A 72,089-nucleotide genomic window follows, 5' to 3' on the forward strand; every position below is an offset into this window, starting at 1 on the left:
AAAAAAGAAAAAGTAAGGCAACAAATATTCAAGGTGCAATAGCAGTTTGATAAAATATTAGAATCATATACAATATATGATTTCTGGGAACTGTCCAAACCATCATCTTTTCTTTTTTAATTTTTTTTTATCTTCACCCAAGGACATGCTTATGGATTTTAGAGAGAGGGGAAGGGAAGGAGAGAAAGGAAGAGAGTAACGTTGATCTCTTTCCTCCTGTACATGCCCCGATCGAGGACCAAACTCGCAACCTGATCATGTGCCCTGACCAGGAATCGAACCTACAGCCTTTCCGTTTATGGGACAATGCTTCAATCAACTGAACCACCTGGCTAGGGCCAAACCATCATATTTCTGTAGTTACACAGAGGTCTGTAGGACTGCATACAATTAAATGAAAATAATCATTCAAAACTTATTTTCAGATTTTACCATAGACAACAGGTTTTAGAGAACTGGTTTTCACATTCTTTTGTTTTGTTGTTACTTCCCACCCTGCCAACAGCAATTATATGGTAGCAGTAAATTGAACACAGAGATATTAAAGCTCTGACAAGTTCATTTCAGTGTTTTTTCCCCTTCAGTTGTAGCTTCTTAAATCGAATCTCCTACAGAATATAATAAAATTGTGAGTCTCATGTCCCCTTCTGAAATTGGGAGTAACTTTGTTACTGGCCCTGAGAAATTTGTTCTCCGTCTAGTAACGGATGAGGTTTACCGCTCCAGTGTGGATGCGAGCAAAGTTCCAGTCTTCAGTCTAATTTTCCTAGAGACGATTTTTGCATTTGCCAGAATAGAAGTGGTCCCAGAGCAGTGAATTTATGTCTCCATAATGACTATGGTTAGCCCACCGTTGCATGCCAAGTACATGTTCATATCGTCTTTATGACCCACATAATATATCATGGAGCTACAGGCTGAAAGGAAACTAATTAACCTTTAATGAGATGAGGACACCGTGGGACAGTTGGCATTATGGAAGGTCTGCAATTCCCAGACCGAGACATTCACCTGGGCTCCATGCCACTGTCGATCTGCAACCTATGTCTGGCACCAGCCTTTGCGAACAGTGTTGACCAAATCTGTCCACAAAACCAAAGCAAAGCAAGTCAAAATGTGACCCAAGGGAAGCCTACCCAGCTGGGTCGATATAGAGAATATGGGGAAAAGTGAAATTTTTCATATAGCCATCTTCAAATTATACACTTTGTAAGCTCATCACAGAACATTCCGCTTTAAAGGACTGTAACCACACAGGTATGAAATTAAAGGAACACACTCAAACCAAACAGTGGCATCAATATGCTCACTCATTACAATGGAACATGACGTGCTTTTCAGTACTGTTGGATTCACCCTACATTTCAATTGAAGATAAAGGTTCAGTGAGTTGATCTACGCCCAGTTTCCAGGATTCACCAAATTTCTGAATTTACAGATACAGGATTTGTTGTCTCACTAATGTGCAAAAGAACAATGCTCACAGAGTGTCGATTGTTCTAAAAGTTGAGAGAGAAATCCCTTCGGAATTGTTTGACTTCCATTCTTATCATAATTGTTGACACTTATTCTGGAAAGAAAATACAGAGCCTGTCAAACATCTTTCTCTTCATATTGATCTTTCCATTGAATGCGGACAAACATTTTTATCCGGTGGCACATTAATGAGGCAAACACTTAGGCATTTATCTGGGAAAGAGTAATGATGTCATACAGGCTTCTCTACAGCAACCTGTTCAATTTACATGTAAAAAGGGAGAACTTCATTTCCTTTTTTTAGCTCAAAACAGATTGAAATAAATTATAATGGATTAACTACTGTCCTTTTATTTATCCCACTTAAATAATCACAATTCTCAATTGTCTTTGTTTATAAACTGTATAGATGCCACATGATAACATTAAGATAATTAAGGCCTTAATTTTTATGGACTGTTTAATTTATTAGGTAATGATGTTACCTCACTACTAGTGACTCCTGTTATAGCGAAATTTCTTCTGTTATTAATGCTACTCTCTTTTCAGGTCTAGCCACCAATAATTTGCTCTTCCTGGGACAGTTGGCTTTGCTGATAACCAGAAGTATTGGACTCTCTGAATTTGTTTGGAAGGATGGAGAAGTGTAACAGGAGACTTTAGTTGATAGCGGAGCTCAACATGCACACCATTTTAAACCACGTTGATTATGTCTTTAATGGAAAGTGAGTTTGACAGGTTCCTGGGATCAAACACTCCGTAGGTTCAAAGTATGAGCAGAAGAATCGAGGGGTGACCCCTTCCACCTGCCATCGCTACACACACACCCGCAATAATGCTTTTTGTTTAGTGGAAAATTGTCTACCAAAGGGTTGGGGAAATTTACTGACTATATATTGTATCTATTTCTTAGGCACATGGACCATGAGAATTGCATGTACTAACACCTGGTTCTCAAACCTCAGACGTGAGAGTCCCCAAAGGGTCTAGTTCAAGTGCTGTAAAGGGCTCACCCCCAAGAAACTGTGAGGTAGTGAACCTGAGGTGAGACTCGAGAATCTGGTTTTGTGATTAGCATCCCACATACTCTTTATGCAGGTATTCCGTGGGTTACAGAGAATGTTAGTTTACCTTTCCTTGAAGAATAAGAGTTCTGAATCCTAAAATGAATATGACAGGAGGAAGTGGTCTGGGAACCAGGCTGTCACAGAATGCTTTGTCTTGAGGCTGCTACTGTGGAGGAGTACTGAGGGACCGTGTTAATTTCCTGGGAGGAGCCACACAATTTGCATAAACCAAGCAGGCGCATTAGGTGAGAAAGGATGGCTTTCAAACTTAAAGAGACTTCTGTGAATGGGAATCCTCTGACCCCTACCAAGGCTGTGTAGCGGGAGAGGACACTCCCCAGCTGGGATCGAACCCACAATGTTTTGGTTCGTGGAATGACACTCTAACCAATGAACCACACCAGCCACAGCAGAATACCCATTTGTTGTTTAATATGGCGTTCGCTTCTCTGTTGAAATTCTCCATCTCTTCATTCATTTTGCTCATCTTTTCTTCAGACATTTTAAAATGTTATAATTTTCATTTTAAAGCCTTTGATTATTATCCCCCACAAATATATAATTTGTTGGTCTGTTTCTATTGTCTGGTTATTCTCTTGATTTACAGATGTATTTTCTTGACTCTTCTTAGGTCTCAGCACTGAAAACTTCTATTTCAGTCATTGTTTATAAAAGAACAATATAGTCTGAGGTCAGTGTTACTTGTATCCAGAGAGAATTGACCTTGTCCTTTACTAAGCAGAGAGTTTGAAGGGCCAGTCACGATTCAGACAAACTGAATTGTCCTGGGTCTGAGGTTCTCTTTCAGGTGGATACAATGCAGAAATGTCTCAAAAAGCCAGCTCTGCAGTGTGTTGGTTAAAATATCTCCCTCTAGTGGTACTTTTCTTTGTTAAGCCCCAGGAGGCTGTTCTCTTCCCCCTCTCACTGGGGCCTTCCCTGGCTTTGACTTTGGCTGCCTCTCTTCCTTGAAGTATTGCCTTTTTGAAGGGTTTTGAGCTCAATTCTTCAGCCCACCTCACACAGAATCAAAATCTGGCAAAGAGAGCGTTAGTATGTTTCTCTTCCTGTAGAATACAACTCGACGCTAAAACACTACAAGACTGGGAATTATTTCACTGTGGCTTCTGGCCGGCCTCCAGCTTTCTGCCCCACCATAGCACTCAGCAAATTTCCTGTTGGGAAAAACAGCTGTGCATCTGGGGCTCTTCGAGATTTCAATCCGTCATGCCAGACACCGTGGCCCGAAAGCTCTTCCGAGTTTGCTTTTTCTTATTAGAGAGTCCTTCTAGCTGCAGTTAGGCATCTTCAGTCTCAGAATGTTCCGCTAGGGGTATAAATCCTGATCTCAACTCACTCGGCAGGCTCTTCTATGTCTCTAGGATTTAACTGATGTAGTCTTGCTTAGTTCCACAGCCCTGTGATGTTTTCAGAGGTGTGATTTTTATAATTCACTCCTTTCTTCGTGTCAAAACAGTTTCAAACGTATTATATCTTATGGGAAGTGAAAGTCCCAAATTAAATACAATCCTGATTGCTGTATATAAGAACTTAAACAATATAAGCTTCAACTTATCTTTCTACTGTTCTCCATTACCATTCCCACGTTGCATGCTACGCTCTACCAAAATTGGATTTTTTTAGTGTTTTTTTTACTAATACACCCAAATTTTCTGCCTCTGCATCCCTGCTCACCCTGGCCCGTGCCTGCTGGAATTCTGTTCTCGAAGTTCTACTTTCTTTAACTATCACTTGTTAATGCAGACTTTTCTTAAATTATCAATTGGAAATGATCTCTCCCCTGCTTTAAAAACACTTTCCAGGGGTATTTTACCTTTCTTAAAATGTGTAATATTGCCTTATCTTTTCTCTTTTTATAAAAAGGTAATAATTTTATTCCCCTCCATAGGCAGATTAGAAATGCCTTACAAGTAAAATGTAGGCATGTTCTTACCAGTAAGCACTGTGCTTAATGCACTTTATAGGCTCTTAAATATCTCGCCCGTAAAAGGTTGCGAGGGGCCAACTGATCCCTTGACAAATCTGCATTCTCTCATGGCTGTCTCTGTCGCTGTGCTACGCATAGAATAGCCACTTAAAAATGGGGCTTTATTGAAGTGTAATTGACCTACCATAAACCATGTGTATTTGACGTACACCATTTGACACATTTTAACATAAATTTACCTGCATGAAACCGTAGCCACAGTGGAGGTAATGAGTATACCTAGTACTACAAAGTCTCCTCATTCTGCTTCGTACGTACGCTTTCCCTTCCACTGCAAACCCACGCAGCACTGATCTGTTATTCTCCTTTACTATAGATGAACCTGTGTTCTCCTGCATTTTAGGTAGACAGCATCGTATGGTGCTGGCTTTTGTTTGGCTTATTTTGCTCAGCACAATTATTTGGAGACTGACACGTGTTGCATGTTGATGAATATTTGGATTGTTTCCTGTCGTGATTATTACACTGAAAGTTATCGTGAATATTCATGTACAAATTTTTATGTGGATGTATGTTTTTATCTTTCTTAGGTGGATACTTAGAATGGCTGAATTGCGTGGTAGATGTATGTTCAAGTATTTAAGGAGCTGTAAGACGGTTTTCTAAAATGATTTTACCCTTTTCCATGCCTTCCAACAGTTTATGAGAGTTCTAGTTTCTCCTTACACTACTTGCTATCGGTCAGTATGGTAAATATATTTTTTAAAATTTTAAGTGTTTTTGTAGTATGTAGTGATATCTCATTGTGGTTTTAATTCATGTTTTCTAGTGACCAATGACACAGAATTGTTTTTGTGGAACTATTTGCCATCTATACATCTTTTTGCAAAGTGTACACACACCACATGAACACAGAGTCACTGCTGGGTTAAATTCTAATTAGTTACCTGACCCAATATTAGCCAGATTTTCTAATTTAGGAGCTGTATTTAGAATTTAGAAAGAAAATTGATCTCTTTGAGAGAATGTGTAAAATGTTATCAAAGTCACTGTAGACAGTCTTATTTGTTCGTAAGTCTTTAAAGCAAAGGAAGCTAATTTGCAGAGAGAGAACAAAATACTTATTTAAACGGAAAGAGAGATGGGAGTGATACACAATACTGTTTGAATTTGCACCTCTTTCCAAAGTCCAGTTTCCATCATTTCGGAATTTCAGCTACTTTCCGACCTCAAGTCTGAGGAGGCACAGTTTCCTTTGTGTTGGTCTTGCCCAGCTCCAGGTGTCTTCTGTAATCTGCAACAAAATTACTGAAGACATGCTATTTAATTTATTAAATATTTTTGCAGTGTTGGTGGTAGATTTTAAAGGTTTCATGATTGCTTCAGGGCAATTGAAACACTTATTCTTTAGCAAGCTGCCATATTTAGCAAGTACATTTAGCAAGCAGGTACATATACCATACTTCATTGTTTCCATTGCCAGCATAGAATAACTTCTGTATACAGTGTTTTTGCAGGATTAATGGCTGTTTGGGGTTAATGACTCTCAGCTATGCCATGGGCCATCAACTCTTCTCAGTTGGCCATTAATCCCCAGGAAATGCCTTGTACCTCAATCATGATGGTTTAATCAGTCATTAAGAATTTGCTGGTGAATTGCCACAGTACAAGAATCAAGACATGGGGCAGGGGGCTCGCAAAGGCCAGAAGCATCACAGCACTCCCCAGCACAGAATAAGGGGAATCGCAGATACGTGTGTGTGTGCGCGCATATGCTACGTGTGTGTGTGTGAGCATGTGCCCAGAAGATAACAATCAGGAAATGTTTTTACCTGACCATTTTCAACTCAGAAGGTGTTTGTATAATTAAAGTACTTTAATGAGAAAGATAACTGTATAAATAATTCTTGAAGAAGATACCAATTTCAAATTTAACAAAGATTAATTGGTTCAAACTTTTCCAAGGATGAGTTAATATTAGGATGTACAATTGAAATAGTTTCAAATGTAGATGTTCCATCAACCAGCTGCTCTGTCTTAGTTAAACTCTTTGCTCTGCGTCTCAGTCCTTTCATCTGTAAGTTGGAAAAGCTATGCTAAGATTGGGAGTGTTCCTACATTTTATTAAAATTTTAATTACTGACAAATAGGTTTAAGCTAAGAAAAATGTTACTCTTGTACAAGAAATATGAATTATGTTAGACTTTTATTGAATCCTATTTATCTTAGAACCTCCAATTGAGAATATAAAGTTATAATTTTCACAAATCACCAATATTAATAATATTAGATTTTCATTATAATTCTACATATATTAAATAGATAAGAAGAAAATATTATAAACAATTTTATATAAATAACTTTGGCAATTTGTATAAAATAAACAAATTCCTTGAAAGATACAAACTACCAAAGCTTGGTAGTTTATTTATTCTTAGGAATAAATAAATAATCAACATAAGTTCCATATCTATTTAAAAAGTTGAGTTTGTGGTAAAAATATTTCCACAAGGAAAACTACACAACCATGTGTCTTCACCAAAAATTTAACAAAGAAATTATATTTATTTGATGCAAGCTTTTCCAAAAATGTATCTAGACACATGATCTTATAATCCTGTTCTTCTATAAGAGAATGTGTGTGAGTTAGTCATTAGTTGGAATTTGTTAAATAAAACACTTCAATTTTGACGCTAAGGCTATGCACTTGATAGAATAGATTATGATTCCTCTCAGAATAAAAGTATTATTAAATGAAGAAAAAATCCATTATCAATGTTAATTAAAAAAACTTCATGAACTTCAGTATACCAACTACTGATACATACTATAAAAAGTACACAAGAGGGAATATTTAATATTAAATTATACTTTTAAATGATATGACACTATAGGAAATTATACATGGACTCTTGCCCTAAAAGACAATAAATTGTGAGGACTAAATAAGTAAGCAACTGTTTCAGAATACAGTTAATTTTTAATGTAGAAACAAGCATATCTTAAAGCTAACTCAATTGAAAAACATTTAGTACATGCTCATTATCTGATAGGCACTATGAAAATTGATGCTGGAAAAACAAAATGAAATGCAATGAATTTTTAAAAACTAGATTGCATTCTCTGTCCACATTTTCTGAATGGCACAGGTCATCCCATTTTTATCTATTAAACATCACGACTTTTGGGTTGTGCTTATTGTACTTGAGAACATTTTGTGCCCATGAAACCACTCCTCTCTCTGCATCTACAATGGAGATGATAATAACTGACTGTCTCAGGACCAGAGGGAGGGCAAGTACATTGGCCTGTTTCTGTTTATTAGGGAACATGGCCACTAGGGCAAAAGTGCATCTGAACTGTACGTTGTTTAAATCTCAAAGGAGCAAGAGTTCTACCTCTGTTATCCTAGAGGGCTGATCAGCCAATTTGGAAATCTGTTCTATGATACCAGAAATCTTGCCATAATACACTCTTCTCAATATTGAGATTGTGAAGGTCAAAAAATATTGGTATTCAGAGACAAGAAGAGGGACGCAGGAGATGCCATACCCACTCTTACTAACTTTGAGTATATCATGATGCTGAGATTGTGTCTGATTCTCCTGCACCGCAGTGTGCTCATTCATTCAGCCAGTATATGAGGACCCACTCTGTGACAGGATGTGCTTGAAGTTCTGGGAACACAGTGGAGAATGAGCCAGAATAGGTCCTAGCCCTAACAGTGCATGTATTATAGTGCAGAAGGAAAACAAATAAACAAAAACAGATAGATAAATAAATAAAACAACCCCAAAGCGTTGGAAGATCAGGGAGGGCTCTGTAAGCAGCTGAGGGCCTGGGGCGTTAGGCTGAGTGTGCTACAGACCATGGGAGAATGTTCAAGCCATTGGAAATGAGAGTATAAAATCTCAGGAAGAGGTCACACCAGGCAATACATTTGGGGAGATNTGGAGAATGAGCCAGAATAGGTCCTAGCCCTAACAGTGCATGTATTATAGTGCAGAAGGAAAACAAATAAACAAAAACAGATAGATAAATAAATAAAACAACCCCAAAGCGTTGGAAGATCAGGGAGGGCTCTGTAAGCAGCTGAGGGCCTGGGGCGTTAGGCTGAGTGTGCTTACAGACCATGGGAGAATGTTCAAGCCATTGGAAATGAGAGTATAAAATCTCAGGAAGAGGTCACACCAGGCAATACATTTGGGGAGATGATTGGCACGTAGATCGTATTTAGGATCCCGAGATCCTACTATGATATTAGTTGGAATGCCTTGAGCATTTGAGATAAATACTTCAACAATGGTAAAGGAGGTAGAACACTGTATCCCATTTCTTAAGGGTGAAGGCAATAAGACTAAGCAGTGAGTTCAAGCCGTTCCTGTTTAATCAGACAGATCCCATTCTGACAAACCACAATTTTAGGGTAAAGGGCCTCTTTTGGCGTCTCTCTTAGATAAATCATTTATACTTTCCAATTTTCTAAAAATAAAACTTACTAGTAATTTGATATTACTCAAGTCCCTTCATACCAGAGTACTGAATGTACATCCATGTTAGATTAGAAAGAAAAAAACCCACATTTTCTGTATACAGTAGTTCTCCCACAAGGTTTGCTGAAACTCTTGACATAAAGTTAGATTTGGGTACGTGTCTGTTTTCTTGGAAGAGATATGTCAAATAAAGCCCAATGCTAGTAAGTTTGTTCTTTCGTCTTGTTTTTCACTGGTTCATTACAAACAGAGTAAAACATCTAAACACCTCTGAAAGTCCACTGGTTGGTTTTGACTCCTACAAGAAGTGTTAAATACATTCAGCAGACAAAGAATATAATCTGAAAAACCAAGCGTACACTAACAAAGTTCTTCATGTGTTATGGTGGTCTGAGTATGTTAAATGCTGCTGTTAATTAACTTGTAAAACACAGTTGAAAACACCTGCCCTTGCTGTATCAGAGGATTATTATGAGGGCAAAAGGAAGGTTAGAAAATTCTCTGAGAATGTATAATGAAGTACAAATGGGAAGTATTATCATCCAGCTTAATTTATTGTCAGCTGAGAAGTATTTAATCCTTGATGTTTAGCATAGCATAGTCACTTACAAAATGTAGGACTTAACCAATAATATTGCTATATTTTCCAACTGTTACTCATAAGATATGACACTTTAAAAAGAATGACTAAAGGAATTTCCCAGTAGAAGAAATTGAGGCTGCAAATGTCTCAGTGTGCTGCAAATAGTCATTATGGAAGACCTGTCCATGTGCTAATAAATGACCAACGATGGCCTACCCAAATAGCCAAGGAACAGCTGTGATTGTAAAGAAATAAACTCTTAAAGGAACAGCCAAACAAGGCATGCTTCATCTTAATTGTCTCTTGCCCAAAGGTGGTTTTGCTCCAACACATTATGAGTGAGAGTATTTCCTGGGTTAGATCGATTCCATCACTAAAGTGACAGCTCAGGGTATATAAAAGTTCACCAACATCCTGCATCTTTAACCAAATTCAATCAGCTGCTTCCTTAACTACATTTGTCAAGAGTTTCTAATCCTTTGTGGGGGCAAAGGGCAAAGATGTGTATAGTCAAGGCCAACTAAGACGAAAGCTAATATCAGGAACCAGAATTTTCATTTTACAAGATAGCTGAGTTAGGAGAGCATGTCTCCATCTCTCTCTGAATCTTGTTATAAAGGGAATGATGGTGCCACTGAAGGAGAGTGGAAGTCAAGATGCTGAGTGTCATCTCAAGGCTCTCACTATAGGCTGTACTTAGTAGTAAAGTGGTTGTAATTTGCTAATTATTCCTTAATAAATAATGATATACGGCCAACTATGTGCTAGCCCTGTGCTCCAATGTTGTTCCCCTTCCAGAGACTTTTTTTGTTTCCACGCTCTGCTCATTCCAATTCCGCTGGTTAGAGGTGGCATAGGACACTCACTGACCCCTGCCCACTCTAACAGAGAACAGCCTTTCGGGATAATCTTGGTTTGGCATGACCCTGTTAGGTTTCCTTTGTCCTTTAGGAAAATAGACTTCAGGGTGAACCGGTTTTGAATATAATAACAAATTTATTTCATTTCCTCATAGAAGACAACTTCATGAAATACTTAATTGAAAAAGAACAGTCTTCAATAAGTGTTTACATATTTTATTCTCTATATTTTCTTCTTCCTTCAAATTCAAAAGCACGGTAAAACTGATACATTCATAATTCTATCATAGGCATGTAACCTATAATTCTATCAATAACACCTCTATCCATTTGCCACAAAGCCCCTAATACCCAGAATTAGGAAATGCAACTCGTTGGTCTAAACGAGGGATGCAAACCCCTTGCTAGTGCCAAAGCTCTCACTATGAGGCTGGCTCTACCATTTTCTTGCTAAGGATGTAAAGGTATGTTCTGCATGCCGAACCTAATACAATAGCTGAGTTTACTTGGCGTGGACACAAGCAATAGTTACTAGATGAGTGAGTAGGACACAGAACCACCTGAGCTGCTGATGAATGTGTTGTAGGTAGAGGAGGTTTCAGTTGGTTTTCTCTTTTCCTCTAACTTTTCTCTGACAGCGAACAGCACATGAACATTACCTACTAGACTACTTTGCCCGTGCAACGTTTCACTTGGATTCCAAGAAATGAAAAATGACGTTGCTCTCCACCACACTGATTGAAAAAGATCAATAATATACGGAAAATACATTGAAAACCAAAACGTCTCTAAATTTCGAGTGATCCTTATTATGAGGTTTAAATATACATTAAAAAAACCCTAAATTATTGAAAATATTTTCAAGGGGCTTTTAAATGGATGACACTACATCTATTTAAGCATCCTTATGAAATTACAGATAAATCAACAATGGTGAAGTCTACATATCAAGTATCATTATATCATACATCAAGTTATATATATATGGGAAAAATTGAGCACGATACAAAGTGAGTATGCACTTGTGACAAAAATACTTATGTCTGCCTGGCTGGTGTAGCTCAGTGGATTGAGCACGGGCCTGCGAACCAGAAGATCGCGGTTCGATTCCCAGTCAGGGCACATTGCCTGGGTTGCAGTCTGGTTCCCTGCAGGCCAACTCCCAGCAGGGGACGCACGAAAGGCAACCATACATTGATGTTTCTCTCCCTCTCTCCTTCCCCTCTAAAGATAAATAAATAAATAAATACAATATTTAAAAAAAAAAAAGTTAAAACCTAAAAAAAAATAATTAAAAAAAAATACTTATGTCTGCAGCTATGAGTGCGCCATTATAATATTTTGGGTTTTTTTAAAGATTTTATTTATTTATTTATTTATCTTTAGAGGGGAAGGAGAGGGAGAGAAACATCAATGTATGGTTGCCTTTTGTGCGTCCCCTGCTGGGAGTTGGCCTGCAGGGAACCAGCCTGCAACCCAGGCATGTGCCCTGACTGGGAATCGAACCGTGATCCTCTAGTTCGCAGGCCCATGCTCAATCCACTGAGCTACACCAGCCAGGGCTATCATTACAATATTTTGGATAGACCAAATATCAAAACATAGAAAGGAATTCAAATAAAAGTAAAAAAAATTAAAACTATATGAAATTGGTTATTTTTTATGGTTTCATTAATTATTTGATAGCTCTATAATAGTAAATTATGTTTTTACTTTGTAACAACTTCTGGTAAATGAAACCTTTATTCAGTCATAATCTTTTTATTCTCTTTAAGCAAAATATGACCAATGAAACTCAAATACGGAACAGGCTGACAGGGTCCAGAGGGGAGAGGGGAGAGAATCATAGGGGAAAAGGGGATGGACTCACATGAACAAGCATAAAGGACACATGCACAATAACTAAAGTGGGGGGTGGAAATGGGAGGGAGGTGGGGAGCACTGTGGGGGGCAGGGCTGGGAATATAAGACAGAAAACTGTACTTGAACAAGAATTAAATAAAAATAAAAATTTTAAAAAAAGAAAAAATTTGAATGTATACCACTATACCTTCACTGCTATTTAACTTACATAATGAGCTTCATGAAGACATTACTGTTTAGCAGTAGGTAAGAGATATCATCAAATATCTAAATAATTTTAGTACAAATTGTGAGCTTAGTTGCTTAGTTCTTTATCTATAATTATTTTATTCTTTATCACTTAGGATTATTTCATTTCTTCACTCACTGTCAAGGTGCTTTGATATATATTCACAGGAGCTGCTCTGTGAGGTTAAGCCTTGTCTTGGCTCTGTGTCTGCAAACTTCCTCATTCCCTTAAAACCAATCTGCTCCTAGATACTGTGACCACTTCAAGCATGAAATCTTTGTGATCTTCACCATCTTCTTCCTAGAACAGCACCTGGGACCTGGCAAGTTAGTGTTTGAAAATGATCAAATATGCATGCTAGAAATTTGGAAACAAAATCGGCAACCAAGAGACTGTGGTGGAAAGTTAATTTATAAAATTTAACGTGCTTGTAAGTCCATGGCGTTTCTTCTAGCCAACTGCTGTTCTGAAAATACAGATGCAATAATTATTTTAGATGTATAATTTTAATGATTGTATGAACTGTTAGTGATCATGACAAACATGTATTTGAGCACACTTATTAAACGATTTTGCCAGCAGAGGGCATGCAGATAGGTCTGAGTACAAAGATGTTCATCATTGAGTTGTTTATGACAGAGGACAATTTAAAAAACATAAAATATGGAGAGTTTGATAAAATCATACATAAAGATTAAGAGTTGACATGGCGATAAAGGATACTTAATAGCATGAAAAATGAGTACTATATTAGGTAAGAAAGTTGTGATAAGATTTTTTGCATACCAGAATGCTGTATTTGTGAAAATAAAATGTAGGTACATGTCCAACAGCATAAAAGAACTAAAATTCAATGGTAAATGGACTCCTAGATACAGAGAGCAGACCGGGGGACTGGGTGAAAAAGGTAAAGAGACTGAGAAGTACAGATTGGTGGTACAAAACAGTCATGGGCATGTAAAGTCCAGCATAGGAAGTAGAGTCAATAAGACTGCTCTATCCAGCAAAGCTTTCATTTATAATGGAAGGGCAGATAAAGTGCTTCTCAGATAAGGTCAAGTTCAAGGAGTTCATCATTACCAAGCCCTTATTATATGAAATGTTAAAGGGACTTATCTAAGAAAAAGAAGATAAAAAATATGAACAGTGAAAGGACAGTGAACTCACAGTTATTAACAACCACACCTAAAACAAAAGCAAACTAAGAGGACAGCTAGATTGGGAGCAGAATCACAGAGATGGAGATCACATGGAGGGTTAGCAACAGGGGAGTGGGAGGAGGAGAAGGGGGGAGAAGGTGCAGAGAATAAGTAGCATAGAGGGTAGGTAGAAAATAGACAGGGGGGAGGGCAGGAATACTATGGGAAATACAGAATCTAAAGAACTTGTGACACATGGACATGAACAAAAGGGGGGGATAGTGGGGGAGGGGTGTGTAGGGTGGAGGGGAGTGAAGGGGGGGATGGGACAACTGTAATGGCATAATCAATAAAATATATTAAAAAATAATGTAATAACTATGGAGAGCACCAGCTGGGAACTGGATATATCAGGGGAACACTTGGTAAAGTATATGGCTGTCTAACCCTAACTACTTTGCTGTACAACTGAAACTAATACAAAATAGTATCAAAGGTAAACTGTAATTTAACACATTAACATTTTCTAAACATAGAAGTAGTATACCTGATAGTGTAGGTTATAAAAATATAATAAATAAAATGAGGAAAAATGTTAAATGAAAATTGTGTATGGGTAAAGAAAGTACATATTATTTATATTTTTAACCTTTTGCTCTTTAGTGTATTCTATGACAATCTTATAATAACCATGTGTTAATTTACATGTTACTTTTTATTTGAAAAATCACCACTGGTATCATAAAAAAGGCCAATTTATATGTATTCATATTTCATCAAAATTTGTTCTGTGCACAATTTTCACGTAGTTTTTGACAAAATGACTTTCTAATTTTCTTGTTCATGCTATCCTTTATGACCTCTAAGCCAAATGAAATTTGAAGCTAGATACCAAATTTTCTAAAGTTGAGTTCTTTTCCCAAACAATGTAAAATTCTCTCCGAAAACCAGTAAGTTTAACAAAAATATTTTACTTCGTGCCTCAACTTAACCAGAGGAGTAAGACACTGCCTCTTTCCTGAAAGGCTCACAGTTAAGAAGGAGGAAAACAAATGCACTTGAAGTGTGCCAGAAAAACAAAAGGAGTCATCAGAAAGATAAGGTGTTAGACGTGACACCTCAAAGGGCTTTCCAAGCGTTTGCCAAGACAACCCTAAAATGCAAAATACGACACAGACATGCGCAGAGCGCCAGGAAGCCGAGAGTGTAAGGTTATGTGATGACGGCACCTCCAACTCATTTCTTTCAGGGTAATTATAAATAAATAAAACGCATCACATGCTGTTTGTTAGTCTGATGCTTTCCGCCCCTCTACTTCCTTTAAAACCACATGCGTGGCTATTAATGGATTATACCGATCCCGTGCCGTATCAATTATAGGAGCAAATTAGAAAAAGGCAGGAGGTAAATCAATGTTTTTGGAACACATGGGGCAAGTAGATGAACCAATATACATTCCCTAAAGTCTTAACAGCAAAATAATTTCTGCTTTTAGGAGGATATTTGGGAAAAAAAAAAAACAGCGGCTTCACTAACTTTAACACTGATTTCTCTTTGCTTTAGATTTTCTTTTGGTTTTTGATAAGATACTCTGATGTATTTGATCAGTATAATTTTAATAGCAAATGAACATTTTGAGAATATAATGGCGATTTATATGGGCTTATCCACAAAATTAACGATAATTATTCACATAAATTAAACTTGAGTAATTCATCAAACATTATAATTTTGCTGTTTCACCTTCAGAATATATTATTCTTTGTAACTCCAAAATAATGTTTTCGTGTAAGCAGCTAAAAAGACCAACCAAAATTAGGACGTACTAAATCTTTTCCTTAGAAAATTAACCAGCTTTTTTCAAGCTACAGTGAGAGTTCAGTTGGAATTTGTCATAGGTAAATGAATATTAATAACTACTTGTTTTTCTCCAACGTTGTCCTATTTATCTCTATACTTCTCTAGAGCAAGTTCCATTTCCTACTTGTATAATTGGAAATTATCCAATTGGACAAAGACCAGAGCTAGCTCAATGCTGTATTCATCACCTAGAGCACTTTTGGCCTTCAGTCAATGTTAAATATTAATCACAATAAAAGCTTCCGTAAGCAAAGCCAGATGAAGCCAGGGGACTATGAGCAATCACTCACTCCAACACCAAAAACTTCACCCCGATCAGAAAAGATCAGCCACCAGAGAAGTAGCTACAAATCCTCCAGGAAATACATTGAGACCATTTAACACTGGACCTCTCAAAGCGCTGTATTCTAATGACTTGTTTGTTTGTTTGTTTGCAGAAGCAAGGATGGATTCTAAGCTGGGCTGCAAATGTTACCTCCGCCTCTTAAATTTGCTCCGTTCCCTCCACCACTCTCAGCCAGCAAAGGGGCAGAGATTAATGTTTATTGCATGAAAACTTAACAACAGCAACAACAACAAAACCATGTTCCGCAATAGACTCGCATTTCCAGCCTGGCTCTTTTATTATATGTTCTAGGGTTGCCTTCTGACAGCATATGGGAAAGACATCGTGTTCCCAAACAACCTTGGCCAAACCGTAACTGTCAAATCTCTAGCAGAATATCAAGGGCTGTATTTGGCAACCATTAAACAAATGAGTAGGTTTTGGCAGGATCAACAATTTCATGCTCTTTTTCTTTACAGCAGAACAAAACAAAAAATTCAATAACTTCTTTATATAGTCTCAATCCATAGGACAAAAAGTATCCTTTCCTGTAACTGAATCGTCATTTTTTCTGTTTGTTTTTGTTAATGTTGCCCTTGTTTTCTGTTGCTGTCCTTCAAGATGATAAACACCAAACAGAAGGCTTGCCCTAATTGTCCTACTATAGTTCTCTTCAGTGTTACTGCAACATGTCAATATCTTGCATCTTAAAAGCTAAATCTACCCCCCTCTTTGCTTCTCAGACCTGTGGAAGCATAATGTGGCAACAAAACTCTAGCTTTGCAACCACATAGCATGTTAATTAAAGAAGGCTGCAAGGAGGTGAAAGATTATTGTTAAGGATCAACTGATTGAATTTTTGGTGATCAACAGACCTCACGGGGTTGTAATTCTCCAAAGCAGTCACAAACACGAGAAAACCGGCACGAACGGAATGTACCAAATGTCAACGAGGAACAGAAATCTGACGTAGCAATGGGAAAATATTATCACAGATAGGCAATAAAAAGGAATTGTGCCTACGCAGTGGGTATTTTACACAGTGAATATTCTTACACGTGGACTCTCCCACATAACTGAATATGAAACTGTATCTTGTGTATGAGAGTGATCACTTTGAGGTAGCTGTCCCCAGGGTGGGGCAAACTGGCATCACTATCCTGGTCCCATCTTTTGTGCCTTTTTACACGCTGTGAAGAGGCCCCGGGCAGCTGCTGTGTGGAGACCAAACGGGCAGCATGGAGAGACACGGTGGTCTCTGTGCCATCTGGTGATCAAAGAGCTTTCGGGGCTCCCGTTAGGTCATCAGCTCCTGTGCCACCATATGACAAGAACCTGGCCAAATTCCCCTTTTCCATTTCTTACAGTCCTCTTGAGGCGATAGGTGGGGTGTAGGGGTATGTCCTACCTGTGCCTATTTGGTCATTTTAAATCCACTCTCAGCAGAGCAGGCAGAATAGTCTTCAGAGAACAAAAAATCGGATCAAGTTGTACCATTGCTTTCCCACTGCACTCAGGATAAAATACAAACACTTTTGTTTACAACACCCTGCCTAATGTGGTTTCCGCTCAGTATCAGTTTCTTTTCATGTCGCGTTGCCAACGGTTTGTTAGGCTCCAGTGCCCCCCCCCCCCCACCTCCTTGCTGTTTCTGGAATAGGCCAACACTGTCCCCATTTCTGAGACTTTTCCCTTTCTCTCTCCCATGCCTGGGAATCATTTCCCCGGTGTTTGGTACGGCTCCTTCAGGAGGTCTCGGGGAAAATGTTGGCTCCTCCGGGAGACCTGCTGTGATCAGCCTCCCTGAAGCAACCTCCTGTGGTTCTTTGCCATCGTTCTATACATTTTCTTATGTGCTTATAATAATCTGTGATGATTTCAGCTTTTAACAATTCTGGAGAGGTTTTGTTTTTTATGTTTTTGAAGTGTTCACGCTAGAATGACGCTTCTAGCGTGCCACAACCATTTCTCTGTACTATTTCTGCCTTCCATGCCTGGCCCTTGGTGGTAACTCAATATATATTTGTTGTTGAATAAATACGTGATCAACTAACTGCCTGGTTGAATGACTTAGTGAGAATTACAGACTCTTAGTCGTTGAATGTAAGTCACTGAAATAAAAAAAATTTTCAATGTGATTTATTATAAATTCAACTTTTAACCAATGGATAGTCTATCAAATGAAGTCTGTTTTTTCCTTTTTACATTTATCTTTTCTAGAGTTTACATACCCTAGTTAAGGAAGGAACGTGTATTATTAGGTGGGTACACTGTTTAATTTAAGTATTTAATCACCCCGTATGGAGGTATTCTACAGGCAGGGATGCAAAAGTCAAGAAGTGTTACACACCTGGGCACTTCTACAACAATTTGTCTACTACTAATTTATCTCTGTAAAGCTCAGATTCAAACTTAAGTGTATTCAACTCATTGGGCTGATGTCATAGTATATCTTGGTCACTTTCATTGTCAAGGATAAATAACATCAGGCAGAACCTGGGGAAAGACGTACTGGCTTACAAACATCTTGCTATGTGAATTTAAAAAAAAAGGTATGTCATGACTCTAAATATAATCAAATAGACAGTGAGAAAAAAAAACATTGGGTACTCTATGGTATCCTTCAACATAAGTTTTTGAATTTCTTAAATTAGTTTGTTGTTATAATCAAGGAAACAGAGCGGAAAATAAGTGTTTCCAGAAAAATAAACTACATAAGTTTAACTTACTAAATTATGCTCTAGTAACCAGAAAGGATGAATTCACTTCTAAAGGAATATAGCACAATATCAGGGGATGTTTTATTTATTGCAACCATCTATCAGTTATCAACTCTATATGGTTTTGGAGTTTTATTTGTCATAATAATGAACAATAACTTTTGTTTATAATTTAATGTCTTATGTTATCATAAGAGAGAACGAGAGAATTTCCCCAGATGAGGATCTGAATTTTTCTATCAGCAAGTACTTGTTTTACTATGTTACTGTGGTTTACATTTTGTAATAGTTTTTATTTTTAAGGTGGCTTTTCTAAATAAATTACTGTTCCAGACACATTAAGGTAAAAAGCAAACCTATGGCAAAGGTAGCTTCTCTTCTACTTATTTAAAAAACTAGAACAAGCCGTACACACAAAGAAAAAAATTGCATGATCTCATTTATATGTAGACTCTAAAAAGGTTGAATGTATAGGAAGCGGAGAATAGAATGAAGGTTACTGGGTGGGAGGAGTTGGGGGCATTGGGGAGATATTGGTCAGTGGTACCACCTTGCAGTTATGCAGGATGAAACGTCTAGCCCGATGACTAGAGTAATTGTACCGTGTGGAACACTGGACACTTGCTACGAGAGGAGATGTTAAGTGCTTTCATCACAACAAAAAATTGCACCTAGTTAGCTTGACTGCAATAATAATTTCACTATGTTGGTCAAGTCATCACGATGTATACCTTGAATATATACAGTTTTTATTTAAAAGAAATAAAATGAAAATCTGAGTCAGAGCACAGGGAGAAGCAGCATGAGGCAGATCCCCATACAAATGAAAAGAGACAGATTGAGGCCAGGCGGAGAGCACGAGCTTCTGTTACTTTTCAGATGATAAAATTCCACATCTCATCAGAAGCAGACATGGGAAACAGAGCTCTCCTGTAACGGTAGACCTCCAAAAATCGGCTCCGCCTGAAAAGCAATAAGAGCACTGGTAAAATCCATCAAAATCCACTTTTTCAGAGCTCTAGAAACTAACCACAGACTGGTAAAAAGTTCAAGGAGCACGTATTCATGAAAAATGACTGAAAATGCTAAGAAACAGGATCTCTGTGGTATTTTAATGTGCTCAGCTCCTACCCTGCCTCTCCTTAGCTCTGTGTCAGCCTTAAACACCAAAACCTTACAACTAAGATAGCTGTGGAAAACAATGGCCTAGTAGTTGCTGGAGGAAATAGAATGGCTTTGGAATTTCTGAGAAAGTCTTAGCCCCCAATAATTGTCCATATTTTGATGTTTTTGGAAGTTTGCTAGAAAACCCTGAGATAAAGGTCTCATTCTTATTTGACCCAATTAAGCAGGAAAAGCCCATCCCCAAGGCAACACCACAATAGAATCAAAAGCAGCTGTTGCATAGTGTAGTTGTCTGAGGTTGTGGTACCAGTTTGGGTGAATAAGAGGTCGGCCGAAATACGTAAGAAGAAAATCTGAGGAATGAGGTGCCTGCAAGCAACGGCATCCTCAAGAAGATCTCCAACACCTTCCTGGAGATGTAGAAGACCATACACCTGGGCACCGTTGAGGAAAGACCAACAAAGGCCCTAAGATCATACCTCTGGCTGGCCTTGAGCTCTTGCACATGCAGAGGGTAAAGAGTAAGACAGACCTGTAAAGAGTTGGATCATGCTGATAGTGTGACCATACACCCAGAGCTCCTTGACAAGGGTGAGACCCATATTGATTCAAGGCATTTAAAAATTTTTCTGTGCAATCACTAGCTGACCATTAAGCTATCTGATCAAAGACTTCAGTGGCCACATACACCAAAAAACATAAACTTTACAGAATTTCTTATGGAAGTCACTGAACAAATAGAATCAGCAGCGGCAATTACATCAAATGACAACAACAAGCCACAGTGGGGGAGTTTCCACATTATGAAAGTCTAGTTTCCAATAAAAAGTTAAGAGACAAACAAATAGGAAAATATGCCCTGAACATAGGAAAAAGAAACAGGTCAATAGCACCTTGACCTTGAGGAAGCCTAAACATTGAACTTAATAGACAAAGACTTCAGATAAGCTATTATAAATATGTTCAAGGAATTAAAGGAAACCATGCAAAGAATTAAAAGTAAGTCTGACAGTATTTTTCCAAATGGAGAATACAAGAAAAGTGTACAAATTATTTTTAATGGAACTTCTAGATTTAAAAATACAATCACTAAAATAAAAATAAAAAAACACTCAATGGAATGTTTTGGCAGCGGAAGAAAGAATTAAGTATGGGTCTGTTGAAATGACCTAATCTGAGGATGGAAAAACAATGCCCTGGCTTGTGTGGCTCAGTGGATTGAGTGCCAGACTGTGAAGCAAAGGGTTGCTGGTTCGATTCCCAGTCAGGGCACATGCCTGGGTTGTGGACCATGTCCCCAGGAGGGGGCATGCAAGAGGCAACCATACATTGATGTTTCTCTGCCCCTCCTTCTCCCTCCTTTCTCCTCTCTCTAAAAATAAATAAATAAAATATTTTTGAAAAAAGAGTAAACATAAATGAACAGAGCCTTGGAGACTTATTAGACACCACCAAACATACCGACATATGCACAATAGGAGTTCCAGAATGAGAGATGAGAGAAAGGAATAGAAAGAATATTTGGTCAAATAATATACTGACACTTTCCAAGTTGGATAAAAACATTTTACACATCAGAGAAGCTCAAAATACTTCAAGCAAGATAAATTCAACAAGATAAAGTTACGTACATCAACATCAACTATTGAAGGACGGAATCTTGAAAGCAGCAAGATAGAAGTAACTCATCACACGCGAGAGGTCCCCCATAAAATTAAGAACTGATGTGGGGTGACATTTTTAAAAGTCCTGAAAGAAAAACAATGTTAATGAAAAATACTCTATCCAGCAAAACTATGCCTATAAAAATTGAGAATTTACTATATTAATTTTTTTAATTGAGAGATTTTGTCACTAGCAGGACTGCCACATGAGAAATACCAAAGGAAGTCTTTGGGTTTGAAATGAAAAACAGTAGTCAGTAACTTGAATCTAAACAAGGGAATAAATAATCTGGTAAAAGGCAGAGTAATCTTGATTTTGAGCCAAGTCTGGTCTTGAACTATTGTGTTTGATTAGCAGAATGTTTATTGTAAGAAGAGAGGTTTTGATCGCTTTGAGGTTTGGAAAGACGATTGTGCTTCATCCCCACACGGCCACTCCCTAGGGTCACGTGACCCTCTAAGTCACACATCATTATTTTCGTAGTTTCAGAGACTATTATCTGTATCTCCAGACACAATGAACAGCATTTCCGCCCACGTGGTGTCCTTGGGTTCCCCTCTGATGCAGAGTTTAGCCTCTGATGTACTCCTGGTTTCTTTGGTAGGGTCCATAATCCTTCCATCTTTTTCATTTAAAGAATCCCATCCATGTCAGATTCTGTTAATATGGTCAGAACACATACTCATTTAGTGTGACTCTTTGGAAGTCACATGGTGCTTTTAATTGAAAATTGTTTTGAGAAAAGAAAGGCAGAGAAACCAATCTTACGGAATGGGATTTCAGACTATCCAGTTAACGTGAAATGTTTTGAGGGGTATGGGGCTTATATGGCCACTTGAATCCTAACTTTTGTTGGTATCCATTTCTATATAAAAGAGAGCTCAGAAATGCCCACAGTCCCATTGCTGACCATTTCAGTTAATTTATCCTATAAATTGAATTATTGACATTGCTTCAGCTGAATTGGAAACAGAAATTGTACTGAATGATTTTCCTACTCAAGTTTATAATGTGGGAAGAATTAGTGCTTTGTCTTTGGCTCTTAAGAACTAAGAACTTTGACCAAGTCTCAGAAAAGATACTCAATTTAAGTAATATACAGATAGTAATTCATGTGCCATAATTTACTTGTATATAGTTAAACTTGTTAACAGAGTTCTTAAATTTTCTTGGAAATTTCTATTTTATAGATCTAAATTCCATAAAATAATGTCAGAGAATGTGTAGAAAATATTTACCAAAAGACAAGTTCTTTTTTGTTTGTATTCTGTTATATAAATGGTGGCAGACTGTTTTGTCCTAGCTACCTGAATGGTAATTTTGGGAATATTTTTATAATCTGTAAAAGATGTATCCTTCATGCTAGAAAATAACTAATCATAATGAAAATATTAGACTTCCTGTCAGTTTTCCACTTTTTAATCTTTTAGAATTTAGATCAAATTCTCTGCTTGAATCGACAGTTCCTGCCTAATCCCTCCAATTTTTGGGAGCTTTACATATTATCATTTTAGCATGTAATGGGATATAGCCACACACAGAACAGACATAAATCCAAAAGGCCTACAATTAACAAGAATAAACTCATTTTAAGGGATGTGCATTTGTACCCAAGACTTTACCCAGATATGTTGTGGAATTTCCCAAAATGTAATAAAATTCTGTTTGTGACACATTTTCTCCCGGTTTCTCTCCACTTTCCAAAGTGCATAATTTGAGGGGTATTTGCATATGAAATACAGGCATTCCTCGGAGCTATTTTGGTTCTGGTTCCAGGTCACTACAATAAAGAGAATCACCCCATTTTGGGGGCTTCTCACTGCATATTAAAGGTATGTTTGCACAATGCTGTCGTCTTTTAAGTGTGCAATGGGATTACGTCTTTAAAATATATATACCTTAATTAAAAATACTTTCTTACTAGAAAACGCTAACCATTATCTGAGCCTTCAGTGAGTTATAATCTTTTTTTCTGGTGGAGGGTCTTAAATTTATAAAAAAAACCAGTATCTTCTAGTGCAACAAAGCAAAGCAGAGTAAAACAAGGTATGCCTGTATTTACCTTCCTTACAATCATTTACTTGGCTAAAAAAAGATATTACCTGTAATAAAATGAAGTGCTCGGGTGCTAAATAAATGTTCCTTTCCCTCTTTGGTCAATCTATTTAGTAGAGTGACTTTTAAAAATCCACCTGATTCTATTAGTAGCATTCGACTGGCCTAAAATTGTCTGCCGATCATTAATGCATCCTTTCAAACCGAAGAGGCCTTGCTTCATCAGGAAGGCACGGGCTTATCAGTAGGAAAAGTCGCTGCTAACCAAAGAGATTGGAGTCATTATTATGTCCTAATAATATTGATTAGACTTAGAATATCCTGAATTTTAGTGTTAGGAAAGGGTTCAGAGTGGAGCGAAACATGCCCCATAGAATCAATAGGCTTCCCACATCTTGACTGTATTTGCCTACATCGAAAATTGGGGCATTCTTCCTTAGAGGAGATGGTTTAGATAATTCAATTAGGTGTGAATGAGATTTCAGCTGTGCAGTGGAAACACAAAGATTTTCTCCTGTCTTGTACCTGATTTGGTTTCTTCGTGACTCAGTACAACCTAAAAATCCTCATACTGCTATTTTATAAGTTTCTGTTAGAATTGTCAAAAAGCTTAGAGAACGTTCCTGAGATTTTTAGATTGAGGTAGCTAAAAGTAATATTTTTATTGGTATGTATTATGAAGATGTTTCTCCCTTATTTATACTACTTAAATGTTTCCTGATCCTTACAGCCAAAGTACCAAGACTGTTTGAGTCCACAAAGTGTGAAAATAGAAATAAACACACACACACATATACCTATATATTCAATGTGTATATATATATATGTATATATGTGAACTTGAGCTTTGTAAGAAGCCATGCTTGAGCTATTATTAGAAGGTTTTTCTTTTTTTTAAATAAAATATTTTATTCATTTATCTTTAGAGGGGAAGGGAAGGAGAGAGGAAGAGAAACATCAATGTATGGTTGCTTCTTGTGCATCCCCTGCTGGGAACTGGCCCCTGCCAGGAACTGGCCTGCAACCCAGGAATGTGCCCTGACTGGGAATCGAACTGTGATTGTCTGGTTCACAGGCCCGCACTCAATCCACTGAGCTACACCAGCCAGGGCTTTAGAAGGTTTTTCTTGAATATTTCTTTAACCTTCTCCATCCTTAAAGACAAGAACTGTACATGTAAATATGTATATGTATATAAATAATTTGTTATTATGTCCCTGTGATATATAAGTAAATATGTTATTATTTACTTATATATCACATATACATCTTAGTAAAAATATACATGGCTGAAAGCAGTTAATTACAATCCTCTAAAAGCATAAAGATGGCAATTGACTCAATTATCTTAAAATCTTTTCAGTAACATTTCTACCCTGTCCCCAAAGTATTCATGGATTCCACTTTATTAAAACACTAAAGTCCTGCTAACTCTTTTGGCACCCATATGAAACTCTCGATGGTTCATGTCCAATCTCTGTTGGCAAACGCCCCTCATTCTCTCCTTCTTATACAATACCCATGTCTTGTTTCCCTGTAGTAATTTTTCTCACTCTACTCTCTCTCCTCAAAGTGGCCATCCCTGGCTTTATCCATGTCTGAATTGTACCCGCAGGTTGACAAGGGTCAGCACATACGCCACTTTGACCAGAAGGCTGTCCCTGATTTTATCTGGAGCATTTACTTCTCATACTTGAAATGTTCTGCCTCTCTTACTACACTCATTACTTTTACTTTCTATTAAGCAGTCAGTGTCTCAGCGTGATTGACACTTGTATTCTTCACAACACTGCTTAGTAGATGCTCAGTATACTACTGACTTAAGCAATGCTGTAATAGCAGAAAAGTCACCATGCCAATAAAAGTAATGGTTAATAACATTAATTGCATAATTTCTAAGTGGAGCACATTGAGTTAAGCACTTTATACTCACCAAGGAGAAACTAAAGTATATACATAAATTTCCTTGAATCTAATTATCTTCAGTATATATCTCTCCAAAATTACCACTAAATAATTTTCGGAATGATCAACAAAAATATAAAAAGTGTTTATTTTATTTAAAGTGAGTGCTATAGCCCTGGCTGGTGTAGCTCAGAGGACTGCACACAGGCTGTGAACCAAAGGGTCACTGGTTTGATTCCCAGTCAGGGCACATGCCTGGGTTGTGGGTCAGGGTCCGAATGGGGGCCACGTGAGAGGCAACCACACACTGATGATTCTCTCCCTCTCCTTCTCCCTCCCTTCCCCTCTCTCTAAAAAGAAATAAATAAAATCTTTGAAAAAATAAAAATAAAAATAGCAAAAGTCAGTGTTACAACAGAGTGTGCTATTTCTATGATAGCTCAAAACCCTGAGTGTTCTCCACTATTTTATAGTTTGGGGAGATTTTTAAAGTAATATACCTCTTTAAAGAAGAGATCATCAAATTCTGATGCTGTTCACTACCACAAAGCCTGCGAAGAAGGAAGGAAATGCTGTTGAATGCCACTGAAGCTTAGAAAAAAGTGTTTGTAGACCTCATTCATTTCCTTTGTCAGTAAGGAAGCATTGTGTCAGACAACAGGCGAAAATAATAGTCATAGAAATTGCTGCAAATTCTGTTTTTGTTGATCCTTCAAGTTCAGACCTTTCATTCCGTGGGCTCTCAGAAGAGAGCTGGGGGAGATGGACTGTTCATTTCAATAATTAAAGAGATACCCAAGTCGTTGATATATAATGCCCTTTTCTGTGACTGACAGCTGGTATGATTTGGATGTTAGCAATGGGCCCCATGGAAGATGAATTCAAGTAATCTGTAATTTTTTCCCTTCTCTCAGAAAAGCTTCAAATTGACACTAATTTGATAGTCTCAAACCCCAGAGCCTCTTGGATACTGAGAATGGAATGTAAAGAAATTCTCCTTGGTGTCAGTCGGTAACTTTCTCTTTTCTTCAGGTTATAAAAGGTGATTGGCAGGAAGAGAAGGCCTGCTCACTGCTACAACAGACATGAACTTGAAAACTAGATTGGCAGACATCTGCTCTGGATTCTTTTCTCTAATTGGGATACCAGGGATGATAAAGAATAGATGATAGGAGTTTATGGGAAGAGAGACACCTAACAGCTTTTGTCAAAGTCAGTTGGCACAACTGAGAAGCCCAATGCAAATAAAGCCAAGGTTCACAAAACACTTTTTCCTTTTTCCATTCACTTAACACAAAATTAAGGCCTAATGGCACAAACACAAAGATGCATGCTCTGTATTTTCATTGCCTAGGACTTTCTCATAAGACAGAGTTTCCCCCAACCCATCACTCTATGCACATAGTAAATGAGTGCATGTGAGTTGAGTAAAAGAACGGGAAAAACTCTCCCTCAAAAACAAAAAAAGCGAGTTGTCCATTTGTAGTATTTTCAGTGGACTATACACAGCCTGAAAGAGGCCACATACACATGCACATATACATAGTCACATGTAGGTGGCAGAGGCGAGGACCCTGAGCGGGACAGAGACAGCCCTCGGGGCAGAATGAGATGCCGTACCTCTCAGGACACATGCCTGTGCCCCTGGGTAGGTGAACCTTTGCACAGCTGGTCCTATCTCAGGAGCTGGATTTTGAGTTGCCTCACAGTCCATTAAAACTCCTACCTTTATCTGGAAACACTTGCACAACATGTGTTTCTGGCAATATATGTTCTAATATAAAGGGCTACCTTTGCATTCAGGGGAAGAAAAACAGTAAGTGTGCAGGCATTACACGTCACTATATCCAGCACCGTAGAAAGTGTTACCCCAAGTATAGTGCTTTCCCAAGGCCAGGACATCAAAGCAGAAACACATATTGTACGTATTAGTACCAGTGTCAACCTCAAATTTAGTGTATTACCTGGTATAGGCATAAAAAGGCAACATGAGCCGCACATACTTCGGAATATAAACTCCATGGGTTTTTTTTTCTTGCTGGTCGACTGTCAGCACCCAGAAGACTTCCTAGGATAGCTGGTTGACAATTATTTGTTGAACTAATGAATATGCAAAAATATTCAGAATGCTGGGACAACTCCAGAGATTGTTCAGAGCCCTGATGATCCAGGCTATCCCAGAAACAGAAAACACCCTGGGCACTTGCGATTTCATACTGGCTTCTGTTAGTCACATTCCCTGCTTGATTGCTCTAGACAAATCAAGGAGGGTTTGTTTAATTAGCAGCAAGTATTGCAAATGGCTCAAAAAACAATTTCAGCTCAAACCCTTTCCCTTTTCATCTCTGCTACCTTATTCAAGCTTGTGTTCTCTGTGCTTTTATTACCAGGGCTTCCTTTTACACCCTCTGAGAGCATGTTCAGTGGGAGTATATTTGAGTTGCAGGTACCACTTGTTTGCAGGTCCTGAGGAACTTGTGGGCTATTGTCTTTTGCAGAAACTAGCCTGTCAAGCCTCCTGACAGAGAGAGTTCAAGGTAAAGAATGGGCTCTCCAGCTTTCCAAAGACGCTGTCACCAGTCCCATGGGCAGATTGTTTTAGCACAGAGAAGAAAACTGTCAGAAGTGCTGAGAGGATGTTCTGCCATCCACCGGCAGGTGTTCTTCACAGGGAAAATGTACACCCTTCATTCATTAACTTACACAATCAATATTTATGGATCATTTGGTTCATAGAAGTGTTGTGCTTGTGATCTTGGCGGAAGACATAAATTCACAGTCCTTGGCTTGGGTCAAATTTCCCTGTGTGGGAAGGAAATGCCTGCCGTTGGGCAGACCAAAAAAAAAAAAAAATACGTTGTCTTCCTCCCCACTTCAAAATAAGGATTAAAGTTACAAAGTGATGATTAATTATTAAGTCACAGTAATAGCTGTGTGCCCAAACATTACAAAACAGGTAAACAGGTACTGCAAGAACTATATTAAGTAACACAAGCAACATTCCAAGTGAAATTCCCTTTATGTAAAACCTGTTCCTTTGCTCTCTTATAACGTTGCCACTAAATAACAGCCCTCTATTGGTTACACCTGCCTCAAAAGAGATAGCAGAACCACGAGCAGACTTGATCACTGCTGGTCTTTCTGCCCCGGGGGAAGGTATTGAGACAGATGAGAATTTCTCTACCTTGTTTTTAAAATACATGATCACCTGCCTGCATCACCCAAATCTTAAAAAAAAAAACAAAAAAAGGTGGAAAGCTTATATCTAAAAATTCTCGCTGGTAAAGGCTTACAACTAATGATAGTTGACTCCAATACTGTTTATTATCACTCAGAGTATATCATAAACACGTTAGCAGGAGAGAAGCCCTTTGACAAGGTCCTCTCTCTTCATGGCCCACTATTTCCTCTCATTATTTATTATAAAGAACCACAGAGTGGGTGCGAGATGGGAGTTCTGAAACCCCCCTCCCACGAAGTCCACAGCAGCATAATGCGACCACTTCCTCTCAAAATAACAACAAACAAAACAAAGAGAAAAGCCCCACAACCTGGAAGACAAAGTCCGGGGGAAGGAGAGAGGCCACATGGAAGCAGGCAGGGTGGGCTGGGACATGGTCTCGCCATTGACCCCAGCTGCGCCGGGCTCCGTGCACGAGGCCCGCAGGTGCTGCGAAGAGAGAACTGGGCTCTCCCGGGAGGGAAAGCTGCCCAGGCTCCTCGAGCCGTGGCTCGGGGGCCTGTGTGCGCGACCTCCGTCTCCAGCGTCCACCCGAGGGCCAGGCGTCTCATTTTGCCCACGTTTGAAACTAGGTATGTGTTCTCAGGGCCAGAGCCTGGAGGGCATCTTGTTCGCTTGCTCCTTTGGCCCTCCACCATTCAAGGGGCTCCATCCTATTGGCCCTCTAGGCTCTCTTTGTTCTTTAGAACAATTTTTTAAAAGTTCCTTTTACACCAGATGCCATGTCTACATTCTCCCTCTGCGGTGTTCCAGAGCGGTAAGTACCTCCCAGAGGGGAGCTTTTACACTCTACAGGTGCTACCTTGGGGGTTTATTACTCCTGTTCTGGTTTTTGTTTTGTTGCTGTCGCCCTGAAGACGCCCCTGGCCCCAGGGCGTGTCCCTCTGTTGCCGGAGACTTTCACAAAGAGTTAGTTCTTGCAAAGCCACTACCCCCAGGCCACTTCCCAGACCGACGAGTGAAACACCCCCAGGCCTTCTGTGAAAAAAACAAAACGCGTTCACTGGTCCACAATCTTCCACCAGAATGGGGTGGGGGGAGTAGCTTGTAGATACAGAGAACAGATTGGTGGTTACCAGACATGGGGTAGGGCTTGGGTAAACTGGGTGAAGGGCATCAAAAGGTACACATTTGGAGTTACACTCAAACCAGTTGCGGGGACGTAATATATACAGCATGGGAACAACCCAGGCGGACCTCGGGGACATTGCGGATTCGGTTCCAGGCTGCCGCCAGAAAGCAAGCTGTAATCTTGTTGCTGGTGGAGGGTCTAAAATAAGTTTTTTAATGTTTTCCAACATTCTTGTATTTCCAGTGAAAAGGCCCATATACTATCAGTTTCTTCAACATGGCTGTAAACAATTCCATGAGTGTATTTGCGTTACATAAAATACTGTATTAGGAATAAGAAGGCGCGGGGCTGGCGAATATTTTCTTTTGACCATTGAACTAGCTCCAATGAATTTTCACTTTGTAACTCTTACCCTTAATGTCTCCATTGCTTAAAAACAACAACAACAGCAACAAAAAACGATGACCTAGGAATAACGTATTTTATTTGTCTGAAAGTTTTATTCATAGGAAAATGGTAAATTATAGATGAGGTGAGTTTGAATTTATACAGTGAGTTTTAACAACGTATTTTTTTGGAGGTCCAGTCATCCAGTGGGTGTACTAGTGATTTCTCAGTGTAAAAAGCCTACTTAGGAAATGGGATAGCAAATAGACACTGAGATCTGGCAAACTCCCGAAATGTGGCAGCGAGAGTAACCAGCGGGGGGAATTGTCGCAAAGGACCCATTGAATCTTACTTCAGACTCCCAACTTAAATACTTGGTTGATGAGATAACCCCTTCTTTGTGGATTTTATAACCGGGTTAAATTTTCTTCAAATAGAGTTAAATACTTTTGAACATACAACGGCTCAAGGGATGTAGCTTCATGTCCTTATGAATGAGACGACAGATTCTGAAAGTGGAATTCATTTAATACTAAAACTAGGCTAGTATAAATGCTAGGTTAACAGAAAAGCGTGTGAATGTTATATGCCCTGAAAAATGTAGAAATGGTGAAAGTAATGTGAACAGAGAAGAGCAGAGAGGGATAAGTTCTTTGCTTACCTAATTTTTCTCAGCTGGATGTTGAATTAATTATTTCAAAGCAGATAAATCAAGAAATGTACTAATAAGCCCATTTGAAATAAAAGGGAACATAAGATGAGATAAATTATGGACTATAGCAGGTCATAAAGGAGAGGGAGAAGGGAAAGAAAGAGGAAACCACATATTTAGAGTCATTTAGAATGGAATAGAAATTGTTGACAAAAATAGAGAACTAAGGGTCTTATATAAAGTTATAGTTACAAAAACAGAGTGGGAGAAAATTATAACTTTTTAGATGTTAGAAGGACTATGAACAAAAATATCAAAAGAAAGGCAGACATATCATGAGACCTTAGAAGTATATAAAAATAAAAATTTTGAAAGGTATAACATTGTATGAAAGAAGAGTGAATGGCTTTAATACCATGAATTATAATGGGATTTATCCAATTATTATGGAGGAAAATGATTTTAAGTTTGGATCAGAAAGCAAGCCCAAACCCTTCTTTCTGCAGGTAATAGATACATCCAAAGAGTTCAGTTCAAACTAAGTGGGGAAAAAAAGATGGACAATTTAAACCTTTCAAGTCAAATGCGACTAGAAAGGAAGCAGAAGCAATGATTTAATATCAGACAAATCAAAACTAAAACCCGAAAATGCTAACTTTAGAAATAAATTGTAGCTTTTATTTCCAGTTGAAATAAAAGCACTTTAAAAAGCTAAAAGTTGCAATACATGATGATGTTATAAATATCTATTCTCTAAGTAACATAGACTCTACATTCCATAAAACATATAAAAGATACATATAAAATTAGACCAGAGACCAGTAATGACATCAAAATTTCTGAAAACTAGAATGCCAAATATATCTTGAAAATTTCCAGCAAGATATTAAGTTTAGAAAACATTTTTAATTTTTAAGAAAAAAATTTTCTCCTGAAGAGACTTGATCTACAATGCCCTACATAATTATATCCAGACCTTCTACTTCCAGAATTCATCCTGGTGCTCATTTCTTTCTTGTTAATAATAGTAGGTGCACATTATGACTTTACTGTGTTCCAGTCTCATGTGTTCATTTACTGTGTCGTCTCTGGGAATCACCACAAAGCCCTATGTGATAAGTGATATATACGTACAATGGAATATTATCCATCTTAGAAAAGCTGTAAAGTAAGTCAAATTTAAAATATTAAGTATATATTTTATTACCATGTTTATACGTTTATTTTTCTCTATTCCCCCATCCAGGCAATTTCTCCTTTGGAGAAAGAGAACTCTATGTCTTACATGTTCTTTGCACTTTCTACTCCAGGTGAAGTAATATTTCTCAGAGACTGAAAAAGTAGATCTGGTTCAAGCGATTTGGGGAAACATGAGATTCGTGTAGGAGTTCTTGCTTTTCATGTTTCAGTTCTGAAGAAATTCACAGCATAGGCATAGAATTAAAAGAAAAAAATGTACAGATTAAAAATCAAAGCTTTCTTTCTACTCGCTTTATCTCCAGTGTGGCTGGATTGCTGGCTTCCTTTCTTCCATCCTTTCTGCCTATTTCCCTCCTGGTCCCCATCTGCCAAGCTCATCACCCAGGACTCACACACAAAGTATTGGATAAGCATCCTTTTTACTAGTGTTATCCTGTGAGATGATTGTTTTGCTTTATTTTTCTTAAATGGCACAGCTACACATCTTCTGCTTCTTGTTTATTCAGCACTGTGCTTCGAAGATACTGTGTTTACATGGTGTGTGAACATCTTTTTTTGTGTTTTGTTTTTTTTTTTTCTAGTGTCACACAGTATCTCTGTAGGCCATACAATATCTCTACAGGGTCTCCCATTTTCTTATGCACTCTCCTAAAATCGTCACCCAGCTTTTCTCTGACTCCTTATAACTACAGTCATCGCTGTGAATAACCTCATTCATGTCCCCTTAGAAAGTCATAGGAGAACTTCATTGGGACATAGAAGTGTCATTTATGGGGCATATAGCATGTATATGAATTACTTAGTTAAATAAGTGTGCTGTTGCTCTCCAGAATGGCATCACAGCACTACATTCCCACTACTACAGGGGGTTTTATTGTCCTGGATTTCTCATTCCACTTTTGGATAACAAAAAGAATATGAAGTGACGTCACATTGCTCCTTTTCTCCCTCTGAAAGAGATTCTCTTCCAATAGACATCTTTAGCATCATTTTTTTTTGTAGAAAACATGTCAGACTTTACATAACTTAGAAATCTAGAGGAAAAAGCATTCTGTTGGCAGTGATCACTTTATCAGAAATGGGTGGTTTTATGGCTAATGAGAGAGAGGTTCCAACGTGAGTAAGTGACTCTGCCAACAACTCGTTCCCTGTGCTGCTACCTTTTATGAGAATCAAGAATATTCATCTTACTCCTAATTACATAGGGAAGTGAATCACAGTTCTTTAAATGTAATAAAAGAGAACCATTTGTCAAAGAAGGAGGTCGCTTCCTGACAGACTTATATAAATTAGGACAGAAAATTAGGCTTGGTTTAGGATTTACAAGAAATTATCCACACATTCTATTCATTAAAAGTATATATTAACTATTGTAAGTGGGGGCAGACATCTATCAGTAAGTATGAAGGGGTTTTACATTTAAATCCACTCAAAATTATTCATTAATAGCAATTCTGAAAAATATCTTCTTGAAAAGAAGTAGTGCTGTTCAACTAGGACTCCATTTTTTTCCCCATAACTTCTTTTTTTAAAGTGATCTTTTATTGAATAGGAATTTTAAAAAAGATTTTATTTATTTATCTTTAGAGGGGAAGGGAAGGAGAGAGGGAGAGAAATATCAATGTATGGTTGCCTCTGCCGGGGACACACAATGTATTGTGTATCCCCTTCTGGGAACTGGCCTGCAACCCAGGCATGTGCCCTGACTGGGAATCAAACTGCGATCCTCTGGTTCTCAGGCCTGCACTCAATCCACTGAGCTACACCAGCCAGGGCTTTTTTTCCCATAACTTCTTCCTCCAATATTTAATTGATGTAATTATGTTCTAAATGATTAGTATAATTCATAAGTAAATATATCAAATTATTTCATCATTGATATACTTATAAGCCCAATTAGTAAAAGGATAGAATATATTATTGACCAGAGAAATGACCACCTTTGAATATAAATATTTTATATTAATTTATCTTCTCTAAATGACAGCACAGCTGTACATGATAAACAAAAATCTCAGTCTCATTCACTTCTGAATCTCAACTGCTTATAACACTGCTCAGTCTAGAGTTGATGTTTAAAGAATGTATATTAAAATAATATATTCTAATGAATATTTCTGGTACTAAAGATGTCATGGATTTAGATATAGGATTTCTAGGTGTTAGTGTGGAATTATTTATTTATGATGATACTGAAATAAATTTACACACAAATCTGTGTCATTCACCTTCCTTTGGCTGGGCACTGAACTTATTTCAAAGCTGCTCTGTTTTCTTAAGCAAGATGGTCTGGCTCCATTAGTAAGGCATGTTTTAAAAGAAAGAGCCATGCCACAGAAAGGCAGTTCCATGAAAGAGGTCCAAGCGCGGGGACCATGATTCCTTCTGAATGGAATAACCCTAAGAAATAGGAGAGAGGTAGAGCACATAGGGACGCAGACAGCCGGTAATAAGCTGCTTGAGAACCTATGAGATGAATCATCAGAAGCAGGCTCAGAAATGAGAAGAAACGAGGTGCGTTTACCTAGCTACAGATGTAGCTTAAGAGAATTAAAACGTGGCCCCACAGTAAGAAGAACCTGAGATCTGAAATCATGTGGTTGAAATTACAGCTCCATCTCTGCCCGCCTATGTTTTCTTGGGCAACCTTTCAACAGTGTCCTCATCAGAACCCTGGAAAAAATAATGTCAACACATGTGGGTTATTGTGAAGATTAATGCACACGGATTTTACAGTTTGCTATTAGCATTCAGTAAGCATTCATTGTGATCGCAACATTGTAGCTACCTTTTAAGATGTCAACAGTGACACACCATCCATACCATATATATCTATTGTACTACATTTTGACGTCTGTTTATTTTGACCCTGATTCTCAACCGGTATAATGCAATGGAAGTTGTATTTTAAAGAAGCTGTGTAGGAACTATGTGTTTATAGTTGTGCATAAGCTATGAGATGTGGATAAGCTACCTTTAAAACCATGAAATGTGGATAAGCTGCCTCTAAATGTCCCTTGGTGACTGCTGTTCCAAGGGCATGGAGCACCTCACGATGCTCATGCCTCTTTTATCATAATCCATGTGGGCTCCAGGTCCTTCTTCCTTCTGAACACTGAAGTGCAGGGGTAGCAAGTTCAAAGTAATGCTTTATGGGAAACCACTGAGATCTTGATGAAGAACAAATATATATAAATATAGGTAATAATATGGAGTATTTCCTCCTCTTTGTCTCTCTTCATAAATTATTTTTAAGCTGTCAATACATATCATGTCCAAGAGAGAATTATTTACCTGATTCTGAAGTGTATTTATACATTTTTCAGGAACTAGCAAATACATTCTGTCTCCTCTCTTCTTTCCCAAATGTTGTCTGGCACATCTCCTATTTAAATTCAAAGGCTCACCCAAGAACCTGCATCATTCCCTTGGGCATGAGTATCTGTAACAAATATACCAGTACTTTGGTGGTAAAGAGAATTAAGAATGCATCGACTATTAGTATTCTGTGAATGACACACATACTCATGCCTCAAATGTAGAGCAGGATGGAAACTGTAACATACAGACTTTAGGATCAACTGCTTTGGCAATTCGACATTGACAGTGATAATGAGACCACTGTATTGCAGTATCCTTGAAAACCAGGGCTGTAAGATCAAACAGAGCCCTCAGGACAGTGCTGTACTTACTACAATATCTGTAGAGCGATATTTAGTAGCGCGTATCAAAGGGGCAACATCTGGGTGATCTCTGGTCGGATGGCCATTGTTGGAGTTTTCCCTAAAGAGTAAGAGAGAGGTGAACAAAGCCATCCCTTACAGAAAAACAACAATCCTCACGACAATTAAAAAGTACGAACAATACAATTTTTCAACAAGTGGAAACCAATGAAAATAACCACAGTGATTCATGCTAGAACACTATGTAAGCAATAAAAGTTATTTGTGGAAATACGTGTATGTAAATATATGGATAACGCATGCAGGCACAGGAGGACTTACGCGTTTCTGTGTGTATCTAGGCTGACATGCTTCTGACATATCTGTAATGCCCATCAGCCAGAGTTTTCCACCCTTCTCTAGAGCTGTTTTCCTCTAAAAATCTTTTACAGTGTTTCCAGTGTCTAAGTGGTAAATCATGGAAAGTCCGAAACTCTATCACTATCTTTATAAAGGCCATCTTTCCCTACCCAAGTATTGTTAAAAGCAGAAAGTTGATCGCAGCTTCACTTCTGAATTGGTTTATTCAGTGGCTTTTAAACATTTGTTTATTTTATTTTTGAATAGTTAATATGTATGTATGAGCGTAAAATATCAAAAGCTACATGAACATGTGCAGAAGAACCTCCCTTTCCCCATCCCTTTGTTTTCTACTTATCTTTGTCATTGTATTGTGTGCAAAGTGAATTTCTTATAGACATCATATTGTTAAAGCATGTTTTTCATTGCATTCTATCAATCTCTATTATTGTGATTGACACATTCAGATTTTTTTTTTACATTGAAGGTGGTAATTGATACGTCCTAATGGCTTAAGTCTGCCATTTTATTATTTGTTTCCTCTGTTTCTCTTATGTCACTGGACTGTGGGTTATTTATTCATTGTTTAGGGTTCATCTTGATTTACCCGAAGTGTTTTTGAGTATAAGTTTGCATTTGGTATAAGTTTTTAGGGGATGCTCTAGGCATTACAGTATACATTTATTACTCATCACATTCTAACAGTACTGGCATTTTACAACTTTGAGTGATACATAAAACCTTTCTACATTTAGGTTCTTTTATCTGCCCAGCTTTTTAATTATAATTGTCTTAAACATTTCCTCTACATGCATGCAGTGAGTACCACATCAAATGATGTTATAATTTTTGCTTCAACCATCCAATTTGATTAATTAAACTACAAGAAATGGGAAACTTTTGTAAAGTACACCCTTTTGACCTAAGCCAAAGGTCTTCTTTCCTTGCTGGCATTTTAAGACTTCTCTTGTTATTATGTTCTGTTTAGAAATCTTCCTTTAACCATTTTAAGGGCAGGTTTGCTAGCAACAGTTACCTTAGTTTTCCTTCATCTGAGAATTCGTTCTTTCTCTCTCATTCATTCCTGAGGGATATTTTTCCACAGAATGTAGAATTTGCTATTGACGATTCCTTTCTTCATGTTTAAGAATACTGTGCTCCGACTGGGAACACCTATCCCTTCTCATCGTCCTCAGGCCCCTCTTCTGCTCCCCAGAGTTGTCTCTCAGTGCTTCCAAATCATTGTAGCTTTATGCAAAGAGACACAGCTGATGTTTGAAGCTCTCCCTTTGGCCATGTCCGGGGAGCCTTGCCTTTATCAACAAAAATACTCAATGGGTTCCATTCCTAATCAAGACACCCACCCCAGTACATAAGGTTTAAGAAAGTGGAAGCCTGGCAACCAACTTTGTAGCCTTTATTTTCCTATTATCTATGTAATGGATTTTTATGAAGCTAAAACCGTTACAATAAAAGTGAACTTAATTTTAAAGCATTTATGTATGTACTAGTATATGTATATAAAAAATTTCAAACATGGTTCCCAATGCCTGCAATGTGTCAGAATAAACTGGAGTTCTTTTTAAAAATGCCAAGACTGCGGCACCTAAACCCATAAGTTCTGATTTAATTTGCTTGAGTGGGTCCAAAAGCATGCATTCGCCCATTCACAGAGGTCGGATTCTCAGTCATCTTGGGGTCTTCTTGCATGTTCATTTACTTTGTAACTGATTGTTGCATATACCTTTGTGATACTCTTCTCAATAGCCACTTTCCCTTTCTATGCTGCTTACCACTATGCTAATTAAGACTCTCATTACTGTTTAGACTCTCTGTATCATAACAGCCTCCTAAATAGTCTCTCTGATTTTCCTCATGGCAGTAGGTCTATAACTGAAATGAGTAATAGTTGCTATTTACTGAAGGCTTCTATTACTGTAGGCATATTTTGTTATTTAAATCAACAACAACCTTGATATCGATATATCTATATGATTTTATTTCCCGTATTACAGGGGTGGAATCTGAAGCACTGAGAGATTAAGCAGCATGTCGAAAAGCGGCACAACCGTAAGTAGAATCCCAATGTATTTGATTTTCAAATGTCTCTCACTGAAACATTCCTTCTCTCCCTCTCTCTCATCTCCTTCTGTATGAGATGCTCCCTTGTGTTAAAATTAGATGCTTCTTTAGGCTTCTCTAGTCCAATGCAAGCTCCCTGAGGGCTGGAATTTTACATGGTTTCATGCAAAAATTGTCCCATAAGTTTTACTATCTTCATTAGTGAAATTTAAATAATAGATTACTTTGCAAGATAATTTTTACTTGATATTTGCGGCATTCATCGTCTATGTTCTGTGAAATCATATTTTTGAGTCAAACACGATCTTTCATCCCTTTATGAGTTTTATTTAGTTTTTAACTTTTTAAATAAAAATTGACATACAATATGATATTAGGTGTACAGCATAGCGATCGGATATTTATATAATTTGTGAAGCGATTACCTGGTAAGTCTAGTACCCATCTGATACCACACATAGTTATGACAGTTTTACTGACTGCATCCCCTAAGCAGTATTTCACATCTTGTGACAGCTTTTATGACCGGCAATTTGTATGTCTTAATCCTTCATCTTTTTTACCCATCCCCTCAATGCTCATCCCTTCTGGCAACCGTCAGCTTGCTCTTTGCATCTATGAGTCTATTTCCATTTGCTTGTTCATTTATTTTGTTTTTAAGATTCCACATATGGTACCGTGAAGTCATGTGGTATTTGTCTTTCTCTGTCTGACTTGTTTCACTTAGCAGAATTACACTGTAGGTTCATCCAGGTTGTTATGAATGGCCAGATTTCATTCTTTTTTTGTGGCTGAGTTGTATTTCATTATATATGTGTACCACGTTTCTTCATTTGTTGAGCAGTGGACATTTAGGTTCCTTCCATATCTTGGCTATTGTAAATAGTGCTTCAGTGAACACATGGGTGTATAATGTCTTTTCAAATTAGTGTTTTGCTGGGTTATGTGGTAGTTCTATTTTTAGTTTTTGAGGAAACTTCATACCGTTTTCTGTAGTGGCTCCATCAATTTACAGTCATTCCTAACAGTGTACAGGTGTTCCCTTTTCTCCATATCTTTGCCAACACTTGTTTATTGGCTTATTGATGATAACCATTCTGACAGGTATAAAGTGCTATCTCATTGTAGTTTTAATTTGTACTTCCTTGATGATTAGTGATGTTGAGCATCTTTTCATAGGTCTCTTGACCATTTATATTTCCTCTTTGGAGAAGTTTCTATTTGGCCTTCTGCCCATTTTTTTAAAAAGTGGATTGTTTGTTTGTTTATTTGGTGTTAAGTTGTGTGAGTTCCTTATATATTTTTTCTATTAACCCCTTATAATATGTATTATTAGCGAATATCGTCTTCTATTCAGTAGCTTGCTTTTTACTTCGTTGTCCATCTTCATGTTATTAATTTGCTTGGAATACCCATTATTTCACTATGGTATAAAAATGAAAGTCAACTCCTTCATGATAAAATCTCCATTATTCCCTATTAGTGAATGACAACATTATGAATGAATTCTTTAACTGCCGAAATTGACCCTTCAAAATTAAAATTATCTCATGTGGAAATTAGATGCCACTGATACAGCCTAAGGCATGTATTATTTTCATAAGCATAAAAATTACTTTAAGAATTGGGAATATAAATTTTCATCTATCACGTTATTCTAATTATGTATAATATATGCACAGCAAAAGGACTAGCAAAATATGGCACTGAAGTGTTAAGATTTTGTAGGATGATAGATGAGTTTTATTTTTACCTTCTGCCTTTCTGTGTTTAAAATGTTTCATAATAATCATACTTTATACTTGAATGGAAAATAAAATGTGTATTTTTGAAAAAGCCATATATGAAAAATAATGACACATTTCCCAATGAAATTGAAAGTAAATATCCCAGTAAGATCAAAAGAAGTTTTGAGTTTAGAGAACTTTAAACTTCTTTTGATGCTATTTTTTAAGGATCACTACCAAATAACCAAATAGTGACAGGGTGAGAGACAAATAAATTTGATCATAGACTGAAGAATGCTAGAATTTTAGCCTAGATATGGGAAGTTTCAAAATATCACAAATGTTGAAGCAGGAAAAGGATGAAAAAATTTATACTTAAGACCCAAGAAATATCTCTTACTGTGGTACCTGAAACTGAAAGTTTCACATAGTACCTGAAACAGAAAGTCCATAAAATAATCAGAGCCCAAGGCCTTAATGGGCTAATATATATATATATATATATATATATATATATATATATATATGTATATATTTTTTTTTTTTGAAGAAGCTACAGCTGGATAAAAACCCAGTGGAAGGCCCTGGCTGGTGTTGCTCAGTGGATTGAGCGTGGGCCTGTGAACCAGACGATCGCGGTTCGATTCCCAGTCAGGGCACATGCTTGGATTGCAGGCCAGTTTCTGGCAGGGGCCAGTTCCCTGCAGGGGATGCACGAGAAGCAACTATACATTGATGTTTCCTTCCTCTCTCCTTCTCTTCCCCCCTAAAGATAAATAAATAAAATATTTTAAAAAATTGCTCTTAAAAAAAAAACCCAGTGGAAAATATCTCTGAATATTCTGTGTAAGTCAGAGGATAAACATATAAATCAAAATAAAACTAGTTTGATAAATATCACCTAAGCATCTGCACTATTTATTAAGTTCAACCATTTTGTAGAAATAAGGATGTTTTAGTAGAAGAAAAATGCTATTAGTATAGGATAGAAATTCTGAAACAAGTTTCCAGAATTAGCTCTGTCACTGTTCTGAAAAGTTTTTTGGGGGCTATTCTCTATCACATAAAAAAATATTCTCTCTCTCCTCAAAAAACCCGATCTGTATACCAAGGGCATAGAGGAACGTTTCATAACCCAGTGAGGCAAATAAGCACTGTTGCTCTGCATTTGTATTTCTAAGAGGGATATGTTAACGATGCTTCACAAGATGTTGGAAGCATAATAATTTAAATTTTTAATTTAATTTTTAAATTATTTACTTTTTATTAAAAAATTAAAACCCTACCTTTATTAGACACAACCACATAAACAACATGCTTGACAATTTCAAATGATATTAAAATTATACAAGAATATAAGGCCTGTCCGGAAGAAGTTCAACCATTGTTAATATAACAAGAACAGAGTGCATGGCATCAATGTAACCTGGCAGCCAATGAGAGTGGATTGGAATGTGCATGTATGAACAACGACCGCTTCACTGTGCTAGTCACTGGGGTCAGTAGACTCTGTTGAGTGAGCATGTGTAACTGGGCGGCTGTCGTATGCAAAATGACTGAGTGAGTGAGCGACAAATATGCATCAGATTTGGTGTCAAGCTTGAACCTTCCTCTGCAGAAACTGTTCAGAAGATTCAGAAGGCGGCCACTCTGGGCAATTGGTGATTGGCAGCTTCAACCCAGCCACGTGCCCACTCACGCATCATGTCTTGTTCTGAGTTTGGTGAAACATCAAATCACCCGGGTGACTCAGCCCTCCTACAGACCAGATTTGGTACTCTGTACCTTCTGGCTTTTCCCAAAACTGAAAACATCTTTGAAAGAGGAGACATTTCACCATCCATGAGATTTAGGAAAATATGAAAGGTCAGCTGATGGCATTTGGGACAACTGTGTGAATTCCCAAGGTGCCCACTTTGAAGGGGACTGAGGCATCATTGTCCTGTGTACAATATTTCTTGTATCTTCTTCAGTACATGTCTCTCTTTTTCATACTACATGGCTGAATACTTTATGGACAGACCTCATATGATAGTGCATAGACATTAATACTAATAATGGAAAAAGAATTCTGTGGGTCAAATGGGCCGTTGTGAATTATTCTTAACACTATATTTTAAACACTATGGAAACCCAAGTAAAAGGACTAAACAACAGGGATTAGCTGTGCAATTAGCAAGTATAATTAAGATGAGATAATGAAAATTTTCAGTTGTCACAGGGGAATTATTAAAAGCAAACTAGTTCAGTAAAAGTAAAGTATATGAGGCAGTACAGCTGCTTGTAAAATTTGGGCTCCACATTAGATTTTGAGATGGCTGAACAGTTACTGTGTTGAAGGCAAATGGTAGCAGGCACGAGTCTGGGGTGTATCATAAAGTACTACACAAAGGAAATTAAAGATCAAAAAAGGGTAAAATATTTAGTGACTGATACAAAGGAAAACCACAGAAATATGTTTCATCAGTATTGAAAACCACATGGTTTGGACATTTTAACAGTCAGTTACTAAAAATAATTTTGGGAGGAGGCTATTGGGACATATTATAGACGATCTTGAATAAATTTGAAAATTGAGGCTAAATTCTAAGATTTAACTGTACACATGAAAACCAAAAGAAGCAAACAAGCAAAAATTTGCCTTGAATTTGGTGTTATGAATTCAAACATAGTATGTCTGTACTCACTTGGAATGAAAGGAAACAGACCACTAAGTGGAAAAAGCATGTTTATTTTCCTTTATAATGTGGTTCATCTGTTTTATAAAGATACTCAGAGGTATTTTTCTTGACTACTTCGTTTTCCCTCTTTAAAAAGCCCTTTTAAAAAAAGATTTTATTTATTTATTTTTAGAGAGAAGGAGGGAGAAAGAGAGGGGGAGAAACATCAATGTTCAGTTGCCTCTTGCACACCCCCTACTGGGGATCTGGCCCGTAACCCAGGCATGTGCCCTGACTGGGAATTGAATCAGCGACCTTTTGGTTCACAGGCTGGCATCCAGTCTACTGAGCCACACCAGCCAGGGCATTCTGAGCCATTTTAAACAATTGCCTAATATTACTTTTTATCCAACTTACAAACATAATAAAAGCTGGTACATAGTGAAATTTAGGTGATGTTTCTAGTTAGATTGATTTATGCTAGAGAAATAGTTTAGTATCCCCTGGCTTGTGATAAATGCTATCATGCATTAAAAACCCTGGCCCTGGCTGGTGTGGCTCAGTGGATTGAGCGCGGGCCTGCAAACCAAAGGGATCACGGTTCGATTCCCAGTCAGGGCACATGCCTGGGCTGCAGGCCGGTTCCCATCAGGGGACTCACAAGAGGCAACCATACATTGATATTTCTCTCCTTCTCTCCTTCCCTTCCCCTCTAAAGATAAACACACACACACACACAAAAACCAAAAAAAGCCTTGAGATTTCCACCCGTATTGGTGTGGCTCCTTGAGTCGAGTGTTGTCCTGCAAGCCAAAAGGTCACAAGTTCAATTCCCAACCAGGGCATATGGGCCAGATCCCTGGCTGGGGATGCGCAAGAGTCAGCGGATCGGTCTCTCTCCGTCATCAATGATTCTCTCCCTCTGCTCTCTAAACATAAATAAGTAAATAAATACATCTTCTAACAAATCTTGAAATTTCCATGTTATCCATAGCATTATGGGTTCATTATGCAAAAAATAAATACTCTAATTACAAGCAATAGAATTTAGAACAAGCTAAATTGAACATCTGTGTCTTTCGGGTGTATCTTGGTGATGAGAGAGAGACAAAACCGGTTTTAGAATGGTCTTCCATTATCTTCTCAAAAGCGTAATTCCCAGAGACAATAAAGGAAGCATAGATGTTATCAACATTACAGTCATGTGCCTTAGAATGACTTTAAGTCAACAGTGAGGTGCAAATGCAACTGTGGTCCCATTAGATTATAATGAAGTAGAAAATTTCTTTTTCTTGGTGACTTCATAGCTATTGTAATCTCCTAGTGCAATGCATTACCCGTGTGCTTGTAGTAATGCTGGTGTGAGCAAGCCCACTTCATTGCCAGTAATATCAAAGTATGTAGAGCCTACAATTATGTATAATACATAACACTTGATAATGATTGTAACTGCGGTGTGGCTGGTTTGTGCATTTACTAAACTATTTATCATTATTTTAGAGTGTACTCTTCCTACTTGCAAAAATGAAAAGTTGGCTGTGAAACAGTACGCCGAATTATGCTCACAACAGTCTCATCCTTCTCATGGTTACCCCTCCTCTTAATGACATCATTTTCTTTGGTGCTCAATTTAATCTCATATTGTTTTGTTCATTGTGGCCCCCGAGCATCAAGAATCCACATCCAGTGACTGACCTGGAGACGAAGTGAAGAGTGATTAAGGACAACGGGGGTGGGGAGTTACCCATGGCACGTGCTACCCAGTCGGGCTTGTCCCGTTTCACAAATCTGAAGAAGAAGAATGAAGGGACGGGAGCTGCTGAAGAATCTGCTTCACTGAGGGCAGTCAGGCTGAGAAAAATTCAAAAAGGGTGTGTATCAGACGTGGAGAAACTTCTAAGCACCTGAATTGAAGACCCGACCCCCAAAGCTTATCCCTCTCAGCACCAGGACCATGGCCAAAACAAAGAGGGTTTGGATTTTTGGGTGATGTTGAAAGTAATGGCTGAATCCAACTATAATGTTAAACATATTGCTAGCTCTGGGTCATTTAAGCAATTCAACACCAATTATCCATCGTGTAATATAGAAGTGAGTGATGAGTTTGCCGGTGCCCATGTGAAGGCAGCTGAAGAAATTTTGGAAACTCTAGATAAGCTAATTGTGGAGGAACATTACTTGTCAGAGCAAATATTCAGCATGGATGAAACCTCCTTCTCGACACATATACCTGAAAGAACTCTTATCCATAAGGAGGCCAGGTCAATGCCAGATTTCAAGGCCTTTAAAAACAGGGTAACAGTCCTGCTGGAGACCAATGTTGCAGGCTACACATGGAAACCCTCTGGCGCAGTGAGAACCCCACGGCCTTCACGTGTATCAATAAGCTCACGTTGCCAGTGTGCCACAGGGGGCAATAAGAAATCTGGACAACCCAACTCTTCTTCTAAGATACCCTCCCGAATTGCTATGCCATGGACAATGCTATGCTCACTGACGATTGCTGTGCTCATTGACAGTGCACGTGGTCACCTGAGAGCTCTGATGGAGCTGTACAGTGAGATCGATGCTGTTTAATACAACATGTGTGCTAATACAACATCCACTCTGCAGCCCATGGATCAAGGAGTCATTTCAACTTAGAAGTCTCATTATTTAAGAAATGCATTTATAAGGCTACAGCTGCCATAAATGGTGATTCCTCTGGTGTGTCTGGGGAAAACAAATTTGGAACTTTTCTGGAAAGTATTCACCATTCAGATGCCGTTATGAATGTGCAGGATTCACGGGAAGAAGTCAGACTATCAACATTAACAGGAATTCGGAAGAAGTTAATTTCAACCCTCATGGGTAACTATTTGGCCTTCAAGACCTCAGTGGAGGAAGTAACTGAAAATGCCAAGAGAACTAGACACGGAGCCTGAAGATGTGACTGAAATACTGCAATCTCATGATAAAAATATGACAGATGAAGTGTCGCTTCTAAAGAATGAGCAAGGAACGTGGTTTCTTGAGGTGGCATCCACTCCTGGTGAGGACACTGTATAAGTTATTGTAGTGATAGCAATTAGATTGTTACATAAACATAGTTGATAAAGTAGAGCTGCATGTGAAAGAATTGATTTGAATTTTCAAAGAATCTCTACTGTGGGTAAATGCTGTCAAAGAGTATCTCACACTATAGATCATTCATTCGTGAAACGAAGAGTCAATCCACGTGGCCAACTTTGTTGTTGTCTTAGTTTAAGAAGTTGCCACAACCACCCCAGCCCTTAGTGACCACCACATTGACCAGTGGGGCTGTTACCACCCTTGAGGCAAGACTCTAAGGTGATAAAAAGTTCACAGCTCACTGAAGTTTCAGATGATGGGTAGCATTATTTAGTAGTAAAGTATTTTTTAAATCAAGGTATGGGCTTTTCTTTAAATAAGATGCCATTGGACACTTCATCCACTACAGTATAGTGTAAACACAACTTGTGTGTGCACTGGGAAACACAGAAATTGTGTGACTCACTCTACTGCAAGCAGTCTGGAGCAGAAGCTGCAGTATTTTCCAGGGGTGCCTGTAACATGTCTTCCTCCTTTGTGTGTATCTCAAACAAAATTTTATTCTTTTTTTTGTCACTGTATTTTTTAGCATGCCCCTCTTGTGACCATTGGTTTGCCTGTATCATCAGAAGTAACTTGTTATAACTACACAATATTTCTTTAAAATATTGTTTTCAAATTCGCTGCAAACTGTCACCTGTTTTCAGATGACCCAGATTATGGATTTTATTCATGGGAGGGGAACTAAAGCTGAAGAAGAAAAACAATCGTATTTTTTAAAAAGATAATTTGTAGTTTGACACAAAGCGCCTTAACTAGGGCCGAAACATCAGATTAGAAATCTCTTTCAGTAGAAAGCAAACTTAAAAATAAATACAAAAAGAAAAACATCTAACACCTGAGAAAAACCAACCTGTGCTGTTGGAGAAAAGACATTGAACCATATATGAGCCTTCCTTTCTCATTCATCATTACCTTATCCATAAAAAAATATGTGTATATATAGTCTAAATACATTTTCAATGAAGTGTTCATATCTATTAAATATCTAAAAAATTTGAAACACATGAGTAATAGAATAGGAAGTAAAAAGGCATTACTGCCTTTAAGAACTAGATAGTCCTGGAGGAAAGATAAATCACTAAACACACACAATTTACTATGTATTGAAACTATAGAAAAGATAATAGATAGTGAGGCGTCAAGAAGAATACTAGAAAGTGAGCGCTAAAGATTAGAGGAGAGCGCAGTAAACACAGATTAGAGGAGAAGACTTAACGGGATTGGAAAAAGATCTTGTAAAATGTGTTTAAGAATTAGGTGTCTGATGAGAAGAGGTTTTCCTAGATAAAAAGTCCCGCATAAGCAGAGGCGTAGAGGCAGAAACGGGGTCGAGGGAATAGTGCGAATTTAGCTAATATTAAAAGGTGAGTTGTGTGAGAGAATGTGAAAAATAATAACAGCAGAAAAAGAAGTTCCTAGCATTTACTGAGCATTCATGTATACCAGACACTTTACAGATCCTGCAAAAAAAAAAAAAATCATGAGGTAAGTACAATGATCTCCACTTTAATAATTAAGAGATAAATTTGGATTAACAATACTTTTATAAAAAAGGAAACACTATGTGCTGCATGCCAAGTAAAAGAGGCATTTTGCAGAAGGAAATGCAGAAGATAAGAAGAGAATAGAAATTGGGAAGCTGGGACAGTACTCGTTTTGTGAATTAAATTTCATTTTTTATAGACCACTGACATTTTAAAAAGTAATCTATAAAGTGAGTCAAAGAGAGCCAGTCTAGGAAAATTCCTAGCTTCAGTGAATAAATTCATAATATTAGCACTGAACAGTGAGAAAGCAAAATAGCTTCTTTTTGAGGTAATGGTAGATCTCATTTGATACAATTTTTTAGAAGAATTTTCATACACCATGAAGGTGCAGAAATACGCCATACAGATTCAAATGTCTGTCAGTAGCTAAGTAGGTATTATATCCACAAAAGTCTAAAATTTTTTTCAGAAACAAAATGGGAGAAGTACAGAGGACAGAAGAAGACCTGGACAAAATTTACAGAAGATAATAAATAGACTTAGACGGGCTTTTGTTCTGCGCTCTAAGTTTGCAGGGCTCTGTATTTCTCCCTCCCTCCCTCCCTCCCTCCCTCCCTCTCTCTTCCTCTCTCTTCTTCTCTCTCCCTCTCTCTCTCTTTCTCTCTCTCCCTGTCTTGCTCTCTCACTTTCTTTCTTTCTCTCCCTCCCTCCTTCCCTTTTCCTTTTCCCTTTCTAGCTTCCTTTTTTACTTTCTTTTCTGATTTGCATGCTGGCAAATCATATCATCAGGAGTGTACAGAACAGGAAAATGATTCTGGAGTTATCAAAATAAGAGTGTCAAACTCAGTAAAGATCTGAATCCGGCGAAGGAGAAGAGAATAGGGTAGTTTACTTAGATAAGCGTCTTTTCTTTTCTTTTTTTTTTTAAAGATTTTATTTATTTATCTTTAGAGAGGAAGGGAAGGAGAGAAGGAGAGAAATATCAATGTATGGTTGCCCCTCGCGAGTCCCCTGCTGGGACCTGGCCTGCAACCCAGGCATGTGTCCTGACTGGGAATCGAACCGCAATCCTCTGGTTTGCAGGCCCGCACTCAATCCACTGAGCCACACCAGCCAGGGCGTGTCTTTTCATATTTGGTAGTTATGGAAAGCAAAACAGAAAAGATGTTATAAAATTAGACTAAATGATAGAATATCTGTAGTTTTAGGGCACCGCTTTTGAAATTAGGCACATTTCACTAACCATTACAAGTGTGCTGAAGGAATTGACAATAATACATGAGGTGGAAGAACTTGGCAATCTTAGGCCAGCACATGGATGTTAGGAAAAGCAGTAAGAATGTTACACTCAGATGAGAAAATTTCATCTGCATCATCAAGTTCTTTGTACAAGTTCTGTGATTTGGTAGCTGTCAGCGGCATCTTTTAGTAACTATTAAAATATTTTTTAATTCAAAGGGTAAAGGTTTTCTTTTTAAATTATACTGTGTCTTTCTCCTTAATTTTAACATAAAGAGTAATAGTGTTCAAAAATATCTCCAATAAATCAAGGAATTAATATTCAGAATATAGATTGTAAATCCTTGATTTATTAGAATGTCTCCAGAACTGTATTGGAAATACAAGTTAATTGAGAGATTTTAATTTTAAATATAAGAAATATAGCCCTGGCTTGTGTAGCTCAGTGGATTGAGCGCGGGCCTGCAAACCAGAGGATCATGGTTCGATTCCCAGTCAGGGCACATGCCGGGGTTGCAGGCCAGTTCCCAGCAGGGGACACACAAGAGGCAACCATACATTGATATTTCTCTCCCTCTCTCCTTCCCTTCCCCTCTAAAGATAAATAAATAAAGTTAAAAAAAAAGAAATGTAGAGTAAAGAGAAAAACAATGGCCTTGTGAAGGTCAGTCTTATCCTTCAGCTGGGTCAGTATCCTCAATGCTGCTGTCCTTGACAAACTGCCATACTAATTTTAAAATCATGTGGTTCTTTGACAGTGTAGCCACCAAAGGCAATATTTGTAAAAAGCCATAGGCCACTAACAAGAAAGGAAACAAACCAAATTCTTTTGTTCTCTGGCTTAACAAAACACCGACCACAGTTAGGTAACTGGAGGATTTGTGGCATTAAGAGAATTCATTGCGATTTTGAAGTACTGACAATAGAGCACATCATATTCCCAAGCTCATTGTCCAGCCTAATCACTCTCACCCAAGAAACGATCCAACAACGGCAAGAGAAACAGGAAGTTATCTAAATTGATCTCTGTGGTTTCAGAAAGTTTATCAACTTAGTCATTGATCTTCGTCTTCATGGGTCTCTGAGAAAGCCACTCAGAAGCCTTCCCCTGCTATAATGGCACTTAAGGAACATTCCAGTTACCCTAATATTGAAAGTAAGGTTTATGCACAGCAATTACAACCGATAAACTTGACACCAGTCACTTTAATAACTTTAGAAAGAAATAGTAATCAGAACATTTGTGAATATTCAAAAAAGAAAGCTATGCTTATTTGTCAGCAGCATGGTTGCACTAAAACTAGTCATTACAGACTAATTTATTTGCATTCTGAAATTGTGTAGCTAAGAATGATGAAAGGAAAGCAGAGAGAACATCTGGATTTTAGGGAGGTGGTTGCCAGTGTTTTTCCACCTTATCCATGTGTGTTGGATGGAGGGGATGAGGCTTTGGGGAAAGCAATGAGACAGTGTCTGTATTTTGGTCTCTCACTGGTTCTTTCAATCCCCTCTCAGAGAGGATTCCACTTTCCTGGATGAAAACTTGGGTAATTCACTGAGTTGTCTCAACCCTCTTAGCCAAATATTTCATGGCCGCTTTGTGCTGCGATGACACTATTTCTCAACTTAGAAATTAAACATACAGTCACACAATAATAAAACTCCTCCACTTCAAAGCAGTTAAAATAATCTCCTTTCACCCCAAAAAGGCAGTCTAGGTAGGAAGCTGAGGAAGGTGACTCGGTCCCCTTTTCTTCCATCCCCGTAGCTCACTACAGCTTTTTTACCCCAATCAAGTCAAAGGAGGGGGAGGAATGATGCGTCAGGAGGCAGGAAAATTCTTAATTGTCTACCGTGCCTTAAGCTGGTTTCGCCTTCTCAGACCTGGCAAGTGTCGAAAGGCGAATCTTTTATGAATGTTGCTGTGCATTCCCCATAAGCCCACTATGTGCACTTTTTAATGTTTGTTTCCTGGATAAGGCGTGTTCCTCTGCTTGGGCCAGTTTCCCCTGTTTCTGGTTTCCGGGTTTGCCTTTGGCACTGCGCTCTCCCCAGCCTCTCACTATTGGGGAATTATTGACCCGCAGGCATTCTTCTTGGTCATGTGTTTAAATGGCTCCAGGCTTTCTCCTTCTTTCAGTCTCTGCCCTTGACTCCATCTGTCTAACAGCGTCCACATTGCTAGGATACTTCGGGGTTATCTCTGGTATTAGACTTTCCAAGTTTCCGTGTAAAGCATTCTTACTCAGTTGGCTTAAGTAAGAAAGGAAATTAATGCCTGTAATATATGGTGCAAGGCCAGGCTTCCTTCATCTCTGGATGTGGCTGGTGTGAGGCATTTGTGTCTGCTCACCTCTTCTTTCCTCTGTAGTAGATGATTTCTCAGATGAAATACATGGAATAGCCAGCTAGCCACCCATTCCTCTAACATTATGTCTCTGGTTTAGCCATGCTGGTAGAACGAGAGCTTTCTTTCCTTAACAGTTTCTATTTCAGTGCCAGGTTAGCTCAGAAAGGCCTGTGTTAATTAAGCCCATCTCATTTTCTGAATCAATTGCTGTGGCCAGTGGCTAGGTTCAACTCCAGTGGAGTCATTTGGGTACAAGGAGGACTTAAATGCGAGTGAGGATGGATAGCATGCAGAAGGAATTCTAGATGTTAAGTAGACAGCTAGAAAGCGATCTTCTCCATCTGGACACATTTTTAAAGAATTTTGACAAATAGAAGTGAATTCAGTGAACTATAGATAGAATAAAAAAAGATTTTAAAACATGTCCCATAAACGTTAATGAAAATTAGCCCTGGCTGATGTGGCTCAGTGGATTGAGCATGGGTGTGCAAACCAGAGTTGCCGGTTCAATTCCCAGTCAGGGCACCTGCCTAGGTTGCGGGCCAGGTCCCCGATAGGGGGCATGCAAGAGGCAACCACACATTGATGTTTCTCTCCCTCTCTTTCTCCTTTCCCCTCTTTTATTTTCCTCTTAAAAATAAATAAATAAAATATTTAACAATTTTTTTTAAAGTTAGCGAAAATTAGTCATGTTTTATTGGAATAAAAGAAAGGTGGGGAAAGAGTTGAGGCATTAAATGAGAGCTGTTTTCAAACATTATATAAATCAGTATATAAAGGAGGTTAATGAGTTTCTAAAGGCAAAGCTTAGACTAAGGGAATTTACGGGGAATTTATTTTTATATTAACTCATTTTATAAAAATGTGTGGCTCTGTCAACCAACTGAAAATAAGCTCTTTCATAGGCAAATATATTTCTTGTCATTAGTAATACTCAAATGTGATACCTCAGGTATTTAGTTCAAGAAGTACAAGGCTACGGTGGTAGCAACAAGTCAAAACAGCGCAGCATGAAAATGAGTTGGACCTTTCTGCCTGCCTAACTCTGCCTCCCTAGCTACGTGTACGGGCGATAATAGTGCTACTTTCAAATACATATTTTTGTACAATGTTATTTTTGTACTATTTTATGCATCATTCTAACTGTTAACATTTTCTGACCCATGAAAGGAAAATTGCTAATTCAGACTGAGCTTTACTGAGGCCAAGTTTTATTTCAAAATTTTATAATGGTATTTTTTTCATCTGTTCAGAAAAGAAAAATTCAAAGAGGTAGATTAAATAGTGGTTTTCTTATGAAGTTAGAAACTAATTTGCTACGAGAATTTTGAATGGGTTGAACTATAATCACCCCATGCAGTAGGCATGACTAATATTTACTTATTAGCCTCTTCTATTGTTCTAATTATCTATTTATGGGTCATCATCACTAATTTGACTGGTGGAGTAGATTTGAGTGTAGGAGGCTTGCAATGGGTCTGCAAATTCAAACTCAGTGTTCTTTAAGCATCTTAAAAATTAAACTCAACACTGTTTATTTACATGTCAAGAATCTTTAATATAAAAAATATAGAGGAGGAACATTTTATATTATGTTTCCATGACATCTAAGAGGAATGAATTATTTCTCTTTATGTTTGAGAATACACACACACACAACACAGTTTTGAAAGCTGCAAGGAGGAATAGTTTAATAAAAACAAATGGATGGGGTTAGGGAAAAAAAAGGAACATAAGGCCTTAGCCTGGACTTGAACTCTAAGTCCTTAGAATCTGTGCTGTCCATGAGGAATGCATGTCTTTGTGTGTACATTTGGGTATGTGTGTCCATATGTCTGTACAAATAAGTTTATACATGTATTCATCTACCTATACCTCACAGACATCAGCAATAATTTCAGAGGAAACAGATTGTTACCCCATGCTGGATAGGCTCCTAGTGGCATTTACCACATTCATAATCTTATCCAGGCAGGCCTGTGTTTCCCACATACGCCTCATCTCACACGCCACACCTAATCGGTCCAAGACTGGGCACCACACCCAAGGAAAGCCAATGGGGAGTTTGCCATTGACTATGAAAAGGCTATTGGAAATTAGCCCAAATCTACTGGGCCAATCAGATTTTCTCTTGGGCATTTGACCTTGAGTAAGTAGAAAATACTAGGCAGAAAGAAATGTATAAAGGGGTATTGCAAAATGAAGTTATTTTAAAGTAGAGAGGTTGACTATGATGAACTGCATGCATGTTTCTCCCAAATTCATATGTTGAAACCCGACCCCCCGTGGAGTGGCATTAGGAGGTGGAGGTCTTGGGACACCTCCCAAGTGTTAGATCAGCTCGTGAGATGGTAGCCTCCACGAGGGGATGGGTGCCCTTATGAAAGGAGGGGACAAGAGATCCCTGCCTCTCTTCTCCACCAGGAGGTGAGCTTTCTGTCAAACACTAGATCTTCCATAACGGTGGACTTCTCAGCCTCCAGGACTGTGACGAATGTCTGACATCTAAGCCCCCCATCTATGGCATTCTGTCACAGCAGCCTGAGCTGCCTAATATAAATCAGCAGAAACTCAAAGGAGATTTATAGGTAAGAGGATAAGAATCAATTGCCCGTATTGAGAGTTGAAATATTTTTAAAGACCCCATGAAGAATAGATTGAGTGGCTCATCTCTAGAATTGCCTCAAATTCTGACGATGCTGGTTCCAGTTCAGGGGAATTCCCACCATCTCTCGTTGACTCTTTCCATGTCTACCATCCACCTTAAATTTCTCATTCTTGCAACTCAAAAACATTTCTAAATTTGTCAAAAGTCACCATAAATAAGTTGATAAGAAGAAAAAAATTAGGTTTCAAATTGCAGTCTGCTACTTACCACCAGTATGACCTGGAGCAAGTTAATGGTCAGAGGTTCAGTTTCTCTTTTATTTCTTTTAAGTTAACTTTATTAAACTATAATCTACATAAAATAAAGTACCTATTTTAAGTATACAGTGAGAAGAGTTTGAAATCTATGCATAGATTTTATATAAATCTATTGTAACCACCACCACAATCAGCCCATAGAATGGTTTCTTCCTAAAAAATACCCGCATGCCATTTTGTAGCTAGTATGTCTCTCCAGTCTCAGACAAACGCTGATCTTTGTTTTCTATTAGTTACATTAATTTTTGTTTTGCCAGAATTGTACATAAGTGAAACATTAGAGAATCTTATTCTTGGATGTTGTATGTTCCTGTTTATTGCCAAGAACTATTCCATTGTATAGATATACCACAGTTTATTTATTTAGTCATATATTGATGGAAATTGTTTATCGTGGTTTTTTTTTTGTTTATTGATAAAAGCTGTTATGGGCATTTGTGTACAAGTATTATGTGGCCTATTTTTTAAATTTTTCTCTTGGGTTTTATATTGAGGAATCGAATTCCTGAATCATGCATGTTTAACTTTATAATCAATTGCCAGGTATTCTCTAAAATGAAAATGTATGAGACTTCCAGTTTATTCCCATTTTCGCCAGTACTTGGTAGCATTGGTCCTTTTAATTTTCCATAAGCTAGTGGGAGTGTATTTACCTCATTATGCCTTTGTTTTGCTTTTCCTTGGTAGCTGGTGACTTGGAGCATTTTTATGTGCATATTGGCTGTTTGTACATCTTCCTTTGTAAAATATGTATTTCACTCTTTGCCCATTTTTAAATCAAATTATTATTCTTATAATTGTGGAATGGTATAGTTTATATATATTTATTACATTTATTAATAAATTTGTTTAGACATAAAATGTATTTTGATACCTTTTTATTTTTTAGAATTCTTTAGGGTATTCTATATACATAGCTATGTTGACTAATAGTGGAGGTAACTTGCTTCAATTTTGGGTGCCTTTTCTTTCTTTTTTACTGCAGTGGCTGAATATCCAATATACAATTGAATAAAAGAGGGCAGAGTAGACAAAAATATTATAAGAGGATGTTGAAAATTTTTACATTTATTAAGATGATAATATTACTTTTCTTATTAATTAAGTCACAAATTCTATTGCTTGATTTTTTAATATGCAACTTGAATTCCTGAGATATATACCCTTGGTGGTCATAATGTGTTATCCTTTTCATACACTAGATTTTGTATGAAATGGTCATATATTGCTAGATTTTCTCTGCAATATTCTGTTGAAGACTTTTATATCTTAGTTCATGAGGGATCCATTTTTTTCCTTCTTTTGTGATGTGTTTTTCCATTGTTGGTGTCAAGGTACTTCTGGCTTCATAAAATCAGTTGGTCAGTGTTTCTTCTCACTCAGTGTTCTGCACAGGCTTGTGAAGTTTCGGTGTCAATCAATGCCATTTCTTTCTTGAATGATGAATTGAAAAGTACAATCATTTGGACCTGGAGGGTTTTGTTTATGGGAAGTTTTTTTTTAAAATTATAAAATCAGTTTATTTACTCTACGTGTGACTATCCAGGTTTCCTTGTTATTTCTTGTGCAGTTTTGGCTATGTGTGTGTGTGACTCCATTTCTTAATCATAAAATGAGGATAATAGTTATACACTCCTAAAGCTGTTGTGAAGATTATACGAGTTTGTATATTATGAATACATAAAGTAGGATTTGACATAAGGTAAACAAGCCCACGGGAGACTTTGAGCAATTAAAAATACAATAATTATTATTATGCACTGAAGTGAGAGCAGAGGCACACGGGATAGTCTATTACTCTAGGTAAATCCTGAGAGGTAATAATTATAACAAAAATCAACAGTTAATTGAAATATATTGGGCTTGTGACATGTCCCCAACTCATAAACAAATTGGATTTCTAATCATCTTAATGGGATGTCAAATTAAATTTTTAGAAAAATTAAATTGTTAGAAACCATTTCAAATTAATAAATTGAAAGTTTTAAGATCTGCAAAAGTAGAGATTTATGATGTCCTTTATATTTCCTATTGTTCATTTAATAAAGAGATACCACGGGGCCATGGAATTTTACATAGGGTGTTAAGACTGAAGACAAGGAGTTACATATGAAATGCTGAATAACATTGCTTGATTTCTTATAAAATTGAGAATGCTTTTGGTTACTAGCAGAAAGCCAAATCAAAGTGTCTCTGAAAAAAAAGTGACATATGGGTGTATATAACTAGAAGCTTAGAGTCAATGTTGGCTTCAGGGTTGGTTTATCTAAACGTTCATGGGTTTCAGGCTGGCTGGTGTGGCTCAGTTGGTTGGAGCATCATCTTATACACCACATGGTCGTGGGTTTCATTTTCAGTAAGGGCACATACTCAGGTACTCAGGTTGTGGGTTCAATCCCTGGTCGGGTACGTATAAGACCACATTGATGCTTTGCTTTCTCTCCCTCCCTTCTACTCTCTGTAGAGTCAATGGATATGCCCTTGGCTGAGGCTTAAAAAATTTTTTCATGGATTTCAAGTAACTGGATCGTTTCTCTTTGTCCAAATTGTCATATTCATCTTAAAGCTAGATCCTAAATCCTTTCTTTCATGTGGAGCAATTATCCCCTTCTATTGGAAGGTGTGAGGAGTGGGTCAGTGTTAAAAAAAAATATGCCATCCTTGAGCCAGTAACTGCCACCAAGTGACTATCACACTCTAAATGGCTCAGGCCTGGCTGGCTTCCTTAACAATCATTTCCAGCACAGGTGATGCTGTTACCATGATTGCCTTAGACTAAACAGGGTCCCCTGCTAGAAATGGAACCAAGGACCTGAGCTGCACTGCAGCTACGCAGTGTGATGAAGGTGGGATAGATGTTGTGTTATCATTCACAGTAGCCATGATCCCTTATCTTACTGGATTGTTATATACCCTCCCACACTCCATTACTTCTTTCTTCCCTAGTAGGAGAGTACTTAGGTTCCTGGCTAGGCAGCATGGTTATATGGCTCATTTCTTGTCCAAAAAAATGTCATGTGCAGCATGGTATTCTTCCAGTATATAAACTTAAATAAGGGGCATTTTCCTCCTCATTCTTGTCTCTTTCTGAAGTGTGGGCATTGATTTGGGGGCCACCGCTTGGAAAGCCATCTGTCCCACGTTGAGGGTGGCTGAGTATAGAGGAGCCAGGTCCCTGTTGACCGTGGAGCTCACGGCAGCCCTGGATTTAGCCCCACACTTCCTCTTCGTGAGGGACAGACATTCATGTGTATTTTATTTCAGCCATTATTTTTTTTCAAGTGTTTTGGCATGTATAGATAAATCTAATGTTAATTAATTTCCCCCAAACTAATGTCTGCATTACATTATGGTACTTTTTAAAAGACTCGTCCTAGTGGTCTTTTATGCAGGGCCATTATTTGGGGCTGTGCAACTTAAAGCCATATAGTCATAGTTGAGTAACTTCCTGTAGCTTCTTAATGTGGAAAAAAAAATCTCTGTTTCCTTAGGCAAACACCTGCAGGCTATCATCAACTAAATCTTTTCTTAATGCAGAATCCTGTGTTTATTTATATATTAGTACTAGCAAAAACTACCCAAAAGGAACTATGTATGTAGGATCTCTTTTGGTTATCAAACCTGAATAATAGGAACTATATATGTAGGATCTCTTTCGGTTATCAAACCTGCATAATAGCTATAGGAGATCAGTGAGTCCCAGTTATTCCCTCTGTTCATTCCTTTGCACTTACGTTCCTCCGGACTTGTTCATCAATTTCACTTTAGTTTGTTTCAGTGTCTATTTCTGGCACCTGTGAGATACTGATGCTTTTTGTGTGTGGGTCTGCTCACCTCAGCCCCCAACCTCTTCTCACTCAGTCCCTGTAGGAATACGGAGGCTAGAGAAATCCATCTTCCGGCTACCAGGAACACATTTATCTGAGGCTGAACAGACCTGATCTTTATCTTTATCTTCAAAAGTTAGAAAATTCAGTTACTTTGGCAACAACTCAGGGATTAGTTAGGTTCTCCAGGTTTAACATAATAGGAAACTAACTAAAACCCTTTTTGTTTAAGATGATCAGACAGAAAACAAGGTCCCCTAGAGGGGAAGCAAAGTCCTGAGCTAAACTTTTAAGACGCACGTTCCTAGGAGGGGAGGGCAGAGGGAACCTGGTCCAGCCCTCTGGCTGCCCGGTTGCCTGGCTGCGAGGCTGCCGGGCTGCCGGGCTGCCTGCGGAGTCTCGGTGCGGAGCATCATTGCAGTGCTGTTTCAGGTAGTAATGCGCTGCTCTGGTCCCGGGCTTTGTCTTTAATTCACAACACATTCATGTGTCTCAGCAGGGGAGGAGGACTGCACAGTTGCCTGCCAGCCTGCCCTCTTTGACTGTCTGCCGAATAAGCCAAATGGTAACTCTCCATTAGTGATGGGGGAGAGTGAAGGGGAGGGGGGCTGGGGAGAGAGGGAGAGAGACACGCACACACTCAGATAGGAAGAAAAACCACGCTAAGAGGAGGGGGAGAGGAGGGGCACGAAGGATGCTCTCCGGCACACTCCTATGTTAGGTCTCCCTGCGAAGGCAGAAGGCTGCAGAAGCAGCAGCAGCGACAGGCTTTCTGGCAGTGATTCCAGCCACTGCCCGTGCCCACCACGGTCAGGACGACTTTGAAGAGGCAGTTTATTACTTATGGGTAGAACAGTAGCTTTGCTGGAACGGGGAGGGCAAACACCCCCCGGTTTTCTAATTTAGAGACTTGCATCTTCTCAGCACTCCACACTCTCAAGGCACTGCTTCTACAGGTAAGACGCTGGGAAGATTTTACCTATTTGTTACATTGTTGTAGTTTTGCACACTTTAATCATGACTACTTTTGAGTATCATGCCAGCTTGCTGTTGAACGGCTGTGTTTTTTTTCTTCTTAGTCTCCCTTCAGGTAAACATTTTTATAAAAGCTGCAATTGAATGAAGGAACTGCCAAACATTTCCTAAGGGGAATGTATGTGACGGTGCACCTTTCCATGAGCTCTGAGTTCATAGTTGGGAACTTGATGTCAAACTGTGATCCGAGATGCAGTTCATAATACATGTTACTTCTAAATGTGCAAAATTACTCACTGTCATCTGCATAACCCATAATTCTTCCCTGATTACAGTACCGTGCTGTGGATGTGGTTCATAGTATTTTTGTTAACTTTATAGTTTGGGGGAACCAGCGATGCGGGATAGACTCTGTAAATTTTGATCAGCTCATTACAGTGTGGGGTAACGCACTCACTCACAACCATGCACTATCAGAGTCTCCCACGGGTATTATCAAGAGCCTTGTGTGTACAATGAACAGGTAGCCCAAATGTGTGGAAGGCTTGTGACAGAAAAAACACAAGGACATTGTAGTTCATACACTGTATCATATCACAGAGTCTCAAGTTTGTTTCCCTAATTGAAATTTACCTTTGTTCTTGTAATTCTGCTCCATCTTTACCTGTCCTTATCTTATCATTGTGTGTGTGTATATGCTTATGTATCTGTATGATTACTGCTTACTCGAGGTCACTCAATACTGTTGCTATTGCTTAGAAAACAGCAACCACAGGACGGTACTAAGAACGTGTTATGAGTCTATGGAGGATGTGGGAGCACAAGTGTCAACAGGTTTGTAAAATCTCGCTCGGCTGAGTTTTGACGAGAGCATCTCGCAGCGCTTGTCCCTTGTAACTTGGATTGCACCCTGCTGTCCCATTCAGGGTCCCAACACCTTGGTAGTCTGGTTATGTTGCTGTGTGTGATAAGATCTATAAAGACCTGGACAGTTTTAATTACAAGGCCATTTATTTTCACTTGACATTTTAACCTTAACCCTAATTAGTGTATGCATATATTTTCTATCCCTGTGTTTCTGTAATGCACCTTCTATTCGCCATACTTTAGATAAGAGTTGCTCCTAATTGGACCCCCCTCCGATGAAGTATTTAAATGCCAGTCATCTGCAATCATTAGGGTGACACTTGGCAGCCAGTGGCTTTTGCTCTTCTTACATGCCACCAAATACATAGCATGGGATCAGAGCATCTGCTAAAGGAACACATGTTTAACAGTAAAGTATCGCGGCAATGGAAGCATTTGCATACAAAAATGCATAATTCATTGGAAGACTCGTGATTTTTGTTCCCATGCATGACTTACTTCGTTTTCCAATTTCACTTACAAAAGGTTTAAATCCGTGGGGAGCACATGTAAAGTATCCCCTTGACTGGGGATGTGAAAATTGGAGGAGGACCGATTATTGCAGCAGTCAGTGACTTAAGGGCTGTTGGGAACTTGGTAGCTGGTGCAAATGCAGAGAATTCAGTTTCGTCTCTCCTTGGGTGTACTAGAAAATTAAGAAAAGGTGATGTCAAATACATGTCAATATGTGAATGTATTTGGGAGAAAAAAGTAAATGATGAAGGAGTAGAGAGGATGTGTATAGTCTATAAAGAAAAGAGCATTTTCAGTAAACATTGAATAAACTCTATTCTTTTATGACTGGAAGGGAAAGGGATGTATCAAAAGTACCATTTCTCAGGCATGAATGAAATGCCATTCGGCCAAATGTCTGATTGAAAAATAATGTTGGGTGTTCTTTTTTTTTAACGTAGTGACCATATTTGAATATGCAATTACCAATTTTATATCTTGCCTCAAAAATTTCTTGGAATTATAAAGTTATAGTTTTAAAGTTTTATTTTGGGACTTCTCAATATTAGTTTTAAAGTTACTTACCCCATATGGTTCAGTCCAGTTTTTTCTTTTATCCAAAAACAGATATGTTCTACATTTTCTCTTTTAATGTGCTACAAAAGCACCATCTTTGTATTTGTACAAAGCAGAGTAATATGCATAATTACATAATTTATAAATGCTTGGTACTATGCTGATTTTGTTTTCATTCCCCCAAACTCTCTAGTTTTCCCAGCTCTGTGAGAACTTTAAAAATGTCTGATAAGGGAAAATTCATAATTCACAGGATTTCCAAGGCACTGGTATTTTAAACTATTTCAGTTAAAAAAAACTGCTTTAAATTATAGGGGATATTCCATATATTAATAATACTTTAAAATATTCCTCCCAAAGTTGCCTAAAACGTATTGGCAGGACCATGTACATCCTCTCAATTTCTTCATCCTTTCAAATTTCTGATTGAGAAAGTTTGCTAAAGTTTCTTTTCGATGTTGTTTTATGTTGAGCCAGATCACAAGCTGGAAGTTTATCTTGATCTTTCAGTGATCTGAGACCAGATGACGCTGTAATTGCTGCAGGACCGGTGACATTTGTTCAGTTCTAATGTGGCAAAGAGCCTATTAGCTAAGGTGGAGTTTGGTGAAGTTAGTTTTGAGGCTTTGCTGATGTGGCAAGAGTCAAAAACAAAACACTTGATCTTGTGGCCTAAGAAGAGCTTAAACTCTATTAGCAATATGCATATTATGTCAACTACTTATAGTTTGTTGACATAGATTTGCTTTTCATTACTGTCTTTTCCCTTTTTGATCTTCTACAAGAATTTTATTTTAATAGTTCTGAGGAATCATATCATCCCATGATTTCATTTGGAATTGTGGAGAGTTCCTCTGAAATTACAAAAAAAAAAAAAAAAAGAATTCCAAGCCCTTTTCATGATTGAAGCGTGAATGGAAAAAGCTACAACTAAAGAAATTCTGAAGTAACAAGCCAGAATAAGTAATGAGAGACCTCCAGCTAGTTTTCTGGTCCAGTTACTCCACTTAAAAATATTCCTAGACGGTGCTGTGGAGCTGGGCAATCAAAGCTCCTGGCTGTTCTTAGTGACACAAGACTGGCAGGTAGCAGCTTCCTCATGCTACTCACAGGCACAGGTTAATGCTGACCTTAAGGAAAATTTTTCAATTGAAATAATTGCTGTATTCTAAGCTATCTAAATGTAAAATGTAAGAGCCCCCCAAAGTTAAGAGGAATATATTGTAAAATGCGGATTGCCTGTTTGGAATCAGTTGCAGCTGACATTTTAAAGGTCATCTTACAGAAGCCTGAAATAGTCATAAACAAACAATGTCAAAAAATATGATCTCAATATTCTTTGAGCCAAATAATAATATTTATATCCATGTATTACACAGTCATCTTGAAAAATATAGTGGCAGGTGTGCTTTGCTTCAAAGAAAGGAAAAACAGGATAACCTGTTCATTCAATGAAATGCTAAATTACCAAGTTTATTGTTATATTTAAAAGTATTTCCCCCCCAAAATCTAGTTTAAACAGTTTTTAAAAATCAGCTTATTCAAATACATTCAAGACCATTAGTGTTATTAAAAATTGTTTAATCCATACCTCTTTCACCACCAGGCAGCAGGGTAGATTTGCAAACACAATTGCATGAACATATGTGTGAACTCATAATAGATACAATACTAATGTTAAAACTAACTGGCTATTTATTTACTTTCCCAAAACTATGTACATGCAAAATGCCAAAACCACCTTAGCTTATATAGTTATTTGTATGTTATGTAATAGCAGCACATATAACGAGACAAATGAACTTGCCCATATGTAGAAAGGTTACATTGTTTTATAGTGTATGAAAGTCGGTGATGAAAGAGTTTTTCTTGCATGAACTTTCTTTATCAGATTAAAGGGTTCCTGACATTTCAGGAAAGTTCTGTTCAAATTAGCTCCCAGTGTTTTCTTTAAACTGCACAGATAACTATTACATGCTTTAAGGTTACCCTTAGAAGGTTATAGAGTCCAATTAATTAGTTTCTGCTGATAGAGATATACATTGTAAATACAAACTGTAGGGTTCCAATAGAGAGATTAATTCAATTTCTACAAGAGAAGACTGAGATCAATATTCTCTTTTAAGTATTGTAAGAAACATACTAACCACTAGGCAATTATTTAATGAAGGACAAATTCCAGTTGTGATTAGAAGAGATTATTTTTGCACTTCAAAAGAGACTATGTAATGCTTAATCTGTTTAATAAACACAGAATATGACTTGGAGATTTTTGAAATTGATATTATTCCAAAGATTCTTTTACTTTTTAGAATAAAAGTATTCGTTGATTTTTTTAAAGAAAGTATTATATAGAGAGATTGTAATGTAATTCAATCTGTTATTATTTTTGTTAAAACAGTAATCAAAACGTTTGAGGGAAATAGAGGAAAGACATACGCCAAGTATTTTAGTATGTCCATTCCAGTTTAAAATATCATTGAACGCCCTTATTTGCTGCAGTGAATCCCAAGTCCTATTTGTAGAATACATTTCTCCTCATCTGGAACACCTACAGAATGGCAGCACCATTGCTTCCTTTTTTAAAACCTTGCTCTTTTAAATGATGTTTCTTTTCCAACTGGAAACATGTGGTAAGTGCAGATGTTCAAACTCCCCAAAGGCTTACAGTTACAAGTTGGTGCAGGCACAGCTATGTATAAATATACACATCAGATTCTCGACTTAAAATTAGAACACAGGTTGTGAAGCGCACGAACATGGTAAGAGACCACCTCTGTCTGTATAAATTCCTTATTTAAATGGAAGTGTTCTTTCTACCCCATCAAGGCGGCACACATGATGGAGTTGGTAAATTCTTACAGAAGTGTGAATATGTATGTAAAAGGATAGATGACATTTTCAGCTTTATTGTCTGACCAAGAAATATGATTGACCTGGTAACCCGATTTTAAGTAAATTTCGAATGGTATCATTGGTCCCATTGGGAAATTCCAGCGTTCAAAGGGTTTAAAATGATACAGTCTGCTAGGAAGTTCAGTGGCATAAGGAAAGGTTATAAGAGGAATAACTAAAATGTTTTGATGTCCTAACAGTTTAGTCAAGCCTCATAAATAACAAGAAGAGCATCCCTAATGAAAGCTGGTACTTGCTCACTAAGGATGTTGGCCATGCGTTGCTGGCTAATTCATCCAGACAGATGACGCAAAGGTGCATGGCAGAACAACGGCGAAAACAGCAGCCAGACTTAGGAACCACGGGGTGAGTCTCCTGGGAGGCCCCCGTAATTGAGGTCTTGAAAATCATGCGTTTCACTGCTTTGTTTTCTTCTCTTTCTTTCTATCCACTTTTTATAGTCACATGTCCAAGAGTTGGAACAAGGGTAAGAAAACCCATCTTCAGCATTTTCTTGGTTCAAAATTTGTTATGCCTGTTGTAATCAGATCTCCTAACGCACCTTTCCTTCTGGTCCAGACACTGTCACCACGCCAACACTTACCAGGGCGAAATGTCCAAGGGAAACTCCGTCATCCATGATTGGTCCATGGGGTTAGTTTTCACCTGAGTGGGAAAGGAAATAGACTATGGCTGGATGTGGGTCAAGTTGTAAGAAACAGAGTCTTACAATTCAAGTAATCCCCTGGTTTAGGCCCATTTTGGGTCAATCTTCGGCCCACTCAAATTAAGGGAGGACACACCTTACAAAGATGGGGGGAAATAATCAACTCTGCCATAAAATTTGATCCAGGAGTAGAAGCATGTGGCTAATATAATGGGCACAAAATGTCTTTCTTATTTCTAATAGAACAGGGTGAGGGGGAAGACGCAGCCAAACAGATTCAATTAGCTGCTGCCACCTTCTAAACATGAGAATAGGTAGGCTCTGGGTCAAGCTGAAATGAAAGAAATATCGCCTGATGAAGAGGAACTTTTATAATGACTAATAATTACTACTTCTGGTTCTAATGTTGCTGCTACTTATACTGATTGAATACCTTACCATGTGTCACTCCAGACACTTTTTGTGTACTAATTATAAAAAAAAATGTATGAAGTCAGAATTAGTCTCCTGGTTTAAACACGACAAGATAGACCTGTTTAGGTGGAATATCTTGTTCAAGGACTGAGAAATGAAAGACAGTTTGTGTGTCTCCCCAAACCTGTAACCTCTAGGATTTGGTCTTTACGATTTTATTCTAGGGATCTATAGACTATATAGTGGGAATATATAAGATGTTAAACAGCCAGTAGAAAGACAGGAAGGAAGCAATTATAAAAATATAAAGCTTCCAGGGTTTCAAAAATTAACAACTAGTTAATCAACCTCAGTAATCAGTCCTTGCTAGCAACCATACTCATTTTCTTTCCCTCTCTTTTTTGTCTATTTCTCTCACAAGTCTGCAATTTATGCTTCCTAAAAATGCTGAAACTGAGCTGAGTGCAATTTGCTTTTCAGTCTCAGAATTTATGAAGTAGTTATTTTCAAGCAAATTGTCTAAATCATGGACATGCCAAAATATCATTTATGTCCTGCCGTAAAAATGTGCTCATGTTCTTTTTGTGGCTTACAGCCTCCAGCCAAAAACAATGGCTCTGCTTGCTGCATTTAAGTTGGGCTGGTTCACTGGACGAAGAGGCACTATAGTGCCCTCTAACACTGAGATTTTGAACCTGGCATCATCTGTGCTGTGTAAAATACAACACTATATTTGTTACATTTCTTCAATCAGAGCCAAAGTAACTTAGCACGTGCCAACCTCCACTTCAGATATTCCTACTTGGATCAATCCCTTTGGATATCAAGCACTCTGAGTCATCCCAATTCATTTCATGAAGTCATTCAGAAAATATAGATGACATAGAGCCCTGGCCAGTGTAGCTCAGTTGGCTGCAGCATTGTCCTGCAATAGAAAGATTATGGGTTCATTTCCTGGTCAGGGCACATACCTAGGATGCGGGTTTGTCCCCAGTCCAGGTGCATACAGGAGGCAACCACTCCATGCTTCTCCCTTGAGTCAATGTTTCTTTCTTTCCCTTCCTCTATCTCTAAAAAGCAGTGGAAAAATGTCCTCAGGGTAAGATTAACATTTTTAAAAAAATACATAGATGATAGAGAATCCACAGATACTTTAAATATAGATGACAAAAAGACTACAGTCATGCGCGGCATAAATGCTGCAGTAAAAGATGGACCACCCATATGACTGTGGTCCCATACGATTTGACAATTATAATTGAACAACAATAAAAAAGGTTCTAGTGAAGCTGCAAAATTCCTATCACTTACTGACATCATAGCCATCTAGTGTTGTGCAATGTATCATCAGCGTCTTTGTGGAAAGGCTGCTGTAACCAAACCTACTCTGCTGCCCGCCAGTCACGTAAAAGTACAGCAAATTCAAATCTGTACAGTCCATAAGACCTGGTAAAGATAATAAACAGCCATGTTACCGGTTTATGTATTTACTATCCTATAATTTGTATTGTTATTTTAGAGTGTACTCTTTCTACTTCTAAAAGGAGTTTGCTGTAAAATGCACTGTGTTACGCAGACAGCAGCCTCATGCCTCTTGTGTTTACCGTGTCTCTCATTGCACAGTTTGCTCTCGTGCGTATTTAATCTTGTGTCATTTTGTACAGTGACATTCTCGGCTACAGTAGCCTCCGAGAGAGGCTGTACCATATAGACTAGGTGTATGGTAGCCCATCACATGTAGGTTTGTGTAAATACACTCTGCAATGTTTGTGTAAATATACAGTGTGCACACTGACAAAATCGCCTAATGGTGCATTTATCAGAATGTATGTACATCATTAAGGGCACACTCAGATCTTAGAAATATGCAAATGCCTCACAATCAAACACTGAAAGGCTTTATTTTTAATTCGATAAGAAGGACTAAGCAGTAGGTAAGGTGAAATTGAATGTTATGGGCTGAATTGTGTCTCCAAACTCATATGTTGAAACCCTAACCCCCAATACCATAAAACAGGTTGGGGTTCATAAGTGATGCAAGCTAATAATTAAATAAGGTCAAGGGGATGGGTCATAATCCAATCTGACTGGTATCCTTACAAGGATAAGGATTTGGACACACTAAACCACACCAGGGGTACAAGTGAGGGCATAGCAAGATCTTGTCTATCTAAAAGCCAAGGTGAGAGGCCTCAGAAGAAACCAAATCTGCCAACACCTTGATCTTGGACTTCTAGCCATCAGACTGTGAGAAAATTAATTTTTATTCAGTCACCCAGTGGTGTTTCATTATTGCATCCTATCAGGCAAGTGAGGAAGAGTAACAATCAGTGGGGTTTGGTAGGAGACGTGTCTCAGAGTGGGCAGCTGATTCAGAACGAGTCCGTAAGTGCTCTCCATTTTAAGGTGTGCTCATGCCCCAGGGGCGAGATGAGTTCAGGGGGCTGTGGGGAGGAGAGAAGCCTGAGAAAAGCCTGGTCAAGATGAAGCAGAGGACATGAAATGGGCAATTGTGAGCCTTGGTCGGGTGCAAAGTCACATTGACAGTATGTGCCGTACACGTGACGTGGTGAGAATGGTACTTCCGCTTCATGTCCCTCCTCCCCGAAACCGTAATCCCAGTGCAGTCACGAAAAAGCAATTGGCAAGAGCCCCGTTGATGTATATGTTTCAAGGTCATAAAACACAAGAAACGTCTCGGAAACTTGTCGATGAGAGCCTAACGGCACATAACTATTAAGAAGAGGTATCTGCAGTGAGACCTTGAAATAGAAAAAAAAAAACCATTTGGTAAAAACTAAGGAATTCTGAATAAGGTATAATCTTTAGCTGGTAGTAATGTATTGATATTGGCTTATTAACTCTGGATGTAGGGTGTACGGGAATTCTGTGTCCCTTCCTTACGTTTCTGTAAATCTACAATTATTATAAACACTTTAACTGGAAAATATGGCATTTGTATGAAAATGAAGAATCTCACCAGTCATCCATTTCAAATGAGAAGGCAGCACAAATCGATCATCAAAATCTTCAAATCGGCCTTGAAATATTGCTGTATCTACTCTAAAGCATGGTCCAACTACCATGCTAGAGGGTTATGGCTTGAGTAATAACTATTTCTGCATTAGCCGCATTCTATGAAAGTAATATTTGTTTGCTTTATCTTCGTTGTCAGTCAATGCAGATCTTAGAATACTCGCTCATGTGTATTTAATTCTAAAACATCTCTTCCCTCCAGGTCTCCAAACACAACCTTATTTGGCCTGGGCAGAATCACTCCAGTACTCTGTCCTTCACAGATTGTCCTCAACAACCATAGTTTTCAAGGCCTTTTTTGGTAGGGTCCTTCCTATTCCGCAAGGCTAATTCTCCCTCCACGTCCACCTTACTAGTTGTTCCATCTGTTAGTCTACAAATTTAGAAAAGTACTTTTGCATTTGGACAGCACATGGAACACTAAATGCAATCCGTTTAATAAGTATCCTACCTTTTCCTTATTCAAAGTCTGTTCCACGTAACTACTTTTAATGTACTTGAGTCAAACCAAAATGTGACTTTTTCTTTCTGCCTGTGGTATGTTCCCTACGTGTGCAAAAGGGACGAATGCTGACTTTGTTTCTAAGTGACAGGAAGCATTGTCTCATTGCAGTATTTCCACTAATGAAAAGACTTTTGTGAACCACTGTCAAACCCTGGCTATCTCCCACTTAAGAAACCAACGTGCCGGGGACACTGCAGAAACTGCTTTTGTGCCCACAGACTTGAAAATTTTATCGTCCTCTTCACTTGGCATTTGTGCCTGATTCTGTCTTGCTTTGAATTTTTAAAATATCATTTCTGCTTTCTCCAGGATAATCAAAAGGGGACTAAGGAAAAAGCTGACTGGGCAAAAGATAGTCATTAGATCTTCCTGGCTATTCATTATGTTGGATGCTCATTTCATAATTAAAATCCGAGTGCTACAGGAAAAAAAAAATCTCCCATGAATAATAATGTTATTATTTGAAAATTTTTTATATTTTAAAATAAGTTTATGTTGGCAAGTTTGAATTTTTATAGCTATAGGATTTTATGTTTCCTAGGCTCAGTAATCTACTGTGGTTAGCCCTTTGGAAAACGACTTTATTTTGGTAGCTGAAAACCATGATCTGTATGTATGTATTACACTTACAATTTGATTAGGAAACTAATGGGGTGCGGTTGGCAACCTGACTGGGGTGGAACTGGTATGGTAAATTTCTATTAAGAGACCTGGGTGTTTCTCTTCCAGCTCTGTATGCACCCAACCTCAGAGTATAGGGATTATTACATTGGGCATCTGCCATCTGGGCCTTTGGAAAACCATCCTCCTCTAAACACCAAATTAATTCTAGTTCAGAGTCAGGGAATACTGTAAGACTCAACTGCTTATGAATTTGCCTTCGAAGAGCAAACTATGGGGCAGATTAAATATGACTGTTAATTAGAACTAAAAATTTGTTACAGAAATAAATTTTGACTGATGTATACAGTCGTATTTATTTAGCTAGAACTCATATTTGCATACAAATGTCTGCATATATACACATATGTATCTGTAATATGTTTGCATTGTAGCTGATAAATGGAAGAGACGCACATTTTCAGTGTCATTAACTTTGTTTTGGAAATCAGAATTATTTGTCACATTTCTAGACAATTTACAAACTTGTTGATGTCATTATGCTCTGACACATATTATTTTCCTTAACACCAGTGCACTGCTCATGATTTATAGCAAATTTATATTTTAAAGCATTTTCCACACTTTCCAACTGTCTGAGTCTTGTTCTCACAAGCGTCATAAATTCTAATGATAATCCTATCAAACACAGAGCTGGAGTTGATAGGATGAATCAAAGTTCTCTCTTTTATTGAATTTATCAGGGTTGCATTACGTAGTAAAATTATATAGATTTAAGGTGTATAATTCTATAATACATCATATTATGTTGTCTATTCATCACTCTGGTTGAATCAACATTCTCATTGATTGCTTTGAATAAAACCAACATTCCATTGTTAGATTTTATTTTGCTGTTATTGAGCCAAATTCTATTATTTATAAAACATTGGATATTAAATCTAATCAATATAAGACTTAAGGTGTATTTCATTTTCTTGCTAAAAGCCAGAAAACCTGTTTAAGCTATAAAGGTCAAATCAGAAGTACCAATAAATGCACCAGTATTTATTTACTAATGAAGCAAGAAATGACAAAAAGAATATTAGTAAACAGAGCTACCATATATCAGACATTATGTTAAGTGGTTTACCATTTTTGACATTTATCTTTTACAAAATCCTCTGAGTTACTATTACCACAATTTTCAGTGATGAAGATTAGATACCAAGAAGTTTAATAATTTGTCCAAAGATACAAGTACAGTGAGTGCTGAAAAGGAATTTGAACCTCGGTCAGCCTGACTACAAAGCCACGATTTTATTATTTTGTCAGACTACAACTTAATTACCTATGAATGAGCAATGCTTTCCATGGAAAAGAAGGAAAAACAGATTAAAAGGGTATGAAAATTAATTTGAGGTGAAGTGAATGAAATTCATTGGTAAGGAGCAAGGTCAATTCATAATTTCTGCTCTGGAAAGTAACCCAAATCTGTGAATTCTCTACAATAAACTGTTTTCTAAAAGTGACTACTGCTATAAAATAGTACATCTCTCCTTTTAAAATTTTGATATGTAAAAATAATATTATTAGAGAAATTATCCTATTATATTAAATATGTATGTATGTGTAGTAGAACTGTTTTTGTGTAGTGGTTGCCTGGATCACTAATTACTTGAGACGAGGGCAGGCAAATTAGAAGGGGAAGTAGCTGAGTTCAATTAAAGGTAGATGGAACCAACCGACGATCAATCCCAAATGAAGGCTAAGAGCTCTGAGACGATAATGTAAATCAATAGAAAATATGATTGGACTGCAGAAGGTGTGATTTTTTTCAAGCTGCTTTTCAGGAAACTATCTATTGTGTAAATTAATATGGCTGAGATTTTACCTAAGAAGTGTGCGGAGAGCAGTCTTGAGCTCACCTAATCACCTTGCCGGTTTTGATCCCACAGGTCCCAAACATGTTGGATAAACTTTCCTTCCAAGTTCTAGCTTTCAACAAACATCTGAGCACTACTGTGGGCAAAGTAAAATGCTAGGTGCTGAGATTACTATGGTAGACGATGATTTGGTTCAACTGTTAGCCCATAGTCAGCCCTCAGTCGTGCATAATGCAGTGTTAAGTGAATGGTTAGAAACCCCACATGGATCATGTCAACATCAGTGCCGCAACAGCCCCAGTACTAGGTGCTTGCCGTGGGGGTCCTGCCTCCCCTAGTCAGGGGGGATGTCGAGTTTATGATACAGCTTAGCTATAACCTTAAAGTATGATAGAGATTAAAGCACACTTCATCTCTAACCCGTGGCTGGTCCCACTCAGAAATTTATTTCAGATCCAATAGCTGCTATTTAAGAAAACCGTCTCTCAAAGGCCGTTTCATAGAATGGGTTGGACTTCCGGGTTTTGTAAACTCTTTCTTCCCACTGCGTGTTGCATTGGGCAGGCTTTTGACTCCTTTTCTTTAAAATGGGGAAATCAATGTGCCTACTTATAATTGGGTGTAAGAATTGAATGGGTGTATGTGAAATTCTTGCAGCACACATACATTTCATCAAGAATGATCATTAGGCTCCATTTATAGTGTGACTAGTTTTCAATGTTTAGTTGAATAGACTGATTAGCCGATTAGATGGACCATTCATGAAGAAATAAGAGATGACTTCAAACATGAGAATCATACACACATATGTGTACATAGAGAGTAATCTTATTTTGAATATAAAATCTTAAAGATATTGAATGAACTAAAATGCACACGAAATCTCCATCATTGACAATCCTTAGAGAAACCGAGATCACCTTCTTTGTCATCAGTAAAAGCCAGACTTTCATATATCTGTCTTGGAGAGCATTGGAGAGCAAATGCTCTCCCTGTGAGCGTTTTGTGATTGTTATTTAATGTGGCTTTTGGAAAATGAAACATCTGTCATTTCCTTTTGACGTTACTTAAAGCATTGTGTGAAAAGTATGGATACATGAACACAACATGTTTATTTCAAATATCAGGATCCTGAAACAGATTCTGAGTAACAGAAAAATTTGAAACGTCTATATATTTTTCTTTCATTTAATGTCTCTGCACACACCATGGATTTTTTTATAGCTCCAGAAAACTACACATACTTCATGTTGACATATGCTATTAAATTTTAATTTAACCAAAGAACGTAAGTTAGAAACGTTGTTCTTTAGCAAGGCATCTTTACCTGGGGCAGATTAGATTCCGTCCATGCTTGGGTCAGAGGTTCGACACTAGTATAAATTATATTAAAACTCAATGGAAATGTACACACGTGTGTTTCGTTATTTTTACCTCACTCCAGATTCTAAGACAACATTGCTTCAAGTGGTTAATAACAACGGTCACAAAGGACGTTTTGACAATTTCATCCAAGTAAGTGAGGTTGTTTATCGTAATTGTTCTTTTGCCTTCCTTTCTTCGGACCTACAATGTCTTCATCGGTCCCTTTCAAATTCAGGCTTTTAGACTCATTTTACAGGAAAGAGCGCATAAATCTCTCTCGAGTCACAATTTTTTTCTCAAGCATCATCTAGTAGGTACCTATGACCAACCAGATTAGTCTCAATTGTTTTAACACGAAATAGCTCATCTTCTCTTTCAGACGTGCACTTTATTAATGAAGAAAACCCTCCTACATAATTCACCGTGGCTCTTATTCACACACTTATGGAAATAACGAGTCTTCCTCTAGTTGTAGTAGTTGTTCATTTGTCCCATAGTATATGGAGAGATGGC

The sequence above is a fragment of the Sturnira hondurensis genome, unplaced genomic scaffold (genome assembly GCF_014824575.4).
Source record: "Sturnira hondurensis isolate 20B ecotype Veracruz unplaced genomic scaffold, ASM1482457v3 Scaffold0000022, whole genome shotgun sequence".
Taxonomy (NCBI): Eukaryota; Metazoa; Chordata; class Mammalia; order Chiroptera; family Phyllostomidae; genus Sturnira; species Sturnira hondurensis.